The following is a 72089-nucleotide window of genomic DNA, read 5'->3' on the forward strand; positions in this document are numbered from 1 at the left end:
TACTAAAGATGAAGCATTAGAAAAATTCATCACGTTTTCAAAGTGATCATGGAACTGAATTTGAAAATCTTGGATTTACTGATTTTTGTAATTCTAATGGTATTAGCCATAATTTTTCAGCACCTAGAACCCCTCAACAAAATGGAGTTGTTGAGAGGAAAAATCGAACTTTAGAAGAAATGGCTAGAACCATGCTTTGTGAAAACAATTTGCCAAATTATTTTTGGGCGGAAGCCACAAATACCGCTTGTTATGTTGTAAATCGAGTAATGATTAGGCCAATCTTAAAGAAAACTCCATATGAAATTTTCAAAAATAAAAAGCCTAACATTAGCTATTTTCATCCTTTTGGATGTAAATGTTTTGTTTTAAACAACGGTAAAGACAATCTTGGCAAATTTGATGCTAAGAGTGATGAAGGAATTTTTATGGGTTATTCCTTAAATTCTAAAGCTTATCGAGTATTTAATAAAAAGAACTTTAGTTGTAGAAGAGTCTATACATGTTGTTTTCGATGATAATCCCCTTCCGAGGAAGGATTCTTGTTTGAATGATGATGTAGGTATTATAAATATAAATGACGTTGAACATGACGTTGGATAACCATCATCAAAGGAAGAAACGAAAGATGAGGAAACTCAAGATCCTCTCGAGAATCCAACCATTGAAGAAAGGGAAGTATCTTACCCAAGAGAGTACAACTATGTCATGGATGGTGAGATTATAGGTGATCCATCCAAAGAGGTAACAACTCGATCTTCTCTTAGAAATATTTGTAATTATGTTGCATTTATCTCATGCATAGAGCCTAAGAATATTAAAGAAGCATTAAAATATGAATATTGGATTATAGTTATGCAATAAGAGTTAAATCAATTTGAGAGAAGTAAAGTATGAACATTAGTTGAAAGGCCTAGTAATAAATCTACTGTAGGTACTAGATGGGTGTTTAGGAATAAGCTTGATGAAAATGGTAATATAGTGAGAAACAATGCTAGACTTGTTTCTCAAGGGTATACTCAAGAAGAGGGTATAGATTATGATGAAACATACGCTCCCGTAGCTAGGATGGAAGCAATTAGAATGTTATTAGCATTTGCATGTTTTTATGAATTTAAATTATATCAAATGGATGTTAAAAGTTCATTTTTAAAAGGTTTTATAAAGGAAGAAGTGTATGTGGAACAACCTCCTGGTTTTGAAGATTTAAAATTTCCAAATCATGTTCTTAAGTTGACAAAAACACTTTATGGTTTAAAACAAGCTCATAGAGCTTGGTATGAAATATTGTCGAACTTTTTAATTGAGAAAGGTTTTTCCAAAGGGAAGGTTGACACTACATTGTTTTTAAAGCATAAAGGTAAAGATTTATTAGTAGTTCAAATTTATGTTGATGATATAATATTTGGTTCTACTAATGATGTTCTTTGCCAAGAATTTTCTAAGCTAATGCAAAATGAATTCGAGATGAGCATGATGGGGGAGCTCTCATTTTTCTTAGGACTCCAAATCAAGCAAAGAAAAGATGGCATCTTCATCAATCAAGCTAAGTACGTCAAAGATATGCTCAAGAAGTTTGGACTGGAAAATGGGAAGCCACATAACACTCCAATGAGCTCATCGACAAAGCTTGACATAGATGAATGAGGTAAATGTGTGGATATTAAATCATATAGGTCAATAATTGGTTCTTTGCTTTATCTAACTGCAAGTAGACCGAACATTATGTTTAGTGCTTGCTTATGTGCTAGATTTCAATCATGTCCTAAGGAATCACATTTACTAACTGTTAAGAGGATCTTTAGATACCTTAAGGACACTCCTAATTTAGGACTTTGGTATCCTAGAGACTCTAGTTTTAGCTTGCATGCCTTTTCTGATGCGGATTATGGAGGATGCAAATTAGATAGGAAAAAGCACCTATGGTAGTTGTCAATTCTTTGGAAATATGTTGATTTCTTGGTTTTCAAAGAAACAAAATTGTGTTGCATTATCTACCACTGAAGCGGGATACATTTCAGCCGGTAGTTGTTGTGCACAAGTTTTATGGATGAAACAACAACTTTTTGATTATGGAATTGAAGTAGGTACCATTCCTATCAAGTGTGACAATACTAGTGCTATTTGTCTCACTAAAAATCCCATCCAACACTCTAGAACTAAGCACATTGAAATAAGACATCACGTCATTAGAGACCATGTCACTAAGGAAGATGTAGTTCTAGAATTTGTTGATACTTTGCACCAATTAGCGGATATCTTTACAAAACCTTTAGACAAGGAAAGATTTTGGACACTTAGGAGAGAATTAGGTTTAACTGACCTATCTTCACTTAGTGTTTAAAATAATTTTATCACTTTTAAGTATAAATAAAAAATGCTTATAATAATAATTTTTGATTGCATTCTTTGCTATTAGTTAGGGGGAGTTTATGTTGCTTGATGAAAATTAATTTTATGTTCAAAAGTAGTTTAAGGATTAATTTGATTGAATGAACATGATTAATTTTCAATATATGAGTTGCCAATACCACTAGAGCCAATTAATTTAACATTTTGAGTGTTTAAAACATATTTTTGACATTTTTGTGCTTCATGCACCGATGCACGCCTTTAATGTGCATCGAATGCACAAGGCCATGCATCGATGCATCCGTCGGGTTTTAGGTATTAAAACCCTATTTTCTTATTCTTTCAAATGTATAAACCTCAAAACACCCCGCCGTTCATCCCTCTCTCATTTAAAAATCTCCTTTTGCTCAAAATCAACGAAATATTGTCGGAATCTTTGAGTTTTTCAACTTCTTGTCCTGCTACTATCATTAAATCGTGCAACACAACATCTCATTCCTATCAAATCCAAAATTTTCAAGGTATCTTTCTAAAAAATTCTATTTTATCATATTCTAATCTTAGGACTAGTTTTAATTAGTTATAGGATGAATATTTTATCGGGCATTGATTGTTTGATGATTACAACCTAGATTTTACAACCTAGATTTTACAACCAATTTCATCAAAATCTCACAAATTTTCAAAGAAATTTTTGAATTTTTGAAATAAAAAAAATCGAAAATTTGAATTTAATTTTTAAATTTTATTTAATTATGTTGTTTTCATAAAAACTACACATATTATGATTTTTCCAAAATTATTTTCAAATAATTTTTCAAAACCTTGCCCATTAGGATTTGATTTAGAGAACCTTGAATTTTTTAGGACTCAATTGAGTTTTAGGATTGATTAAATTGCTTACATGTGTTTTAATTTGCAGGTTATATTCCTTTTTTGATTAAATTGCCCTAGAACTTCATCGAGTTGTTCTCGTTCAAACCAACCTCCTAATCTCGTTCCTCCTCCACCTACATCTCTATTAGGATCTTGTTTTAACATGCCTGAGCGTCATAGAGACGAACTGTACTCTAGGTACAGAAATTCTTTTCAATCTTATAGAATCTGGGAAGAGTGTATTCCTTCTCTTCAAGCCATGATAGATATTGACTTCGAATACCTTCCGATTCTTAAAACTTGGAAGTTTGATAAAATATTTCACCTCAAACCTATCGTCTATCATCAATTAGTCCGCATTTTCTACTCCAATGCGCTATGCATTCAAAACCAGACTCAGTGTGGAACTATAGCAATCAGATCCTACCTTTTAGGACAATATATTAATATTGACCCCGAGACTATAGCTTTCCATTTTGGGTTAGATGATGATGGTATTTATAATGAGAATGAAACTGTGGATTATCCCTATGTTTCAAATGCTAGTGTTAGTACTCTACGATCTCATCACTATCGTTTTCTTCATTTGATGATTTCTTGGTGGTTTAGACCATCAGGAGGTAGGTACTCCACTCTACGTGCTAGGGATTTATGGTGGATGTACTGTATTAAAAATAAGATCAAAATAAATCTGCCCCACATTATTTTTAGTCAACTAGTGCAAATCATAAACATTGTTCCTTCAAAACATGTCGAAACATTGATTTATGGATGTCTTCTGAGTAACCTCTTTATCAAACTCGGTCTAGACGTCTCTCTCGACAATCCTATCCCACTCCAAAATCAAATCAATCTTACTTCCTTGAAGAAAGCAGATTGGAAATAAGACGAGGAAATCGGTCTTTGGGTCTTTCGACCCGGTAAGCAAACTTCGGGAGCGAGTTCTTCACGAGCTGCTCCTAGCTCTTCTCGTGCTCCTCCTCCTCCTCCGGCACCGACTGCTGACGATGATCCTAAGTTTCAACAACTTATGCAAGATATCGACGATTACGTTCCAGACGATGAGCCTGCACTGGAACCGGCACGGCAAGAAGATCAAATGCCACCATATTTTCGATCCTTCTTAGAGTCGTTTGATCTGCGGTTTGCCTCCATGGAGTCTCAGATTACTGAGTTTCAACGGGAGATGCGTGAACGTATGGACGCACTCACTCTTGAAGTTCGAGCTCATTATCCTCCTCCTCCCGATCCTTCGATGGAATGAATTTGTTTCCTTGTTATGATTTCTTGGATTTTCAAACTTAGATTGATTTTGATGTTTCTGGATGTTTAAACTTGATGGTTGTTGGATGTTGGATGTTTTGAACTTATTTGTTTTTTTATGGATTTTTGAACTTAATATTTATATATATTTGGTTTGAATTTTCATTATGAATTTAATGTTTATTAATTTTATTTTTGCATCATTTACATACTAGTTACATTATGACCAAATATGTCATTTCACATTTGTTTATGAATATTGATTATGAAACTAATGGCTAATCTCTCTTTTGATTGTGATCTTAGCAGCTTAAGCTATATATATATATATATAATCAATTGGCTATTTTTTTTCAAAAACTTGTTTAAATCGGTTTTTGAGTCTTTTTGATTTAACAAAAAAAGGGAAGAAATGTCAAAGTAATTAAGTTTTTTTTAAGGGAAAAGTGTTAAAGTAAGGGGGAGTAATTTCAAACTTGGCTTTCAAAATTTATTTTCAAAGAAACTCTTAAATTACTCAAGTGTTTTGTTATATCAAAAAGGGGGAGATTGTTGAAAACATTTTGATGTTTCGATATAACAAACTAAGTTTAAATGAATTTTAAGATTTTACAAATTATTTTCTAAGTATAATCGATTCAATTAATCGAATATCAAATTATTACTCCAAGTCTTTCAAGATCAATTTTAAACCTTACTAAATGTGTAAAATTATGTTTTATACTTAAACTATTTTTAAACAATTTTCACAAAGTATTTTGAACCGAAATCAAGCCTAAAATCAATTTTTAAGAGTGATGCACCGATGCGCCAATCCATGCATCGTTGAACCAATTAATTTTTCAAACATCGAATGCATTTTATGCATCGATGCAAATACCATGCATCGATGCACTCGGTGCATTTGATGCATCGATGCATAAGACCATGCATCGATGCACTCAGGCTTTTTCAAAACATCGAATGCATTTTATGCATCGATGCACACTTGGTGCACCGATGCACACTTGGTGCACCGATGCACTAAGTGTTTTAACGATCAAAATATTTGAATTTTACACTGATGTACCGATGCACCATGGGTATGCATCGATGCACTGACGCTCCCAACTGAATTTAATTAATTGTTTTCACACTTAAACGGCTCTATTGACTCCACTAAGCATCCCCAATGTTCAGAATCATTTGAAGGTGTATTTAAACAAGCTTAGAAGCCATTGATCAACAACAAGAAACAACAATCAACAAGAATCAAGAGAGAATCAAAGAGAAAGCATCAAACCTCAAGTTTGAGCATTTCAAGCCTATTTTTTATTCAATATTTATTTTGCTTTCAAGAACACTACTTGTACTCAATTGTATTCATTTTTTAGTGTTCTTTTCTTTGTTCTAGAATTGTGCAAACAATCTACCTTGTGAGGATTACCTTGTAAGTTTGCAAATTTGTAATCTTCTCTTTGAGAAAGAGTGGTCTCAAGAATTGAGGTATATTCTTGAGGGAGTTGTAAGGTTATCTCTTTGGCCTCAAAAGAAAGAACAAATTAGTGAATTTGTTGGAAAATCCTTAGTGTGGATAGCTAAGGTAGTGGACGTTAGACTTTGATTGAGAAGTCGAAACTCTAAATCGCTGTGCAATTACTTTCAATTTTCTGTAAAAGCTTCCACCAAAATTTTAATTGCCAATTCACCCCCCTCTTGGCCGATTCCGTCGATCGATTAACTCAATATAAGGGTTTGGGGATGAACAAGGGTTTAATTTTTGGGTCTTTGATCGAAAAAATAAGGATGGGTTTAGGTTTTGGTGTTTGTGTTTGTGAAGATCAAATAATGGTTTGGGGAAGAACTGAGATGAACACGAATGAATAAGAGTTGACTTTCTGGGTGTTTGATCGGAAAGAAAACACGAAATGGTTTGGGTTTTGGTGTTTGTGAATATCAAATGAGGGTTTTTGGGATGAACACAGATGAATTTCTAGAGAGAAGTCAAAGAATTTTGAGAGAATCGGAGAGAGAGAGAGAGAGAGAGCAAAATAATACTGAAAATGGAAAAATTTTGCCTTTTGTATAGGTTCGTTTGGAGTTTCAGATTTGGGTTTTGACTCACGTGTTTTTAACTTTATTTGGCGTTGTAGAGTTGTATCCTAATTTTAAATTTATTCAATTTAGTCCAAATTTAATGATGCAATGTATTAATTTAAGCTTCATATTTAAAATTTGTTCAATTTAATCCAAATTATGTTTAAGCTTCATATTTAAAATTTGTTCAATTTGATCCTTATATATTTTTCAATTCTTTCAATTAATATATATATATATATATATATATATATATATTTATTTATATTAATAAATTAATATGTAAGTTATATATAATAATGAACTATATAATATATAGTTTATATATACCATATAGTTTATATATACTATATAATTTATATATACTAATGAACTATATAACATATAGTTTATATATACTATATAGGTTATATATACTAATGAACTATATAATATATAGTTTATATATATATAGTTTTTATATATAGTTCATATGTAAACTATATAGTATATATAAACTATATATGTAGTATATGCTTTATAAATAGTTTATTAATTAATGTATTCAACTATCTAGTATTTATACATATAATATATACTTTGAATTTATATATTATAAATTATATAAATATAAATTATATTATATAGTATATAAATATCAACTATAATATATAGTATATAAATATCAACTATAATATATAGTATATAAATATCAACTATATTATATAGTTGATATATAAACTATAGTTTATATAGTTTATATATATAGTTTTTATATATAGTTCATATGTAAATTATATAGTTTATATATATAGTTCATATGTAATAATATAAACTATATATAGTATATAGTATATAAATATCAACTATAGTATATAGTTTATATATAAATTATAGTTTATATAGATTTTATATATATATATATATATATATATATATATATATATATATTATATAGTTCATGTCGAAACGGTCTTTTACCCGATGGGGAAAGGGGTGGTCTCGCTTCGAAAATGATTTTAGTGTGATAAATTTGTGATAAAAACGTGGTTCGCAGAGTCACCACCAATCTTTGATTAAGATGTGATTGGACACCCAAAAATATATTTGTCATTTAAATAAAATATTAATTTTAATTAAAACCACAAACTTGTGGTCTGCGTTACCAACTTTTGAGTTCGGGAGTCGATTACGTGTGGGGAAAGATTAGCACCCCCACAACGCCCTAAATTGGTACCTAGTCGATTAATTAATTGTCTTTGCAATAAAATGTACAAGTTCGAGTTTAACTTAATTTAAGATCCCCTAAAATAACGTTCTTTGAAATTTTGGATGAAAGATAAAAATATTTAATTATTTCCTATCGAGAAGAATCGATCTATCATACCTTGAAGCAATCTATTCTTACTCCAATCGAAATAAAGAAATATTGGAATTCCATTCTAAATTTAAAAATAATAATACCTAAAATAATGTTAAGATTGAAAACAATAATATTTAATTATTTCATATCGTACATTTTTTAAAAAACCTTTTAAAATACATGCCAAAGTTAAATAAATAAACATATCAAACAATTGATTAATTATCTATTTTAGCAATATTTAATGAGAATATGGATATTCAACTAATTAAATATCGCGAGACGAGATCATAGATTCGATCTAACAGTCTTTTCTTGATGAATTTAATTAAAAGAATATGATCTTTTTCTCAATCCCTTAATTTTAAAAATGAATTTAATTTAATAGGTGTCACTTAACATGATAGACTTTCGTTTTAAAATTATCGAAATTAACTTTCTTATACGTTAAGACAGTTACTTTATGACAATATTAAAATGATCGAATATTACCCTTAATCAAATTATTTTGATTCGAGTCTAATGTTTATGTCAAAATCTATTTATGAATTAATGCTTCAAATATATATACATGAAGGAACAAATAACCTATTTATTAAACAAATTAAAAATTTTAATTCTATGTAATAAATACAAACGTATATACAATATAAACACATATATATACAATGCAATTAATGCTATATGAAGTAAATATTTAAGTAAATGCGAAATTTTAATGGTTATATATTAAAAAATATATTATTCTTTAATTAAATTATAAAATTAATTAAATTAATTAGCATAAGATATTATAATTATTTAAAAAATAATATTAATGAATAAAATAATATAAAAAAATGTTATTATTAATTAGCAAAAATATTAAAATATATAAAAAAAATGTTTACCAAAGATATTAATTAGCATAATATATTTTAAAAATTGATATTATAATTACTTAAGGAATAAAATACATAAAAATTAGAGTAAAACATTATTATTAATTAAAAGAAAAAAACATGGGATTAATATTTAAATATGATAAAACTTTATGGACAAAAAATTAGTTTTCTATCTTATATTAAAATAAACAAATTTAAAATTGAGCACCCATACCTATAATGCTCTTATTAAAAAAAATAATTAAAGTTTTGGAGAAAAAAAAAACGTGGGATTCAAATGTAGATGACAAAACATGACACAAGATACTCCCTTATATATATTTTATTTTAAATACTAGTATATATTATTAGGATATATATGTGATAAAAATAATAAATAAGTATTAGATTTAAATATTTAAACATAAAAGGTAATAATAAAAATAAAGTAAAGTTGCAATTAAATAATAACCAAAATAATACTATAGGATTAAATTAATATATATATATAAATTATTGGTCATAATTCGAAATATTATAAAATATATATATTAAAAGTGTAAATAATCTTAAAATATTATTTAAATATATGTAATATACGGGTAGTGACTAAAATAAAAAAAATACGAAGACAAAATTAAAAGATATAGAAACTTGATTTTGGTGACTATAATGGAAAATTATAGAATATAGGAATCATGGGCGTGATTTATCAATCTTGAAATTACACACATACTCCCTCTCCAAAACGACATAGTTTTGATAAGTGTATAAATAGCCCGAATTTAGCTCAAAATAGCCAATTCTTTTCATTTTCTCAATTTTGCTTCTCTCTCAAAAGAGAGAGAAGCTCTCACTTCTCTTTAAATTCTCTCACCGGAGGGAACTCCGATCACTGGTCGATCACTATTCCGGTCAATATTCCGGTCACCGTCGGTTACTATTCACATCGGCGAAAAAAATCAAAATAGCTCAAAACGTAGATCGAAACACCCTAAACCCGAAACCACCCTCCTTTTTTCCTAAAAAAACTTCAAAACGATCTAGATCTAAGATTTTACCTTCGGTAAAACAACTTTTCCGACGACGTTTGGGCTTTGATGAAGGTAAGATCTCCTTTCTTTTCTTCTCCTTTTGGTTTGTTTATTGCTCGTTGATGTTGTTTGCTCTCTTCTAGTTCTTGTCATTGTTCTCTTTTTGCTTTGTAGGATCGACTTTTTATAGGCCTCGGAAGGCCTTGGACCACCGTTCATTTTTGTGAGTCATCGGATCTACGATAGTGACTCACCATAGGGCGAGGTGTGCGAATCTCCTTGCTTCTTCTAGATCCTTCTGTTAGAGGCGACAGCATCATGGCAGTCATCGGTTGGGGCACCTGGAGGTGGCGCCGGAATAGTCTCTAGGGTTGGTGAACCCTAGGGTTCTTGCTAGATTAGATCTGGACCGTTGGATCTCTCCAGATCCAACGGTTGTAAATGCTGGCAGCTAAGATGAGATGTGAAAACCCTAATCGGGTTTTTGGCTTCTTGGGCTTGAATCGGGTTGATTTTGTAAAATGGGCCTTCATGTTGTATTATTTGTAATAATAAATATATATAATAATAATAATTGTAATTGTAATATAATAATAATAATAATAATAATAATAATATAAATAATGACGGAAAAACGAGTGTTGACAGCATATGTAAATTATATCGTATATATAGTTTATATATGTAGTATATACTATACAAAAAGTTTATATAGTTCATTAATAAACTTTATAATATAGTTCATACGTAAACTATATAGTTTATATATATAGTTCATAAGTAAACTACTAAACTATATATATTACATAGTTTATATATATAATTCATATGTAAACTATATAGTATATATAGTTCATATATAAACTATATAGTATATATAATTTACATATAGTATAAGTTAGTATATATTGTTTATATATAGTTTATATATTACTATCTATAGACTATATAGTTTATATATAATTCCATAAATTAACCCTAAACCATATATACTATATATATATAAACTATATAGTTTATATTAATAAACTATATAATTTATACATAGTATATATTATTTATAATTATACATAATATATAAATATAAGTTGTATAGTTTATATATAATTCATATATAATTTATATATAAACTATATAATTTAATTAATAAACTATGTAATTTATACATAGTTCATATATAAACTATATAATTTATACATGGTATATATAGTTTATACATAATATATATATATATAGTTTATATATAATATATAATAATATAAATATAAACTATATAGTTTCTATATCTAGTTTATAATATATATATATATATATATATTATATATAAACTATATAGTTTATTTATATATAGGTTATATTAATAAACTATATAGTTTATACATAAACTATATAGTTCATATATAATATATAAATATAAACTATATAGTTTATATATATTATATTATTATATAGTTTATATATATATATATATATATATATTATAGTTGTTTCAATTTTTTCTCAATTTTAGAAATGAATGCAATTTAGTTCATTTTACATATATTTTTAGTATTTTATAATTATTTTAATTTGATCCTTTTGTGTTGTTTAATTTATTTAAATTTTTATTTTTAATTTCATATTTGTTCAATTTAGTCCTTAAAATTATATTTGCATATGAAATTGGCCCATACTTATTACTTATTTATATTTTTTAATGGGCCCATAACTTTTTAAATGGGTATAATTTAGTACTTTTTTGTATTAATTTCAACCTCATATTTTAAAATTATTTTGATTTGGTCCCTCATCAATGCGTGTTGTTTAATTTATTTAAATTTTTACTTGTAATTTCATATTTGTTCAATTTAGTTCTTAAATTTTTATTTTTCATAAAATTGATTCATGATTATTTATATCTTAGTAATTTGCTCTAAATCATATACAATACATTCGCGAAAGACGAAAATTAATCCAAAAAAATTGACCCGATTTGAACTCAATCCGTATCTGATAGAGATCTGGCCTGAATTTTATCTACCAATGATGTGACCCGATCTGAATGAGATCCGCTTGAAGTCCATCCGAACCTAAATTAACCTGGTCTTTAACTGCTCCGGACTTGAACTGTTTTGACCTGAACTGACATCGATCCGAATTAAAAGTAACCCGATCTGAACCCGAACTGTACCTGGTGTCAAATCAACCTGAAAATGACTTGATCTGAGTCGAAGCATCAAATTTACCTAACTTGACATGTATCCGATTTTACCCGACCTGACAGAATCCGACTGAAACTTGAACGAATATCCGATTTTACATCCCTACCATGAGATGAACCGAACGATGTATACACAGCCTCATTTATCGTTGATTTCTAACGATTCAAGATCAAGGAACATAAAAATATTTATTACCAGTGTCCACCAATGGTGGCATATGTCCACTGAAAACATCAAAAAAACGTGTTGCTTTTTCCATTACAATAAGATATGTGTTTGGTTTGGAGCTTTTCACATATGTTGCTGCTAACTTTCCCCTAACCCTTGTCCTTATAGTCATTTTTTTATTGTTCTGGTAATGAGAAAAAATAAATATTGGAGATGGTAATGACGTTTGTCAGTGGTGCATGCATGCTCTCTCTTTCTCTCTCCAACAGGTAGAATATCTGTTAACAGTTACCAAAGCAGCAATTTAAGTAATTAAACAACTCTTTTTTTGTTTGTTGGATTCACTACACAACTTTAGACCCCAAATATATATAAATCCAATGAATTAAGTACGTCGTTTTCATGTGTAAAGATATATTTTTTTATTAACGATGATAATGATAGATTTCGGCTGTTCATGTATTCGTTTATGGTCAACTGCTACATGTGTCAAAATACATGCATACATACGGTTAAACCAATAAAAAGAACATTCCACTTGGCTGCTTTTTTAGACCCTTGCAGAAATAACAAGTAATGGTAACATAGACAGAACGGATAAGGATGTCCTACGTACATTAGAAAAGTGAAAATCAGATTTATATTTTAAATTTATTGATATATTAATTTATATTCGAGTATTATAAAGATTCATTGATTCAGGGTTGGATATGTGTGTATGGTCTTCTCAGACTAAAATATCTATTTATCGAAAGAGTTTCTTTGGTTCGAGGGTTGGCCACGTCTTGAGATAGCGTTCTGCGAGCAAACAGATTGGCCCATGCCCCCTACGATAGCAGCTCCGCAACCGACTGAATCAAACAGACTTTATATAATAACACTAACAGCACTTGTTTTCCAAGGGGGAAAGTACAGGGCATGGACAAATCCAACAGATCCAGATGGCAATGCAAGAAAATTGAATTTTTATTATTGACGAGAGAAATGAGATTGGACTGTTTTAGCCGGTTCATTCTTTCTTATGTGAATGAAAAATCGTAATCAATTGTTAATGAGAGATTCGATTTGAGAGAGTACTCTTCTCCATCAGTCCATGGTAGTTTATATACATATTCTACGTGTTGATGTCAGACTTTGGTTGATGATAGTTACTTACATGCTAACAAATGAACAATCTTGATATCACTAAATTTTGTGAGTTTATTAATAATCACGTTAGCAGATTATAATTTTTTAGAAGATTAACTTTAAAGAATTTCAAAAACTTTGAAATTTGATAGACTAAAAAATAATAATAGATATATGAAGTAGGAAGAAGATACAAAGAAGGCACAACAATATCCATGTCAAATCTCAAATAGTGTAGTCTAGTTTTGGTGCACACGCGATAAAAATGAGCTTGTTGTTTTCCTTCTCCGACATTAAATTTTAGTCAAGAGTAGCGTGCTTAATGACTAGTGTGAGAAGTGAGTGGTGAGAGTACATGCAGGGGGTGGCGGCTAGTGATTTGTTTACCAAACCGCAATCACTTCCATATCCATTTGCAAGGTGGTGTTAGAACCTTTTGATTGTTGGCTTCGAAGTGGATAACAGACTGTGTCACTCAGTAGAGCACAAGTTTCCGGGAAAGACATGACAATGAAGGGAAAAGAGTGCAAACTGATAGGTATCATCAAACAGATGACAGCTCATTGGCTCTGGTAATGAAATCGAAATCAAATTGCTCAACGACTACATATGAAATGATTGGATATAATAATTCACCCAAATTATTTAGTGATCTGAGTTGAGTTGAGTTGAATACTTGTATTCCTATTCCATGCAACTGCAACTTGCAGTAGAATTATCCTTTTAGAAAATTCAAAATGATTAGTTTTCTCATAAACTCCCGAAGAAAAAGGGTTTACAATATAAATCTGTATGGTCCATGCTGTCCTTGGATTGTTTGGGGTAACGGATGGGACCTAAAATTATATGTGCATTGTGGAACCAATATGGTGGGCACCAAGCTTGCTGGATCAAAAACAGCAACACACTTTTGTGTCTGCAACAAATTAAGAAACCATGAAAAAGGTCGATGCCAGCGTCGTCGCACGTGATATGCTCCTGCCGATTGCGAGACAGCTTTTGTTCTGATCATAAATTAACATATATTTTAAATATTTTCATTTAATAATTTAATTTTACATTTAAACTTTTATAAATTCGTCGTTTATAGATTTTAAAAGTTAATCTCCTAATATAAAATCATTTGTTTATCTCTCATTTCAACAGTGTCACCCTCGTCGGTGTTATCTGATTTTCTCGAGTGATGCCCATAAATCTTTATCGATCTTGTCTCCACTCTCGACATAAAGATGGAACAAACTTAACAACTCCATGGAAATAAGAGGACGTGTAATATTATTGCCTCCAACATTTTTTATCCGTTTACAGTTTCCCATTAAATATTAATATACTACTTTTATTAACATCATATTAAATATTTGACATAGCGTAAATAAGATCTATTTAACATTTAAATAAATAGTTATTTTATTTTACTTTTTGTGTATTTTTATCTTTAATATTTCATTTTAGCATAAAACGACTCGTGTTTGAATGAAAATGTTAACGCTTATTGTTGAGGGACTTATAAGATTATCATGTCATTGCTTTTAACATGTCATTGTTTTTAACATATGTCATATCATCATTTTCAAAACGTGAAATATATAATGTCATCATTTTAGACATATATCATATCATTTTTGATACGTGACATATGTCATATTATTATTTAGATTAATATAAAAATAAGAGTCCAAACTATATTCGAACTTTAAGTGTCTAAAGAATTTTTTATTAAAAATTGATGTCTAATGTTTTGACGTTATATTTTTAGGTGCCTAACTTTTTTCCGTTACACTTTTAGGTTCCTAAGTAGTAACATACGTTAAAAGAACCATTAAGTGATATGTGTTATATTTATATTTTGACTTCATGTAAAAAAAAGTATTTAAATTATACTTTAAATATAATTTAAATACTTATTTTTACATTAAATTTTATTATTTTTAATACGTAATATATAATATATCGTCACTTTCTTTACCTTAAATTTGTTAAATCATCATTTTAAATATATATAAAATCATCCCGAAAGAAATGGAATGTTTGGTTTAGGGTCGGCCACGTCTCTATATCGTCTGGTAGCAAACAGACTGGCCCATGGGGGACGATATTCAAAAAGGACTAGACACATTAACAATATGTGTGCAGTCCGTTTCCCATGTGGGAAAGAACAAATCCGACACAACATTGATGGCATCGTAAGAAAACTGAATATCTGATTGCCAAATACTGTACTCTAATTTTGCTCCACACCACAAAACCAGTTTGTCGTCTTCATCTCTACCATGCCCCATAATAAGGCCGTACTACTCCCATCTTCTTTTTTCCTTTTTCATTTATTAAAGAGAAAATCGCCTCAGTGACCAAAAAAAAAGTTATAATATACGATTTTAACTAACTTTTTTTGGATTTGCCAAAATGACCAACAAAATCGCAACGCGAAATAAAAATCGCAACGCGATCCCCAGAATCGCAAATCAGTTTCCAAAATCGCAACGCGATTCTTGAAAATCGCAATGCGATAGTACAAATTCGCATTGCGATTTTCCAAAATCGCAACGCGAATATGAAAATCGCAACGCGAACACATAAATCGCAACGCGTATCCGTAAATCGCAACGCGTATCCGTAAATCGCAACGCGTATGGGTAAATCGCAATGCGTATCCGTATATCGCAACGCGTATCCGTAAATCGCAACGAGAATCTGTAAATCGCAACGATAATCCGTAAATCGCAACGAGAATCTGTAAATCGCAACGATAATCCGTAAATCGCAACGAGAATCTGTAAATCACAACACTGAAATTTTGGGTATATAACACTGAAATCATAAACTAAATCCCTAAATCGCAACTCATTCCATCTCCATCTATCACTCTCTTCGGCGACATCCGTTCCTATATCCAACGACATCCTTCCCAATCCGGCAACAGGTTTTAGTTTCGCAGCTCGTCTGTTTAGTAAATTAATTTACAACCATGAAATCATCTAATGTTGATCATGTTTGGATAGATTTGTGTTTTGGAGGGTCATGGGATAATGTTCATGGTGTGTTTTACAATATATGCCTTTACCCATGAATCTTCAACTAAAATTGTCTTTACAAAAGTTAACTTATGAAACTCTAATGCTACGTGTTTCAAATAAATTGAATTTAGAGCCCCTAAGTGGATTTAGGCTATCTTATCAGAGAAATGGTAAAGTTTATTTGTTAACCGACAATGAAGATGTTGAACGATTCATTGCTTACATTAGTGTTTCACAAGATGATGTTACATTGTATGTTGTTGAACCTAGAAGTAGTATTGTTGGGTCAGTAGCGGGTAGTAATCAACTAAGTTTTTCTCAAAACCCACAACCTTTCTCTAATCCAAATCCCAATCAACTTTCAGCACCAAATTCCGGTTTTCGTATTGACCAGTTAGACGATGATGAGCCAACAGAAAAAATTGTGAGTACTAGTCAGTATTCGAAATTTGGTCTTGGTCAATATCCGGACTTTGATATTGGTCAATACACGGATTTTGATGATGTTTCAGAAGAAGAAACAGACCATGTGTGTAATGATTTTCATATTGGTCAATACCCGAATTTTGATGATGAAACACCCGTTGCCGAGGAAGATGTTGTTGATGATAATGAGGAGGAAGTTACGACTGTGAATGAACATGTTGAACATCCATTCTGTAATTCATATAATCCTGAAGAAGAAAAAGAAGAAGAAAAAGTCCCCGAAGAAGAAAATGCCAGGTATAACTGGAATATGCCAGAATTACTTCAGTTACCGGAAGAAGAGTTGGCAAAGAAGCAGTTGATTGTTACACAAAAGTTATTCGTGTCAAGAAAGATGATTGTTTTGATACAAAGGAAGACTTGAAGATAGCTTTGTATACGAAATGTGTGGAAGATGGCTATCAACTAAAAGTTAACAAATCAAGCAAAGATCGTTTCGAAACAAGGTGTATGATTGACAAAAACTGTACGTGGCGTATGATTGCAAAGAGAATAAAAGATTGCAAAATGTTTCAAGTTAGGACTTTTATTGATAAACATACATGTTCAAGAACCCAAGTTTTTCCTCACCATAGACAGGCAAACAAAAAGGTGTTGGGTGGTTTTCTGGCTGAGTTAATGTTTTTGAATGGCAGGGTATATCGGGGACATGAAATTATGACTGACATGAATGCTCGGTTCAAGATTAGTATATCATATTCTCAAGCTTGGAGAGCCAAATGTTATGCCTTGGAATTGTTGAGGGGTCGTCGCCAGAAGCATCGTTTGCCCAACTGCCGGCTTATTGTCACAATTTAAAGCTGAAAAATCCTGGGTCGGTAACTCATATCAAAACAGATAGAGATGGACGCTTTGAGTTGCTGTTTATCGCCATTGGTGCTACGGTTAGTAAATCAATATAATTTTGTTGACTCATTTTTGTTAGTTACATGCATTTCACATTTAAATGATTATATTTCTTGTGTATATTATTTTGTAGATTCGTTCGTTTATTACTTGCATGCGCCCAGTATTATAGTTGACGGAGCACATTTGAAAGGTCGATACCTTGGAGTAAACTTATTAGCAGTAGCCATGGATGCTAACAATGGGATATTGCCAATAGCTTACGGGGTTGGCAAATCTGAAACCTCTGATTCATGGACATGGTTTATGGGGCATCTTAGGGATTGCATAGGTCCTATTAGCAATCTGACAATCATATCCGATAGGGCAAACTCAATTGACAACGCTGTTAGAAGGTGTTTCCTAGATGCTTTTCATGGACTTTGTGGTGTTCATTTGTATAGAAATCTAAAATCAAGGTCTGCTGGTATAAAAAAGCACAAATGGACATACTGGAAGGCTGTAAAAGCTTATCGGGAAGTGGATTTCAATAAGCATATAAATTGTTTAAGACGTGTTTTGCCTCAGTGTGCTCAAACACTAGAAATGTCGGGTTTGAAAGATGGTCAAGAGTACATCAACTTGGAGCAAGATATGGTTTCATGACGTCTATAGTGCAGAATCAATCAACGCTCTAAGTCGTCATTCCCGGAAATTACCCATTACTATGTTAATGGAGTTTTTTCGAGCCTCTATTCAACAGTGGTACTACAAGAAAAGAAACCATGCAGGTATTATTTCTTTGAATTCGTAACTTATCATATTTATATATTTTACTAAGTATTGTTTATTTAAATTTACAGGAACATTGGAACATCGTGTTACACCATGGACTGAAAAAAGATAACGAAACGTGTTGTGAAGTCAACGTCATGGAGAGTTGAACCATGTTCAAACACTTTGTTTCAAGTACTGGATAATAACTTAAATGGGCTAGTCGATCTAAATGCAAAGACGTGTAGTTGTATGAAATGGCAAACATCTGGTTATCCGTGTGGCCATGTTATAAAAGTTGCTCTTCATTTAAACCAAGATGATTCAAGCGCATACGCTATGGATGGCTACACTACAGAAGTTTATCGACAGACTTATGCCGAGATTGTCACCCTATTCCACATCCTTCTGAGTGGGACATACCCGATGACTTACAAACAGTTTTGCCACCAGCCATGGACAGAAGGCTACCTGGCCGACCAAAAAGTCACGATCGTATACCGTCTAAGGGTGAAGAGAAGAAGAGACGACATGTAGTCGGTGCAAGGAAAGTGGTCATACAAGGTTGACATGTGGATCACCAGTGCCATCAAAATCATCTTTTCCTCTACCAAATATGGATCCTCATCAAAATCCAAAGCTCATATGGTGTCAAGCAAAAGGCAACCATCTTTAAAATCCCAATCACAATTGGCTTCACCTTTGGGACTGTTAACTTAGGTGATTTTTAAATGCAAACGTTGTATTATGTGGATTTTATGTGTGAACTTTTAACATTTTCAGTTGAATTAATGACTCAGGCCAACCATTTTGACTTAACCAACTCTTGTTATTCAGTTGTTATCACTATTAGGCATGCATTTGACTATCGCAACACGGAAATTACAATCGCAACGAGAGAATCGCAATGCGAAATGAAAATCGCATTGCGATTCTCTCGTTGCGATTTTCATTTCCGCATTGCGATTTTCATTTCGCATTGCGATTCTCTCGTTGCGATTTTCATTTCGCATTGCGATTTTCATTTCGCATTGCGATAGTCAATTTTGCCTTCAACATAATGCAGATTGAAATCAACAAAATCAACCATTACATTTCGCAATGCGGAAATGAAAATCGCAACGAGAGAATCGCAATGCGAAATGAAAATCGCAACGAGAGAATCGCAATGCGAAATGAAAATCGCAATGCGAAATGAAAATCGCAACGAGATAATCGCAATGCGAAATTAAAATCGCATTGCGATTCTCCCATTGCGATTTTCATTTCCGCATTGCGATTTTCATTTCGCATTGCGATTCTCTCGTTGCGATTTTCATTTCGCATTGCGATTTTCATTTCGCATTGCGATAGTCAATTTTGCCTTCAACATAATGCAGATTGAAATCAACAAAATCAACCATTACATTTCAATCAATTAAACAAGCACAAATAAGAATTATATTCGCATCAATTATACAAATCAACTTTTACAAATCATCTTTTACAAATCAATTAAACAATCAAAAAAAAAAGCAATAATTCTTATTTCCGATCATCTACTATTGAATCAACTTTTACAAATCAATTAAACAATCAAAAAACAATCAATTAAACTATTGAATCAACTTTTGCAGCTCGACATCATTTCACGCAGTTCACTTCTGAGATTAACCTGCAGAAACCAAACATTTGTTCAAACAACACTTTCTACACATCTAAAACCTACAAACAGCAAATTTGAATTCTAGGTACTTAACCAAACATTTTCAAACCAAAAGTATATAAACTTACCAATTGTTTATGGACATTTTTATAACGCGGATGCAGGTAGGCAGCGTCTCGTATATATCGATTTAGCCATATATGCCGAAACCAAGCCTACTGCAGCTTTATCTCTATCGGTGGGAGGTAGATACTTGATGCTTCCCGTCGTCAAACGCTCCAACGCCAAGCATACGAGAGGACCACAATCTCCTCTGGCTCCGCTCGTTTGTTGTGGCGCGGTCTCGTCTCTAATAACTGTAATATTGAGCTTCTTTGGCTTCTTGTTTCCAGAACGAGTCCAATAATTGATCGCATCCAAGAATTTAGCCAAATGAGAGCTCCATCCCTTAATAACATCTCTTAAATCAGCCAATGATATGTAATTTATCATGCTGTCATACACTATTGTCTTAAGGGATGGGAGCTGAAGCTCGACGAGAATCCAATGTTTACGTTCCAAACAGGGAAAACACCTGCAATCATAAGTAATAATTCATTCATTTGCGCACTTGTTTCATAAAACCTTTAAACTCAATCTAAAATAAATACTAACCTTATCGACCTCCCACCATGCAGGATAAAGTTTAGCTTGTCCATTGCCTAAATCAAATGATTCATTTCGTGCATTCTTCAAGTGAACGGCGTGAAAAGACGTCGGCATAATTGTATATATTTTTATTTTTCTTAAGTTTCTTATTATTAGAAGACGTGTCACCCACGCATCGATATGCTGTTTTACAAAAAAAGACATATATTAGTGACTTACATAAATTTAAAAAAAAAATTAATCAAATTGAAATATAAGAAAAATATAAGACTTACCCCCCCATCGAAATAGCCATTGTCTTCGACCCCTAATAATACGCCCCACCAAGACCGATCAAGCAACAAATAGATATCATCGGTGAGCTTGCATATGTCAGTGAAACACCCCTGGCTCCGCTCATGTAGATAAAAATCAAAGCGGTCTTAGCCCAAAGGGTGTTATCCAGAATTGTGTCCGGTAGTTCTTCCCTCTCCTCTTCAGATACCGGTATGGTACTGGCCGGTAACTCATACAAGAGCCAACTTGAATCCATCATGTCCGGTACGTCAGAGGGTTTCTCAAGAAGCCTACATATGACGCCAGTGAATCGGGCTCTTGAATGGTGGGAGGGACCTCTTCAAGATGACAGTGGCCTCTTGAACGGTGGGGGGGGACTCTCGAGGAATGATAGGGGGGGCCTCTTCAACGATAGGAGTGGACTCTTGAGGGATGACAGGCGAGTCGGGCTTCTTCTTGCGGTGTCTTCGCACTATTGGGGTGCACGGAGACTTAATAGCACGTGCACGCTGTCTGATGCGTGAACTCCGTGCAAGCATAACCCGACGTAAGCATCCACTCTATCGGGCCGCTAAATAATTAAATACAAAAATCAGTAAATAAACAGACATGATATTTAAACAGTGAAAACAAAGACAAATATGTTTCAAACTTGCATTGTATTCACCCAAGTCATTATTATCATAGTTCACAAAATGCATCAGATAACAAAGAAAAATATGTTTCAAACTAATACCCTGAAGTTAGTATTTGTCTTTGTTTTGTCTTTTGGTTGAAAGTAAATTTATCCATTCAAGTTCAATTTGCAGAAGAAGAAATAGTTTACTTTCGCAACACGAAACTTAAAATCGCAACGCGAAACCAAAATCGCAAACGAAATGAAAATCGCAACGACAGAATCGCAACGCGAAACCATAATCGCAACGACAAGATCGCAACGCGAAACCAAAATCGCATTGCGATTTTCATTTCGCGTTGCGATTCTTTCGTTGCGATTTTCATTTCGCATTGCGATTATGTCGTTGCGATTTTCATTTCGCGTTGCGATTTTGGTTTCGCGTTGCGATTTTAAGTTTCGTGTTGCGAAAGTAAACTATTTCTTCTTCTGCAAATTGAAACTTGAATGGATAAATTTACTTTCAACCAAAGACAAAACAAAGACAAATACTATTCACAGTGTTAAAGAATACACAGTTTAGCAGAATTGGCAGCAACCGAACAAATTTACTTTCAACCAAAAGACAAACAAAGACAAATACTATTTCACAGTGTTATAGAATACACAGTTTAGCAGAATTGGCAGCAACCGAACAAATTTACTTTCAACCAAAAGACACAAAACAAAGAAATACTATTTCACAGTGTTAAAGAATACACAGTTTAGCAGAATTGGCAGCAACCGAACAAATTTACTTTCAACCAAAAGACAAAACAAAGACAAATACTATTTCACAGTGTTAAAGAATACACAGTTTAGCAGAATTGGCAGCAACCGAACAAATTTACTTTCAACCAAAAGACAAAACAAAGACAAATACTATTTCAGTGTAAAGAATACAGTTTAGCAGAATTGGCAGCAACCGAATAATTTACTAAGCAATCTAAGTGAAATGGCTAATCTAAGTGAAATTACGAGTAAATTTATCATTAGTTAAATATGGAAAATCTTAAACTTACCGTTGCGTGCGTAGAGTATGAACCTCATTCTGCAACGTACATCTCACGTAGAGCGGCAACCTCACCACGTAAAGTTGACACCTCCACACGCCATGCACCACGTTATCGCGTAGAGTACCGATTCCTCACGCAAGGCATTGACCTCATCACGTAACTCCCTTGATCATCCCGTTGAGGTGGAGGTGGAGAACAGGGAGATAGGAGTCGTGGCATCTTTGCCGTCGCCTATCATGAGGTGATGGTGGAGAAGAGGGCTCGATGATGACGGGATAGGTGATGGCTCTCGTTCTAGAGGTGTATAGTCGGGTCGATCGGGTGATGGCTCTAGGTGAGGTGATGGCTCTCGAATTGGAGGAAGTGGATGCTGCTCATCATCCGTGCCATCAAAAAAATTCTGACTAGCTTGCCACCAATCAGTGGCAAGCTCTTCCTCCGTGGGGTGTAGTCTTTGTAATGGAATGTTAGCCTAAAATAAAAAATCAAACAAAGTTAAACGTCTACTATTATAACTTGTTTATATTATATGAAAGTATTTGTGTTAACTTACATTATTATTGTGGCATATGGTATTAAGTCTTCCCAATCCAACAGAGTTTTCCTCTTCCAGGAAATAGCCCTGGGAATCATTTGACGTTTTTATTGCATATGTACGCATGCTGGGGAAAGCCTCGAATATCCAATCTACAAACAATATAATAACAAAATTAGTAATTGTTAAATAATTAATTATAATTTAGAAACATTATATAGAAATTCTTACCTTAAAGGCCCAAACAAGCCTGACAAAGTGTATTTGGACCCATCGCCCGCAAACTTTTGCGGTCATCAAGGCAGACGACAACTTAGTCCAGGTAGCTTTCCATATACGAACCCCACGGAAACAGATTCCATGCATTCACGGTCCTCTACCAATATTATTAGCCGATGAATAGGTTGTCTGGCCTCTCTGCCTAAAAAGCCGGCATACACAAGTAGTAGAAGGCATACTCGGACAACATCGACGTCATCCATCTGAGTGAAACAGCTTCTTATTAAACAATTTCTTCAGGTCGTCGACATGTAGGTTCCTCCATTGACTCATCCGGAAAAAACCCGGGATAACCATGATGGGCGGGCGATATGACGAGTGTACCGGCCTACTCATCGTGTCCGAATCGTAGACCAGTGATTAAGCAGAACTCCTTCCGCCCAAAACAAGTATACGCTGGTGGAAAATGAAACCATATCTCTTCCTCACCACGTGTATACTGTCGGGTAGATTTGATGTCATGGTCTGAAGCCACAAATGGGTCAAATTAGCATCTCCACCCGGATGATGTACTCTCAGCCATGGCCCGAAGCAGGTTTCCTCAAACAATGTCTTGAGCAGGTGAAAGCTTCTTTGCAATTGTAGTGGCCAGGCTGACTTTATTTCTCAAGGTCAATTGAGCCGAAAAAAAATTTCTACAAAACAATAACATACCAAGTTAGATATACCAAAAACTACACTGTGAAGATATACCAAAACAATAAACATAAAAAGTAGTAGTTTATTCTTGAAACTAAATTTGCAACTCTGTTTTGTCTTTGGTTGAAATGAAAATCGCACGAGAGAATCGCAACGCGAGATGACAATCGCAACGCGAAATGAAATCGCAACGAGAGAATCGCAACGCGAAATAAAAATCGCAATGCGATTTTGGTTTCGCGTTGCGATTCTCTCGTTGCGATTTTCATTTCGCGTTGCGACAGTCATTCTCTCGTTGCGATTTTCATTTATCTCGTTGCGACTCTTCTGCAAATTGAAACTTGAATGGATTGCATTACTTCAACCAAAAGACAGAACAAAGACAAATACTAACTTGAAAATCGCAACGAGAGAATAGCAACGCGAAATGAAAATCGCAACGAGAGAATCGTAACGCGAAATGAAATCTAAGTGAAATGGTTAATCTATTATTGAAATGACCAGTAAACTTATCATCAGTTTCAATATGAAAACCTACAATAATGCAAACATTTCAAAATAAAAATAATTAAAAAACTAACCCTCGGAGGTTGATTTTCCATTTCTGAATATTGAGGGATTTTGACCGTGAATGGTTGTGAGGGATTTCGCCGGAGATGGGGACGGAAATCTTCGGAGATGGGGACGGATTTCTTCGCCGTAGAGAGTGAGAGATGGAGATGGGACTGAGTTGTGATTTTAGGTTTTAGGTTATGAGTTGCGATTACGGGATTTTGTCTTAATATTCTTTTTGTAATTTGAAAATAAAATACGCGTAGCGATTATAATGGCGCTTTAAATATCGCGTTGCGATTTACGGATACGCGTTGCGATTTTATGTATTATCGTTGCGATTTACGGATACGCGTTGCGATATACGGATACGCATTGCGATTTACCCATAGCGTTGCGATTTGGATACACGTTGCGATTTACGGATACCGTTGCGATTATGTGTTCGCGTTGCGATTTCATATTCGCGTTGCGATTTTGGAAAATCGCAATGCGAATTTGTACTATCGCATTGCGATTTTCAAGAATCGCGTTGCGATTTTGGAAACTGATTTGCGATTCTGGGGATCGCGTTGCGATTTTTATTTCGCGTTGCGATTTTGTTGGTCATTTTGGCAAATCCAAAAAAAGTTGGTTAAAATCGTATATTATAACTTTTTTTTGGTCACTGAGGCACTTTTCTCTTTATTAAAACATAAATCCCTAATATTTAGGGTAAATTATAATATTTATCACTCCATTATCTTCTCATTTCTATTTCAGTTATTGAAGTTTAAAAGTTTTTAATTTAACTATCAAAATTTTAAATTACTCTTGTTTTGGTCACTTCCTCATGAAATGGATGATTTAGTATTATTTTTATTATGATATTATATAACTCAATCCAAACCCCCAACCCTTACTAACCTCAACCTCACCTTCTCGACCTCGATCTCTAATCCCAAACCTCACCTCAAATCAAATTGAAAACAAACCCTAATTCATCCCTAAATCGTACCCTTTTAAACCCTAAACTCAAACTCTAAACTCCAAGTCATAGAATCCCCATTCCCAACCTCAACACCTCGTCCTTATCGGCCTCACCCACTTATCGGCGACACACAATCAACCCACCCATTCGTCAATGACTTTAGTCCAAACGAGAGTCGATGACAATAGACAATTCATAACCAATGGAGTGGGAGAGAATTTAGGGATGTAAACGAGTCAAGTCAAGCTCGAGTATTGCTGAGCTCCACTCGATTCAAAAAGCTCAAGGTTGAGTTCGACTCAACTAGAAAACCCGCGAGCTTAAAATTATTAAGCTCGAATCAAACTCAAAATTAAAAATTGAAGCTTGACACGAGCTTGAAAAAAATTGAACTCGAAACATTCTTAGGCTTAGCTAGATTCAAACTCAAACTCGAGCTCAAAACTAAACCTCAAGTACATAAAAAATTTTATAGTATTTTTTATTAAATAAAAATATACAAATGTTAATATTATTAATAATTTAATTTTAAAAATAAATTTTAATATATTATATTTTTGAGTTGTTCTCAAAATTTTCGAGTTGAGTATCAAGTAACTCGTTTTGACTAGTTAAAAACTCAAGTTGGGTTCATCAGATTTGAGTATTGACCAAGCTTTAACCAAGTCAAACTTGAGTAACTCACGATATGTCTTGTCTCAATTACTGCCCTAAGTACGATGGTGATGCAGACGACAATGACCATCAACCTTGGTGTTATGGTCTTTGATGAGCTTTTTTATGAGTTTTTTGACGGCACAGGCTTAGCAAGGGAAGAATAAGTGATTTGAGAGTGATGCCGTCGAATATGGGGAGGGTTGCAATTTGGAGGTATGTTTGGGTCTAAGGTTTAAAGGGTATAATTTAAGGTTTTTAATTTTTTATTTTAGTCTTATGTAGCAAAAATATTAATAAAATATGTCACACCATAGAAAAATATTAATAAATAAATCAAATTGATTAAAATATAAATAATTCAAAATTTTAAATGATCAAATTAAACAAATTTTAAACTTCAATGACTAAAATAGGAGTAAAAAAATAATTCAGTGATGAATGATGTAATTTACCCTAATATTTAACGTATCATTTTCCAAGGTTTGGGTCATAACTTGTATAGTAAATTGGGTCCTTCAAGTAACCCAGAAACAAAAAACTTTTAAGAAACTGAAGACATAAGTAGCCCAGCCCCCACTCAAAATAAGAGGGCCAATTTGGATTTTATTGTATTTCTTTTACAAATTATATCTCCCTTATAATTTCTACATATATTTTCGTTGTCATTCCTTCAGCCTTCAAAAAAGTTTTCAAAGGTAACATTGTCATTCCTTTCGTTTAGCTGTAATTAGCAGCTAAATTTATTATCTGACACTATTTATTCTATTGTCTGATGCCATTAACTCAATGATTGACACCAGTCATCCTATTCTTGATGTCAAATACACAAAACTGAAGAGAGAATCTTTAACTTTATACCATTATTTTTCAATTTTTTCCTCTTATTTTCTTAAACTATTATCGATTTCGATTCTCCATTAAATTAAGAGAAAGCAACCCGCCTAAGACCATCACTTAGACGATCAACAATCCCTGGTAATAAGAAAAACAATTATCCATGTTTTCGAATATGGACTGTAAAAACGGACATTCAATATAAAAAATTAACAATATTGGGGAAGACAGAATCAGGTTGGCAGAGGACAAAGTGTTAAAAACAATGAGAATAGAGCTTCAACTTTCTCAACAACCACTCATAATTGGACACATAATTCTGCAAATTTAAATGAATAAAAATTGTAATAGCTGATTCAACATGCCAGTCTTCCTGTATATTATATTCCCCCTCCATAAATAGATTGGTTAGAACAGGATACTGTTCTTTTGTTTTTTTAAAGGTTCCACTTTGTCTTGTATTTCTCGTCTACCATTTATATCAAAAGCAGCTACTTTTGGTCCTGCAATGATGCACCCCCGACTCAGATTCTTACCAAAGTTGTCATTTTCTTCATACAAACTTCCAAACCTTCATATGTGCATTGTGCTACCAATGCGGTGGCCACCGGTGTTTTCATGAAGCTTGCGGCAACAGCAAACAACAATGGAGCCAGAATGGCAAAGCAGGTTTCAGATCAATCAAAGTCCCTGCTTTGCTGTCTTCGTTTTCCGTTTTCATCACGAATTTTAGACCTGACAACGGATACGAGGCACGGTTCGTGACCGACCCTTCCAACAATGTAGTCTCCAAGGTCCGGGATTCTTACTTTGAGAATCATTAAAAAAGGGGGTTGGCAAAAGAAAGGTGGAATGGAAGAACAGTATGCTTTGATTAGTGGTTCTTAATCTTGGTTTCAAGATTCTATTATCACCAGTCAACTGATTAAACTGCCATTTACTTTCTTCCTTCTTCTATTTTAGTAAGCAACAAGTGAATAAAATATAAACCAGAATTTGCACAGAAAGGCATCACCATTAAGCACAGACAATTTAACTAGTAAAAAGCATGCATAGTGAGTCAGATAAAGCAACATTTGACATGGCATTATTGTCCAAATCAACTGCTTCCACTTTGCTCGTATATGCATCCATTTCAACCACAACACATTTCATAAGCAACAAGAAGATCCTTATAGATTTCATCGCAGTTGGAAGCAAGGAAATCTGAATTATTATTATCAAATTCAAGCCTCTAAAGTACAGTCTGTCATTTTGCAGAGGACTCTATAGGAACACAGTCAATCTAATAATCAAAGGAGACAACAGATGATGCATACACGCGACTAGACTAGAATTAACGTAAACACCGATGGTTCAAGTAAATGAACTTATCTTTTTCGGTTCAATGATTCGGAATTTGAATGATGAAATCACAAAACCACCTAACTGATATCTCTTTATGGAGGAAACTATGGACTGAATTGCAGCATCTCCAAGATATACACATCACCGCTTCATATTCATCCCATTTAACTAATAATAATACTTTCATGCCCTCCTAGTCGATGAATTTATTGATGTTGCATTGACTGCATCTGGAAAAGAGTGTTGTAAGATCTGAATTGAGATCCGGGAAGAGTTTCTCTAAGCAAATTTTTGTTCCTCCAGCTTCGGTCCGTACAATGAAATCACAGAGAAAGGGGGCAGGAAAGCATTGGAATTACTCACCTGGTCGAAAACCATAGGTGCTCCCTCGTTTTGTTGTTTCCACTCAATCTCTTTAGTCGTGGCTGATTTTGATAGCTGCTGTGCTTGTATGACCGTAGAAGAATCATTCAGAGACAAACGCTTGCAGTGATTCGGTGAAGAAGAGGGAGTATCTGGGATGTTAACAGTCGTGATATCATGGATACTGGACCTCCTCTTGTCTTTCCCTCCATTAAGCTGCCTGATGAAATACTTTTGAGCATGACTTGCCACCTGAGTCGGAGTCCGAGTCGTCACGAAATTCCGCGAAATGTTCCTCCAATCCCCTTTGCCATACTTTTTGAGCCCCATAAGAAATTGCCTGTCCATCAATCATCAAAATCAAACACCATAAACCACAAGAAAAAAAGACATACATAGTGTCTACCAACTACATTGTTAACATCCATAACAATTGCAAGAATCAAACAGAAAACTCCATTCCTAACATAAATTCCAGCATGATCATAATTAAGTGAAACCCAGAATTTTACCTGTGTTCTTCTTCAGTCCAAGGCACACCTTTCTTCCTTTCTTGATCACAAGATCGAGACCCTGTGCCTCTTTTGCCACCTGGAGTGTAACAGTGTCTGAATCCATCAAAGCCTTGACCATCATTAACCCACTCCAATGTAAAAAGAATCATGGCTATAACCAGGGATTGGTATGAGACCAGCCTCTATATCACTCACGTCTTCTTCCAATTCCCTGTACTGTTTGATGACATCTCCAACTGTTTTCCCAGGAATCATGGCGGCCACCTTAATCCAACGATCAGGGGTATCTTTATCACACAAAGCCAGGGCATTTTCAAAGCACTTGTTCTCTTCAGGAGTCCATTTGGTACCTTTACTCTCTTGGAACAACCAATTGGAAGTGTGTAGATAAGAGGCTGGAGAGAGAACTTCAAGTCCCCTATTCATCATAATATAAAGATGTTTTGCCCGTACAGAAACACAGGAAAAAAGGAAAGGAAGAAACTTTGCTTTTCTCCCTCTTTGAAAGAAATGTTTAAAGAGAGAGAGAGAGAAACAACCAGTGAAGAGAAGTTTTAAATTAACAAACGAAATATCAAATCATTGAAAGCATTTAAAGGGAATCCGCTGAGTACCCCTTTTCTTCCTATAAGTCGAGGAATCTCAAAAAGGTTAACTTTCCAAACCCCAAGGAAAATTCGAGAAATGGTAGGGAAAATAATGAGAAAAAAAAAACAGATCTTGATGGAAAACCCTAGACATACATGGCAGATCCAACATCAAAAACTCCAAATTACAACAAGAAAAACAACATACAGATCAAAATTCAAAACCCCAAATCACAGGAGAGAAAAAAACACAGTAAACTCATGGAAGTAGGGGGTTCTAGAGAATCTGCGAGCTAAAAGTGGGGAAAATGAAACCTTTTGTTATTTCTTTCTTGGGTTTAATATTCCCTTTGGAAAGTAAAGCAAAAGCAAGGAGATGAATGATATGGAAACTGTTTTGAGTTAATGTCTGACTGCTTTATTATTATTATTATATATATGCATGAAACAGAGAATTATGAGAATGAAAGTGAAGGCAGAGAGAAAGAGAAGGGTCAAAGCTGCTAAATTGTGATTGGTGCGGGTGAGAAATGGAGATTGTGGGCGCCACTGTGGTGGGCAAAGCAATGGTGTTTTTTCATAATATATTACACGGAAAGGTAAAGGGCCAATGAGAGAAGATGAAGAAAGGGGGCACTTTGGCTTGGGTGGTTGGTGAATGAAGATGGATAATTGGGTTTTCTAGTCTTTTTCTCATTTCAGGACACCAACCTTTGGCACGTGAGATGTTTGTCTCTCTTGTCATCCATTTTTCTTTGCGCTTTTCTTTACCCCTTCAACGTAATTGAATTTCAGTCTCCTAATTATTAATTATATGTTGTATGTTTGAAATAACTATTGTAATTTAAAGAATTATGTACGTGTATCAATCAAGTAAATTTAATGATTAAAAAAATGTTATTATTTTTTTAAGTTTCAAGTTTGAGTATAATGTTTGTAGGGGTGTATGAGTGTTTATTATCAAATAATTGAGAGTTTTTCGAATAGATATTATCTTATATTCGTCTTAAACTAATTAAAAACAAATATATGCATGTAATTAGTTCTAATGAATTTTAAAAATTGGATTATCAAAATGTAAAATTACTTAACATATCACTAGAATTTTTTTTATTAATTTGAGGTAAGTACGGGTAATATATGTTCAAAGAATATTCTCAATCATTTGACATTAAATGTTCATATCTATAACATTCCTGATGTTCGAATATGATATCTTAAAAACTGTTAAATTACTTTATTTGATTCATTTAATTAGAATACAAAATTATCATATTTGATGGATGGAATATAAGATTATCTAATAACATATTTTACTAAATTGTATTTACGATATATTTTTAAAAAAAGTATGCACACGAAATTTTTTATTTAAACCTTTACTTAGAAACTCGTAATTTTTCTCTCCTTTTTTGGTGAACACACATCACTTACTTCTTTCTATTCTTTATCATCGATAAGGGCACCAATCTTTTATTAAGTGTCATATGTTGACGCACTGCTTTACTCTTTCTCTCTTTCCTCTCACTGTTTTACCTATTTTTCGTTCTTTTTCTTTTATTTTCATCTTCTTCTCCCCACCTATTTTTTTGTAGGAGCAATCATTGATGTGTTTTTCTCCCCATAACAGTGATAACAATCACTCAGAGAAGTTTTGAAGTCTGGCGACGTGACCGGTTAAATAAGTAATCGGTTAAAATTTAGATCGATTATGTTATATCATTTAATTGAAAATATTATCAAGCACAATAATATATTAGGTAGTACTTATATAATAAAATAGACATTTAACCGGAAATATTATCAAGTACAATAACAAATTAGATAGCGCTTATATAATGTAATAGGTAGCGCTTATATTGACCTATTTTCTCATAAAATCGGTAAATTTAAACCGGTTACATTATAAATTAACCTATTGCATTATAAATATTGGTTTCGATGTTTTTGGGATCGATACAATTTTAAATGTATCGACACTTTATGCGTGCAACTCGTTTGTGCTTTTTTTGGAAAAAAGTATCGACACATATTTAAAGAGTGTCATAATGTAATGTATCACAAATTAAAAAAAGTGTTATGCGTGCAACTCGTTTGTGCTTTATTTTGGAAAAAAGTATCGACACATATTTAAAGAGTGTCGATACATAATGTATCGACACAAATTAAAAAAGTGTTGATACTTCATGTTGACCTATTTTCTCATGAACCCGGTATATTTCTACCAGTTATATTGGAAATTTACCTATTACATTATAATTATCGGTCTCTTTGATTTTGGGATCGATAATTGTTATAAATGTATCGACACAAAATCTAACAGTTTCGATACTTTATGTTAACATGTTTTATAATTAAATGGTATATATATACTGGTTACATTGTCAATTTACCTATTACATTATAATTATTTGTCATTAAAATAGTCTAATTTTACCACCTACATTGTAATTTTACCTATTACTTTAAAGTTATTGAATTATGTAGTTATTGTACATACCTGAATATGTCTTGCAAATTTAATGTTGTACCCACCCTTCAACTACCACCACTACCAATACCACATCCTATTGAAAGCACCACTGAAACATGTTGTTCAATGAACCTTTACTTACATACATCTCCATCAACTCCTGTTGGGATCACTGAAATTGCACAACAAAATTTTTGCCATGGATCATACTGATGCAGACAATGTTAAGCCAACCGAGGAATGCCATAAAGTACATAATGTTGATGAATCTGAAATATTGGTTGGTAAGCTATTCTCTTCACGTGATCAAGCTTGGTACTTTTACAAGGAATTCGTACGGGAACATGGGTTTACTGCACGTCGGGGAACAACACGCTTGACATGGAAGGGAATGTGAAGACACAAGAATTTTGTTGTTCTAAAGAAGGGTTTCGAGGATCAAAAGTCAATATCGTTGATCGTCAACGTGCTCATACGCCAATCACAAGAATAGGATACAAGGCTAGAATCGTAGTTACAGCAACAAATACAAACGATCAGTGGGTTATAAGTAAGTCTTATCAGAAACATAATCATGCATTGTGCACACCTGATATGACACCATTTATGCATTCTAATAGAGCTGTAAGTAAGGCTGATATCGATGAGGCAACATCATTGAAAGAGGTCGATGTTGGCATGTCACAAGTAATGAACTATTTAATGCAGCATGCAGGTGGCTATCATAATGTTGGATTTACACATAAAGACCTCTACAATGCACTTCAAAGAGGCAAAGCAAAGGAAATCGTCGATGGGGATGTGAATACGCTTATTGCTTACTTTGATTATAAGAAACATGATGATCCCGGGTTTTTTGTGACATACTCGGTAGACGAATCAGGGGCATTGCATAATCTTATTTGGTCGGATTCTACATCGAGATCAGATTACATATGATTCGGTGATGTAATTGCGTTCGACACAACGTACAAAGATAATTTGTATGGTCGACCAATTATGCCTATTGTCGGTGTCAATCATCATAACACAATGGTTTACTACTGCCATAATCGCTGACGATACGTCTCAATCTTTCAAGTGGGTGCTACAGAATTTTTTAGAAGCCATGATGAACAAATCGACTATTTCAGTTGTCACCGATGGGGATAGGGTAATGCAGAGGGCTATCAAATCTGTTATCCCTAATGCTAAGCACATATTCTGTTCTTGGCATCTTTCTCGCAATGCACAATCTAACATTAGTGACCCAAAATTTACAACAACATTCTCAAAATGTATGGTTTCCTGGTGGACAACCGACGAATTTGATATTCAATGACGTTCAGTTGTTTCAGAGTTCAACGTCGAAAAACATCCATGGGTGATTGAGAAGGGAAATACTCGGCACTTATGGGCACAAACATAACTAACCGGTCATTTCTTTGCTAATATTCGCTCAACACAAAGGTGCGAGTCTATGAATGCTTCACTCGCAATTGCACTGAAACACAAGAAAACATATTTAGATGTTGTTCGTGCAATTGAAGATGGAATTAGTAGAATGCATATGAACAAATTGAAAGCAGATTACTTAAGTTCCAAGACGAAGCCCTTCCAAATCACAAAACTGGTTGAATTTGAAAGTCATGCTTTTGAGATTTATACGCGCGAATCTTTTCGTGCGTTCCAAGAAGAACTTCAACGGGAGACATTGTACCGGATTCATGAAGAGATTCAGTCCTTATCAGATGAATGTCAATATTTTTATTTGAAAAAGTACAAATAAAAAAATAGGACATTTGAAACTAGTTTTGATTCTAGTACGGAAACCCTAAATTGCTCATGCAAAAAATTCGAGACAGTTGGACTTCCATGTCGCCATCAACTTCACGTTTTGAAGCACTTGGATTACACATATTTGCCCGGGTCTTTGATTCAAAGTAGGTGGACTAAGGATGCGAAGGCTTCTGCACCTAGTTTTGTTGATTTGAATGTGCCTCCAGAAATAATGCAAATGGAAAGGTTTGATTCTCTACGTGGAACACAAACACATTAAGGAAACAAAAGTGACCAATCTGCAAATCAAACAAACCCTAATTTTGGCAAAATATCGACAAATTTACCTGAATATCTAATTGTAACTGTTATGAACGCTGGTATTCGTCGGAGTCGATGAGTTCTCTTCTGCCTTTAGGTTTAGGTTTAGGGTTTTTTGATTTGGAGTTTGTATCATATAAATTATGAATGAAAAAAAAATGCGAGTAATTTAAAAATGTATCGACACAAATTTAAAATGTGTTGATACATTATGGTGACATGTTTCAAATTAAATAGGTATATTTATACCGGTTACATTTACATTCAAATTATGAATTTCATTGGTTTAGGATCGATACTTTTTATAAATGTATCGACACTTTTTTGTGCACTTTTTGACCATTTACATTCTGGACAAAACGTATCGACACAAATTCAAGAGTGTCGCTTTTTTGTGCACTTTTTGACCATTTACATTCTGGACAAAACGTATCGACACAAATTCAAAGAGTGTCGATACTTTATGTACATCTGTTTTCTCATAAACCGGTGTATTTAGACCGGTTAGATTCATAATTTACCTATTACATTATAATTATGGATCTCGATGTTTTTGGGATCGATACTTGTTATAAATGTATCGACACATTTCCATGCACTTGGTAAGGAAATCATTCTGGACACAAAGTATCGACACAAATTCAACATGTGTCGATACTTTATGTACACCTGTTTTCTTATAAACTGGTGTATTTGTTATATTTATAATTTACCTATTACATTATAATTATGGGTCTCGATATTTTTGGGATCGATACTTTTTATAAATGTATCGACAAATTTCCATGCACTTGGTAAGGAAATCATTCTGGACACAAAGTATCGACACAAATTCAATAAGTGTCGATACTTTATGTACACATGTTTTCTCATAAACCGGTGTATTTAGATCGGTTAGATTCATAATTTACCTATTACATTATAATTATGGGTCTCGATGTTTTTTGGATCGATACTTTTTATAAATGTATCGACACATATGTTTACCATACTCTCATTAAACCGGTATATTTTACCTATTACGTTTGGGAACCATACTTGGACAAAATGTTGGAATCAAATCTGTGTTTATTAATTTTTTCAGTGTTATTTTCTATTTTTACCACCTACATTGTAAATTTACTTATTACTTTAAAGTTATTGCATTTTGTAGTTATTGAACATACATAAATATGGAATGACTATTCAGTCCCGCACATGATGACAATTATGTTAGTGACACTTGGAATAATGCAGACTCCTACTGTGTATAAGAAACATGTACAACAACCTATTGATAACTTTTTCCATCTCATACATAATTACATTAACATACAAAATTATAAATCGTATACAAAATTAAAAATCTTATACAAAATTAACCCTACATTTATATCATCGCTTCCTTTTGTTATTCTTGTGTAGCATGACAACTTTTGTCATCTTCTCTCTTAGATGATTTTGATTGTGGCATACGAGATTGTTTAATATTCGCATACGATCCCATTCTCCAACAACCTATATTCAAATTGTCAATACGTTAATTATTGTAAACCACAACATTCAATCTACGACTTTTAACAATGTAACGACAAACTAATTTTTAATTATACTTACAAAATCACCAGTAGCCCCGCTAGAACCAATCGATTCCATCCACATCATCACATAGATGCCGCAATCATATCCATTCAATTGTTCGGCCATCTTATGCTCCACGAATTTGAATCTTTGCAAGGGGACTTTTCCTAGAGAGCCACATGCTTCTACCCGAATGTGTTTCTCATTATAACTATCTAATATTTTCATCTGTATTAAAAAAAATATGAAGTTATGATCCAAACAAATTATGCATTATAATTTACATAATTTCCTTTCATACATATCAATCTCTTAGCATCATTCACTCTTTGTTTAGTTGCTTCAGATTTAAACAGACTATCATATACAGTTCCAACACGTTTTACCATATCCAACACCAACAGATACCAATGTGAATTATTGTAGTTTATTGTGATCATGATCTGCAACAAATTTCACACACAATTTGACAAAATTCAACATTATATATCCAAAAACATCATTTATGCCTATTCGTATGGTGTCTTACCTTCTCACAGTTGGTGAATTTCATTATATATACAACATCTATTACGCGAAAATCATTATTAATTTACCGTCTATAACATTACTTTTCAACATTTATTAATTTAACTCACCGCTAAGTGGTATGGAATATAGCAAATCATCCAGCCTGACTTTTTAGAATCGTAGCATACTATCCAGGCGAGCAAATCAATAACCTAACAAAATTAATTACACAATCAGAACATATTCAATAGGTTTTGTCTTTTAATTGATTTCTACTTACCACACCGCCTACCCATTCCATAGGCTTCAACGTTGCAACGTCGGATACTTGTGCGTATTGATTTCCCATTGAGATTACAATATATCTGTATGAATCATTAGGATTAATATCTTTTCATGATTAATATCGTTCATGAAATATTTAAATATCACTCACAAAGCAATATAAGTGACTTACCCCGATTCTAACCCACTATTCCATAAATAATCACAAATTGCAGCTTCGACCGGTTCAATTCCGATTGGAATATCCGCTTTTACAACCTACAGTTTTGTATACAAATTTGTGTCACAACAACATGATAAAAATCAAATTAAGTTATCTTTTATTCAACTTACCTTCTGCTTCTTCTTCTGGGGTGCAGGACATTCTGAATCCAAATCTGCATCTATAACACTATCCGGTGTATAGATGTTAGTGACATCCTTTCTCCTCATTTCCTCCATCTTTTCTTCTTCAAATTTTCTCAGTTCATCGTATTTTTTCTCTACATAGCTCTTCATCTCTTTTATTTCACCCTTCAATTTCCCCCATTCATCCAAGTTTTTATGAACCACCTCCTTCACCCCCGAAAGTTCACTCTTTATTTCCACAACCTCCTTGACAACTCCATCAATTTTTCCACCCGTCAACAGATTAACTTTACCACTCAACACCTCAACTTTTTTCACCAATACATCTATCTTTCCTTCCACTTCCATCTTATGCCTCTCATGTGTCTCTTCGACTCTTGATTGTCTTTGATGAATATCAAAAATGATTTTTTTTAATATCAACCAATTCAGACATCAAAATATCGAATTTACTCTGTTTTCCCTTACCGTAATCCCCCTGACCGTCATCCACCCCTCCAACCATCTCTTCTTCTGCCTCCTCTACGTCCTTGAAAATAACCTTCAAAATTAAATTTGTATTAAGACATTGATTATATTCTTAATATTATTTAATTTCATTTATTACCATTTCTAGCTTCCTCGGTCTATCCACCTTCAACTTCGCCATCACTCTAACCACATCTTCCTTCCCTATGCACGGATGCGTGCCACTCCGTGTCTTTCATAAGCCGGCAAACTATCACAGCCCGACCAATAATCGAACAGTGCAACCTGAATTTATAATAAAATTAATCATTTTATATAATAACTATACCATCATTATATATATAAAAACAAAAACATTCTTCAACTCAGTTACCTCTAAGATTGCTATGCACCCTTTGAGGTATCTCTGGTTGCTCATTTGAAAGGTGATTATTGATTCAATCAATCTCGAATGAACATATTCAGCCCAATTGAATTCACCCTTCAAGCCTTCATCGCAAATGAGCTTCATTTTTTCCTTGTTCGTTGACGTATCACCCGTTGGACAAAGAAATATCCTGACAAGGTACAATAGAACTCGGGCCTTCAGCTCATCCCCTCGGTAAGATCCGCTTTTGATATCCTCTTCAACTTTAGCATATGTCACCTTATGATTCAAACTATATTTGGAGGCAAGTGCTTTTCAGTTCTTACTCCTACAGACTTCTACAACACTTTTGCCTTTGTTTTGTACCACCAAGACGGCTGCAGCAGTCGATACCCCCAGAGAGAATGAAAAATCGCCATATTTAGCAATACATTGTTTGACATCAAATTGCTCCATCAAGGATCGACACAATTCCCTCCGAATTGGTAGATCCTTTACTCCTATCAATGATCCAAACCCCATTTTACTCAGCACATTCAACTGATCATTCTTTTTAAGGTGTTCAATTAATGAATACACCCTTTTTATGCTGCACCTTGTCGACACATCCTATATTTTTTAACAATATATAATGTTATTGTTCTTATATATCTTGTATCAACATATTTACAAGTTTAATGAATATCTTCTTTTCATGTGCTTTCCTCCATTCTTTATATTCTTTACTATCATTCCTTGACTGTGTGATGTAAGGTTCCTTTTGAGCATCACTCATCGAATTCCATTTCGACCTCACATCTTTTGTCACCTAATATTAACCATAAATGTTTCTTAATCAATACATTAACGCTAAATAATACTCAATGTCAATTTCATTTTACATACCGGACCGCTGTGTGTGTCATCTTCCTTCATCCTTTTGCATTCGGCCATACTGTCAATATTTAAAATTTGTAATCAATTTAAAGTTCCTAAATACTTTAATCCAATTATCATTTCAACAATAATAACAAAAAGAAATTGATACTTACTAGAAGTACATATATCCACCATTTGGTTGATTTCCACCCATTGACTTCATTTTTCCTTCATATATCAGTTTACGCAAATCAAATCAAATACTTGTATACAAAAATCGATAACCACTCTTGTGGTAAAACGGCTGGTCTTCAAAAGAATTTGAATGGCCACTACAACAAGTGTCGACACATTTATACAACCTAAAATATCATTTTCTACCTATAATATTATATACAGGTATCCATGTTTATTTTCTACCTATAATATTATATAATAATCGGTCCCAAAACCTCCCTATTTCCTTCAAACAAATGGGAACACTCAATACTCCAAGTATCGGCATATTTATACAACCTATAATATCATTTTCTACCTATAATATTAAAAAAAGTATTGATATTTATCATCTACCTAGACGATCACTTTCTACATGTAATCGGTCCCAAATGCTTCTTTACATCAAAAACCCCAAACAACAACGCATAAAAACCCTAATTACTGTAATAATAAAAAACTAGGGTTTCAACAACGTACCTTTCGATTCGAAATGCAGCAACAAACAAACAAACTTCAACGTAGAAACGCCTTCTGAAATGCAACAACAATTACGTTTCGATTTCAAAAACTCTATCTATTTTCAGAGGAAATTTAGCTATGCATTTATATTTACACCGGATATGTTATTTATATTTAATCGATACAATTACATAAGTGTCGATACTTTCGATAGGATATTTACCTATTTCTTTGAAAGTGTCGATACTTTTTTACGCGTACTTATTAAAGTACCGACACTTTCAACATAACCGCTAGCGCTTTACCGGTTTTTTCATTTCGATATCGGTTTTGTTATATTTTTACCTATTATATTATTATGGATCGATACATTTTCATAAAGTATCGACACTTTTTAGGAGCTATAACTTCTTCTCTTTTAAATTACGAAAGTGTCGATACTTATATTAATTTATCGACACTTTCAATATATCCAGTAGTTTTTTACCGGTTTTATCATTTCGAAACCTGTTTTGTCATATTCGTACATGTTATATTACTATGGATCGATATATTTGTATAAAGTATCGACACTTTATAGGCGCTATAACTTCTTATTTTTTAAATTCAAAAAGTGTTGATACTTATATTAACGTATCGACACTTTTAATATATATGGTAGCTCTTTACCGGTTTTATCATTTCGTGACTGGTTTTGTCATACTTATACTTGTTATATTGTTATGGATCGATACGTTTTTATAAAGTATCGACACTTTATAGGCGCTATTACTTCTTCTCTTTTAAATTCCTAAAATGTCGATACTTATTTAAATCTAATCGATACTTTCGATATATCCAGTAGCGGTTTACCGGTTTTATCATAATGAAACCGGTTTTATCATATTTTTACCTGTTATATTGCTATGGAGCGATACATTTTTCATTTGTATCGACACAAACCGACAAGCTAAGTTTGCCGGTTGCCAAATTTTTTAATATTTTCTTCATGATTTCCACCTAAAATATTGTTATTACTTGATATTTCCGGTAGCGCTAAACTGAATTTATTAAATATATTATAATATATCCGGTAACATTGTATATTAATCGTATATTAATCCGCCTTTCCTGAGACAACCCCGAATCTCTCGATAGCTCTTTCCTCGCAAATTTCAAAGAAGGAATTCAGATCGACAGAACCCTACTGTTTTACAATTTATTTAGAAACCGTTAAACTTTAGTCTTCTTTAAAAATGGTCAACATTTATTTAGAAAAAACACTTCTTATTTCATGTCTAGAAATAATAATTTATTATTTTTTATATGTTATAAATTTATATAAAATATAAAATAAATTTATTATGAATTTCATTTTTATCTTATTTATAATTATACATTTTATATTATAAAGTAATTTTGATTATTTATACGGTTAGGGTTTGTCCTAATTTATTTTCCTTTTCCTTAGTCAGTGTTACTTTTTTTTCTTCATCTTTGGGATTGATGGAGACACTAATTTTGGTGTTGATCGCTGACCACTGGAGTCATAACTGTTTTTTTAAAATAATATTTAATTGTTTTGTCAAAAAAATGATTATGACAGTTGGTATTTATTATTTTTCTTTTGTTTTATTATAATTTATAGTTGTTTTTTATTTTTAATAATTTTGCATTTAGGGCACGTCGTCTACTGCCTCTATGTCATATTTTTCTCTACCTTTATGGCACGTTTTCGGCTGTTTGGTCGTTGTTTATATTTTTTTTCTTTTTTAAGAGTTAGATTTGATATTGTCACGACTGATCAAGATGACATTTATTTGTTATCATGCTGATCTTACTTGCTTTGGACCCTCAGATTGAATTTCGATACGCAATTTGTGTTCGTGAATAATATTTTCACGTCGCTTGATTCTGATTTGCAGTTTGTCGATAGTCTTTCAATAGTTTCATCATCTTTTTTGTTTCGTTTATCGATGCAATCATACATGTTCGTATCTTTTGTTTGAGTTTATTTGGTTAGATTTTTTAACTTTTTCATTGTATGGATCTTACGCGATCTTAAGTGGCTAGTTTTTATGTTTAGAAAAATGTCCTTATTATGCGTTTAGTTTATGATTTTGTTTGTAATCTTTCAATGTAATTTGGATATTTTGTTTGTAATCTTTCACTCGTATTTCATTTAATTAAAAAATGCATCTAATTAAATATATATAATTCACACTTTTCCCCAACTTTATCGTCCCCTCTCTTTCCCTCCTCCCTCACTCCCTCCCTCCCTCCCTCTCTCTCTATATATATATATATAAAGAGATATAATATTAGTTTATATCATGTATTTTTTTAATTTTATATTTTTCAAGATCGTTAGATAAGTGAAAATATATGGTTGAGATTAAAAATAGGGAATGAGAAGATATTTACAGGAAAAAAAAAGAAAACTAATCTAAAAAGGAGTAAAACTAAAAATTTTACTATAGATACAAGTAAATTGTTGAAAATATACGGCTGGATTATCTTCTTATATTTTTATAAATATTTTCTCTTTCAACGATCCTAAGAAGGTGTAAAACTAAAAGTTTTACTCTAAGTGTAAGAGAATGAGTGAAAGTAGACAATTGTAAGTGAATGAGTGAAAATAGACAGTTAAAATTATATTCTTTTTTTGTGTGTGAATATCTTCTCATCCAACAACCTTGAAAAGAGAAAAAACTAAAAAGTTTCACTATAGGAGTTGTCGGAACCGTCTTTCGGTTGGGCCTCGGAATTGGACTTCGACATAGGAAAATGGATTAGGAGTCGCCGAAGTCGATTACGGTCAAGGAAGGATTAGCACCCTTGAACCATCCTTTCGGTACCAATTAATTTGTCGGTTGTCTTAATTGCGAAAATTTAAAATTAAAATTAAAATTAAAATTTAAAAGTATTCGATTCGAATTGTTCACCTTTGATTGACTTGAGTTTCTAAAAAATGTAAAAAAAATGTTAGATAATGAATATTAAACAAATATTGGATAAATTAAAGGGAAAATGGAATAAGTAAAAAAATAAGTAGAAGAAAAAAATATTAAATAAAAAGGAAAACAAAAAAAGGTAAAAAAATATTATATATATAAAAGATTATTAGGTGAAACCAAAGATAAGTAAAGTTAAGTAAAAAATAATGATAAAAAAGAAACACACAAAAAATAGAAAAATAAAAGAAGAACAAATAATAAATAAAATGGTTAAATTTTAAAAAATGTTAGTGACGAAAATATAAATATTGAAATATGAAGACTCAAAATAAAATAGAATGAAACTTAATGAAATTACTGAAATAAAAGTATACAAACATACGAGGACCAAAACGCCATTACCCCCTAAAGTCTCGAAAACACGGGTACATATTGGGCAAAAACTGCATCGTTTCAACTCCAATTATATATTTGCATTACAAAGGCCAAAATGGCCTAACCTGCTTCATTTCCCTCATTTGGCTACTCTCATTCTCTCACTAGGAAGAGAGAACATAGTTCTCTCTGGCCTCTCTCTAGAGTGTTCAACCGGAGGGAGCTCGACCACCCATCGGCTACCATGAAACGTCACTGCCGGCCACCGACGTCGGTGGCTGGAAAATCCAAGAATGCCTACAAGATTCCTCTCGATATCGTGAAACCAAAACCGTAGCCCAAATCACCAAACACCCTATAGATCGGCGTAGATCTAGGAAAAGAGCTTCGGCTTTTTACCTTCTCCGGAGACCGTTCGCTTTTCCAACGATGCTCTGAGTGGCTTTCGGCGTGTTTGCTTTTTATCTTGCTGGTCTTTCGATTTCTCGTCTTACTTTGGGTTGCGTTGTATCTGATGAAAGGAAAATGTTATATTGGCTAATTGCAAGAGCAGGGTATGGTGTTTAAGGGTATATTCTGGGTAAGGTCAAAGTCCTTGTTTTAAATCATGTTACTTTGTCAAAGATCTGTAACTTTGAACCATTCACAGAGTTTCTTAATTCAAATGATATTCAAAGAATTGCAAGTTTGCAAATGTGATTCATTGCTCGTCATCATTAAAGTAACATAAATTTATTCAAATGTTCTTACAAAAACTTGAAAAAGTGAAAAAAAACAAGTTCAAAAAGAATGCCTCAAATGATGAAATCATCTTCCTCACTTGGATGCCCCCAAGTTGTTGAAGTCAATCCAGTTTTGGTTACGCATCTTCTGTATGACTCTCTTGAATGCGTAACAGTTCTCAATTTTGTGCCTTGGGACATCACCGTGATATTCACAATGTGCATTCTCATCATTCCACTTGAGGTATGTGGGCTTCATGGGTTCCACTGGGTATGGTGACACTAGATGGGTGTCAAGAAGTTGATGGTAAAGCTCCTGTAGGTCATGGGAATAGGGTCGAAATGTTCCCTTTCCCTCATTGGTTCTTTGGAATATTCTTTAGAAGTACCTGACGGTACAGCTGCAGTTGATTTTGGTTTGGAGATTATAACACCTTTACTGGCATGGTTGATGTTGTTAACCTCTCTATCCCGCTCTCGCATAGGAGGTTTCCTACTGGCCTCCCCATCCTTAATTTTGCCTTGTTTTATGGCCGACTCGATCATATCTCCAGCCATAACCAAGTTTTTAAAGCTTCCTGATGTGATCGCAACCATGTGCCCGAAGTATGGAGCCTTCAGGGTCATTACGAAAAGCTTTCGGGTTTCCTTTTCATTCAATGATGGATGAACTTGCACAGCCATGTCCTTCCAGGTCTTGATATTTGATCGGCTTAGCTGGTTGTACCACCGGATGACTGAGCCCGACAGACTCTCCTAGAAGCAGTGGATCAGGAGTTGGTCGTTTCCTCCATATCTTGTCATCTTTCGGCAGAACATGGTGATGTGAGCGGATGGACAACTGTTCCCGTCAAACTTCTCAAATTCTGGGGACTTAAATTTCGGAGGAAGAATTAAGTCTGGGACTAGACTGAGTTCCGCAGCATCAATTCTAGGGTAGTCATGGTCTTCTTTAACTACCTTCATTTGATCCTCTAATTTCTTGATTTTCTCTTCTATCTTCCTTGATTTGTCCTCTTCGTCTGAATCTGGTATATGGTAATAACTTGGATTGTTCTCAGGGTTAAATACAGAGGTCGAGGGCTTCACTTTTGTAGCAAACGAGTCCCCTCGAAGTTCCGGTAAGATTTCAGGTGAGACAACTACTTGTGGGGTAGGTGGTATAGTTACCCCTTCCGGTGAACCTGCCACAGGCGCACTAGTCTGTTGTAAGCCAACTAACTTGGCAATGATCTGATCAACCAAAGACTCTTGGTTTTTCATGATTGCATTCAGAGTACTCAGACTACTCTAGTTTATCTTGTCTTCAAGTTCTTTATGCAGTTTTGTCATGTTCTCCTCAATTTTCTCCATTCTTGCTTCCATCTTCTTCTTTTTCAGGTGGGTGTTGTATGGATGGGGTGTGTCTAATGCTTGAGGTAGTATATCCAGTATGTGTTCCTTTGATTAGACATGCATATGTTAGTTAATGCGAATGTAAATAAAAATAACAAAATGCAAAATATGTCTAGATGCATAATGCATGCAATGTTCGAGGCACTGATCCTAAAAAATGTGTCTGTTATTAGAAATAATCCTTATTGGGGGGAAAAGTGTTTTATCTTTTAAGAGACAAAAATATCCTGATAGCTTCTAACATGTTGACTAGCCTTCGTCCGTCACCAGTTGAATAACATGTCGAACCGCTCTGGCTTCTCTAGATGAACCGTGCAAATGTCAAGTTGTTTGCCAAAAAAAAGTCTCGAAGGACTGCACCGCCAGCTTACACTCTCTGCTGAGTTTGTTCCCTAACAACAACACCATTGGAGCCCTCCATCGATAGAAATTATCCAAAGCTTGCTTCTTGAATTCGTCAGTAATGGCATTCAGCTCAACTAGGGTTTTGCCATCTTGTTCTCGTAGTTTTCGAAAGGAGCGTCCGAGTCAGTAACCTTTTCCTCATCTTGCCCTTGCAATCTTTGCCAGTCAGTTATTCAAATATAGACTTTCATTGTGCTTGATGTAGACCCAGTTCATTCTGAGTCCTTTATAATGCAGCAGAGTGATACACTCTTCAATTGTTGTGGGCACCACATCTTCTGGATTGAATGCGACACATTATCGCCTTGTAGACTATCCTCTGTATTTTCATCTCTTGTATTACAACCCCTTTGTCCATTAATATAGATTATTCATGTTTAACAAACACATTTTTTATGGGATCAACACCTCTTTTAAATGATGCAAGCGATGAAAATAAAATAAAATAAAAATTAAAAGAGTTAGTGAGGTGAAAATAATAAAAACTAATCATGAAAAATAAAAGTCCTACCCCACATGATGTTTACCCCACATGTTTTAATTCCTACCCGGACATGATCTTTATCCCGCATGTTAATTTCAAACAAATCCTAACCGCATATTTGTCTAGTTCATGCATGCTTTGAACAGAAAGTAAGGCAGGAAACAAAGCAGCCTAGGGTTTGGAATGAGGTTTTGGGGTGGACTATAATTCTATGTACTCTCCCGGTTTAGGTTCTAAAAAAGGTACTCGAGTTCTTCTTGTTGGTGCCCCCTTGGGCTTGCCAGACCCTTAGTCCTAATCCCATCACAAGCTTATGTAGACTAAGTTAAACTCGAGAGGATACATTCCTTTATGCCCATACGGAGAATAAATTCACACGAAGACATAAGGTATATGAATCCCGAAGGTTACTTGCTAGGCCCATACGGAGAATAAATTCCCACGAAGGCGCCGCTTTCGCCCCCACTTAAAAGGGTTCGGAGCTCGGGTATAGAGTTAGAGATGATAATTTTGAAAAATATCTGAAATCATTAAAAACGTTAGTACAATATTTATTTAAAAAAATAATCAAAGATAAATAATAAAAAATGAATAAATAAATTAAAATTTAAACTTGTAATTTTCGCTAAAAAAGGCAACCGGAAATTAATTTCGGCCTGACTCACTTATCTCTGTCCCCAGCGGAGTCGCTAAGCTATCGGAATCGTCTTTCGGTTGGGCCCCAGAATTGGGCTTCGACGTAGGAAAATGGATTAGGGGTCACCACCGACCACTTTAAAATGAATTTAGGTGGGTCGGGCACCGTCTTACCTGATCTGCGTTTTACCAGAAACGTGTCGGGTTCGGGAGTCGGTTATGGTCAAGGAAGGATTAGTACCCTTGAACCGTCCTTTCGATACCAATTAATTTGTCGGTTGTCTTAATTGCAAAAATTTAAAAGTATTCGATTCGAATTGTTCACCTTTGATTGACTGGAGTTTCTAAAAAATGTAAAAAAATGCTAGATAACGAATAGTAAACAAATATTGGATAAATTAAAGGGAAAATGGAATAAGTAAAAAAAATAAGTAGAAGAAAAAAATATTAAATAAAAAGGAAAACAAAAAAAGGTAAAAAAAAAATATTTATATATATATATATAAGATAAATAGGTGAAACCAAAGATAAGTAAAGTTAAGTAAAAAAATAATGATAAAAAAGAAACACACAAAAAATAGAAAAATAAAAGAAGAACAAATAATAAATAAAATGGTTAAAATTTAAAAAACGTTAGTGACGAAAATATATATATTGAAATCTGAAGACTCAAAATAAAATAGAATGAAACTTAATGAAATGACTGAAATAAAAGTATACAAACATACGGGGACCAAAACGCCATTACTCCCTAAAGTCTCGAAAACACGGGTACATGTTGGGCAAAAACTGCGTCGTTTCAACTCCAATTATATATTTGCATTACAAAGGCCAAAATGGCCCAAACTCCTTCATTTCCCTCATTTGGCTACTCTCATTCTCTCACTAGAAAGAGAGAACATAGTTCTCTCTGGCCTCTCTGTAGAGTGTTCAACCGAAGGGAGCCCGACCACCATGAAATGCCGCTGCCGGCCACCGCCGTTGGTGGCCGGAAAATCCAAGAATGCCTAAAAGGTTCCTCTCGATACCGTGAAACCAAAACCGTAGCCCAAATCACCAAACACCCTATAGATCGACGTATATCTAGGAAAAGAGCTTCGGCTTTTTACCTTCTCCGGCGACCGTTCGCTTTTCCGACAATGCTCCGGGTGGCTTTCGGCGTGTTTGCTTTTTATCTTGCTGGTCTTTCGATTTCTCGTCTTACTTTGGGTTGTGTTGTATCTGTGATGGTTGTTGGTTATGTTTTTCTGTTATATTTGTGGTTTACTATCTTGTGATAATGGCTCTTTGGTTTACTGTTGGTCGTTCGTGGGTCTGTGGTGGCTTGGTAATGGTTGATTGTTGGTTTTTTCTGATCTGTTGAGATGGATTTCTTTTTCGTTCCCCCTTTTTCTTGGAAGTGGCTTGGTGGGAGTATTTATACCCCACCGGTGGCCTGTTGGCTCCGATTGTCACGGTACTCGTCGTGGTTGGTTGGCCGGGAATTTCAGGATGGGTCAGTCCCGATCTCCTCGGTCGAAAATCTCGGTGATCGGTGTGTGGTGGAGTTGATGCTTCTGGTACCTTTTATTTGATCTTGATTGTTGGATTGGTTCAGATCCAACTATCCTAGATCGGTCGCGGCGTGATGGCTTATTAAGGGTTAAACAAACCCTAATTCCCTTACTATGTTGGCCATTGATCTCCTTGCTGATCCAACGGTCCCCTGTTGTGCGGCGCTTATGCTAACCCGTGAAACCCTAGACTCTCACTGGGCCGGTTCAGGCCTTGTTCTGGTTGGATTGTTACTGGACAGATCTTGGACTTAAACCCTGCAAAAAAATACAATAAAAAAATAAAATTAATAGTAACAATAACAAGTAAATAAAAAAAGTAAATATATATATAATATTTTCCAAAAATCTATATAGTATATATTTTCAAAAGTATTTTAAAATTATATATATTATAAACTTTTAAAATGTTTTCAAAATTATATAGTTTTCAAAAATGTTTTTAAAACTATATATTATATAAGTTTTCAAAATGATTTCAAAACTATATAATATATATATGTTTTCAAAATGTTTTTTTTAAAAACTATATATTTTTCAAAATGTTTTAAAAATTATATAATATATATATTTTCAAAAATGTTTTAAAAGTTATATATTATATTTATTTTCAAAATGTTTTGAATAAACTATATAATATATAAATGTTTTCAAACATGTTTTCAAAACTATATATTATATATATATTTTCAAAACCCATTTGCAAACTATATAATATATAGACGTATATGTAATAAAAAAAATGGACGAAAATGAGTGTCTACAGGTGTAAATGGATGGATGAAAATAGACGGTTGAGATTATCTTCTTATTTTTCTTTTGTGTGAATACAAGGTTGTGGCTAAGTTGTCGAGGGCATTGTGCAAATTCTTATAAAGGGCGAGGCCCTTTTTATGCTTTTTAATGGTAACAACTAATACATATACTCTATTTTGAGACCTCTATTTTTATGCTTCTTAATGATAATAACTGATAGATATACTCGATTTCGGGGCCCCTATTTTTATGTTTATTAATGACAACAACTGATAGATATACTCGATTTAGGGGCTCTTATTTTTTGGGGGCCTTGCACGGTTGCCCACCATGTACACCCTCAGCCACGCCCATGTGTGAATATATTCTCATCCAACTATTTTTAAAAAAATGTAAAACTAAAAAAAATTACACGATGTGAACAAATCCTACCTTATATGTATATATATATATATATAATATATATATATATATATATATATATATAAAGTGATTTATTAGTGAACATGAATGGCATTGGAAATAACTGTTAATCATTAAACTTTCCTAATTGAACTACAAAATTAAGCAAGATTCTCCCATCCACTTCAAACCTATATATCTACTCTATGCTTTACTAAGAATGTCATTACATGTGGACAACATCCAAAATCCGGACAATTGGTTAGGTAAGAATTCTCAAAAGTTTCATAATAAATTAAAAGCTCAAATTTTATCATTAATTGATTCATACATCCTCAAGTTATGCTTTTTGTTCTAAATTAGTTTTTAAACTTTTAAACATTTATTTTTTTTATCTAAATTGTGATTCTCATTCCAAATTGATCTCAAACTTTTGAATTTTTCAATTTCATTCCGAACTACGGCTCTCATTCTAAATTGGTCACCAAAATTTTGAAGTTTTAATTTCATCATCAAATTATCAGTAAATACTAATCTCTGGAGTTAATTGTATCATATGTCTCTAAATTATGATCATCGTTTTAAATTGATCCTTAAACTCTAAATTATTATCATCATCAAATTTCACCTCAAATTATGACCCTCATTCCACATTGATCCCCAAACTTATAAATATTTTAATTTCATCCTCGAATTATCGGTATATGTTAATCATGTATCTTTTTAATAAAATCATTTAAAAATTATTAATTGTCATATAAACACTTATGTGTATTATGTAATTATAGGATGTGACGTGAATTATAATTAATATTGTAACAATACCTTAAAATTGTTGTTTAGAATGAAATTGAAAGGCTATTTGGTTTTTATTTATGTTCTTTCACATCATTTATAATTATTTACACGTTTCAAAGTTAAATTATTATTTTATTTAAACTCAAAAGTTAATTATCATTTATGGCACATCATATTATTACATGATACACACAAGTGTTTACATGACATATAACAGTTTTATTAACATGGGACATGATTAGCATATACTGATTGTGATGAAATTGGAATGTTCAAAAGTTTAAAGATTAATTTAGAATAAGTATTATACTTTGATAATGTCTAGTGCAATTAACTCATAATATTTTTATTATACTTAGGTTATGGGTTTAGTTCTAGTACTTTAATCTACACAAATACAGTATACAAGTCCATGTACTTTTTGAATTTTTGACTAATATAATTAGGAGAGTTTTGCTCATGTAACCTTACATTTCGGTGATCAAAATTGCATTCTTCTATTTGAATTCTAAAGGTATTCTCAAATTCCTATGTTGAAATATTCTGAAATTCTTCACATTCCAAACCATGTAAATCGTCAATTTTTCTTTTGGTTATTCAATTACAAAAAGGTACAAAACAATCCGTAACATTTTCTTTTATTTTGAGAAAGCCTTACATTTTGTCGATCAAACACCATAATCTTACATTCCAACCTAATGAACTAGATAGAATCATGTAAACGAAATCGCCAATGTGATAAGTAATAGAGCTAATTGCATCACATGTCCTCAAAATATAAACTTCATTTTTAATTAGTCCATAAACTTTTAAACATTTCAAGTTCATCTTCAAATTATGACTCTCATTTTAAATTAGTCTATAAATGTTTTAATTTTATCCATAAACTATGATTATTCTAAACTAGTCCCTAAACTTTTGGACATTTCAATTTCATTCCAAACTATCGATATACACTAATCGTATACCCTCTCAATAAAATTGTTTGTCCAAGTTATGTTATTATAGGGGTGTGCAAAATTACCCGACCCGGTTGACCCGACCAACCGACCCGTCGACCCGGATCTAAAAAAACCGGGTAATTCTCTAAAAAAAATTACCCGGCCGAGTCGGGTACCCGACCCGACATTTCCCGGGTCGGGCCCGGGTCACAAAATCTAGTTTTTCCGGGTACCCGGTTACCCGAGTACCCGGTTAGTTTTTTTTATTTTTTTATTCTTTTATATAATATAAAATATAATGAATTATTATATTGATTTATTATATTTTGTATTCGAACTTTTAAATTTTATGTTCGGATATTAGAGTATGTAATTCGAAGTTTCGAACATTTAAATTTGTGTATATATTTTTTAAAATTAATAATTTGAAAATAAAAAATTAAAAACCGGGCGGGTACCCGCAAAATCCTGGTACCCGATTACCGGGTACCCGTAACATCCGGGTTAGGACACGGGCCGAGAAATCGTCGACCCGGAAGTTCCGGGTACCCGGAAATCAGGTACCCGAAAATCCGGGTACCCGGATTTGCACACCCCTATGTTATTATATGTTTGAAAAAATTAGGTTAAACTATGGTTGAAACTAATTATAAATTTTGATGAATTTTGGGATAAAACTGGAAGAGTCAATGGTTTGAGGATCAATTTAGAATGAGAGTCATAATTTAGAGATAAAATTAGGACATTCAAAAGTTTAAGAACTAATTTAGAATAAGATTCATAATTTAAGGATGAAATTAAAATATTTAAAAATTTAAAAATCAATTTAGTGTTTTAACTTCTCAAAAGAATCAACCTTAATTGTTATGTCAAGTTAATTAATTAGCTAACTTGGAAAAATAAAATTATAAGTATTTTTTTTGAAAAAAAATACATCAATCACTTAATCAAATATACGTAATTTTTTTTGTAGTATTGTGCACATTTATTGAGACAATCGATCATCATTGAATATGATCAATAGGGATGAACCGACAATTTTATTGGTCGTTTTGCAATTATATATTGAGAAATAGAGACTAAAGATTTCACAAATTCATTAATTTATTGCAACCTTTTAGGACAACTCTCTTAAGGTTTATATCTCCGGTACATACGAACAAGCGAGTGTTCAACAGAAATATGAAAGAAATTAAATATAATTAAAAAAATATATCTTATTATATTGAATAACAATATCTACAAAATTAAAAATTTTAATTATGAATGCAATGTGTGTTATTATTAGTAATTTTTTTAATAATCCGAATGATTATAAGATAATATATGTTTAGATTAATTTTTTATCATTGCCAGCATACATCTATAACTTATATAAATAATAATTATTTTTTATCACCGATATCGTCTAATTAAATAAACATTGAATGCCTAGAAATTCTAATTTTTTTAGAAATAAGTATTTACAAAGATGGTGGAGAGACATATGTGTATGGTATACAATAACAGAAAATGAACCGTCAAATGATATTTTAATTTTATTTCAAAAAGAAGAAAAAAGAAATTGATAAAGTTGATCGTCTTCCGCTTAGCGCTTAACATGGGGCTGTTGGGAGCGACAATGATTGTTTAACCAATCTACTAGTCTTTCTAATTATAGAAAGATTCCTTTTCTTTATTAAATTAATTTCGTGCAAATTTGGTATGTTGCTTACTATTTGTTCCTCTTTAATTAGTTCGATTTGTTTTGTATACGTCCATTTTTGTTTTCTTTCGATTTTCTTTTATCATTTTTATTTCATTATTTTTATTAATTTTTAATATAAAAATTAGTTTTTAAACTATACTTTAGTTAACTTTAAGTGTTTAAAATTTTTTCGTTAAAAGTAAGTATTTAAAATTTTATCCGTTACATTTTTAAGTGTCTAATGTCTATATCGTAATGATAGTTTAAAGAAATCGTTAAATGACACATGTCACGTTTATTTTAATTTTTTTAAAATTCAAATATTATTTTAAAGAATATTTTAAAAAAATTCCCGTATTTGTTGCTCCGGCGCACAATCATCATTTCATATGCAGAGATTATGGATTTCTCTAAAGATTTTAACAAAAAAAATAGGGATTAGGGTTTTAGAAAAAATTGAAGAAAAAAACTCTTTTAATCACCGAAATTACTTGATAGTTTCATGATTAGAAAAAAAAATTAAATCTTTAAGTTTGTTAAATCAAACAATAAAACATGATCTTTGAGGTTGCCAACACTACTAAATGTAAATAAGGAAAACATAATGTAACGAATGAAAGATCTATTCCAACACTTTTTGATGGGTTTATTTTTATCCCAGTTCTTTTGGGAAAAAATCGATGAAATTCATTTAAAACATAATAATAATAATTAGTAATTATATTAAAATATAAAACTTTATTTTATTTTAATAAAAAAGGAAAATTATAAATGTGTTTAAAATCTTTAATTGGAAAAAATTAATTATAAAAAGCGAGAGAGACAAAGGCAATATAGACAGCTAAAAGTCGTTAGGTGAATAACTGAGCTGATGGGAGGTCAGCATCAAAAGTCCCATTCCATTTCCCCCCAATTATATGGTGGGAGGGGCAGGCACCGACCATTTAGACCTGCCCCATATATAGGAATGATAACCAGGTCAGTCCGATTTTAGTTCGATCTAACTTTAATTTTATTACCATCCACACTTATTTAAAATATTATTATTGAATTAATCGAGATTTATAAATGTTATATTTAAATATAGTTAAAACTATCACAAAGTCATTTATATCGATACTCATATATTATCGTATTTCGAATAATTATAAAATACGATCGAATTGAAGAAAACTAATTATTTCAGGAGCAATATTATCTATTTTGGTCATAATACCAAAACAAATGATGGAAATAACATTCGTACAATTTTAATAAAAAAGTGTTATAGTTAGTAATAGTTTTTTTTTCTTGCTAGCAAGAATCACTTCGACTAACACGTGAAAATGAGATTTTAAAAAACATTATTATTAATAATAACGGTTTTTTTTAAATGTATATATCAAATTAGCTCCAAACGTTTATTAAAATGATCATTTTGGTGTTTATTCTTTTTTAAACAATTTAGGCGTCAATTTTTTATTTTATGGCAAAAAAACTCATAACGTTTGATTGAATAATCATTTTGACTCGTATTCTTTTTTTTTTCTAGAGCAATTTCGCCCTCACCATTTTATTTTCGATAAAAAGATCCCTATTTTAGAGCGTTAATCGTTCGTTAAGTAATGGTTTTCATACACATAGGAGTTTTTTTACCTTAAAATCTCCACACACAAAAAAGACCAAAATGATTATTTAATCAAACATTAGGAGATTTTTCGATATTATACCTTAAAAAAAGGTTTGGATCCGATTTGGGCAACCAAAACCTAATAATACAAATGTGTAAACCCAATTGATTCAGCATTGGAAACAAAAACCCAATTATCAATTTATAAAAGTTCGTCTTTAATTTTATTTAGAAAATGAGATATTTTATTTGAGTGGTATTAATTAATAATTTCTACATTTAATGAAATTGGGTTGAAGAAACAATGCTTCTAACAAATGGTTTCTATTTTGGAAAAATATAATGTTATGGTTTTTTCCTAAAGTTTACTGTAATTATTTGTTTGAAAGGTAAAAATGATATTTTATAAAATAATACTTAAATGTGTTTTTGAGTAACTTTATTCGTTCATTCCAAAAAGAATAATAATAATTCTTATACAAAAGTGGAACACACATGAGTAAATTCTTTGATTTACCCCATTAACACATTCAATCTCAACTTTTTCACAGCCTTATCTTCTGCGTATGAAGATCTTTCTTTTGTTCCTGCAGTTTTCTGTGTTTTTTTTTTTTACATTTTGGAAGATCACTTGGAGGAGGAAGAAGAGACTGATTAGGACCTTTCCCATTGTCCACCAAGAATGCCATCCTAAGCCCCCATGTCGTATGCACTTCCAAATGGCAATGCATAAACCAAATTCCTGAAAATTCACACAACAAATCGAGATAAAAAAAAAGTTCGTAAAATCATGTGTCCGTCTATGTTTACGAGTACCATTGTTAAATGTATACCTGGATTGTCGGCACGGAATCTGATAGCTACCCATCCCCCGGATAGTACCCAATTGTGTTCCTTTCAACAGGATCAACGAGATCAAATGTTTGAGGATCTGTTTTTGGATTATAGTTTCGGAGTCCCTTGCCAACGGCGAAGAAATTGTATCCATGCAGGTGGATGGGGTGGTTCTCAGGGGCTATGATCCCAGTATCTTGTAAAACAAGTTGTACCGTGGAGTTATAAGCCAGCCTGAAAACTTTCGTCCCGTTTCTTGTCTGCAAATTAGCCGGTGGAGTTCCAGTGTAGTTAAACAATGTGGCGGTTTGCTCGGGAAATCGGCGGTGAACACCCCACTTATGTTGAAGTAATGTGCTTGAAGTAACGCGGTAGTAGGCATGACGAATGTCACGTTGTTAATAGCCGCTACCACACGGCTTCCATTACCGGCTTTGCATGTAGGACAGGGGTTGATTCCTAGTCCAACGGTGAAATAAAGATCGTGATCGATTTTTTAAGGGACCAAGGCGGGAAATTGCTTGGAGTTTAGAGCACGGAGAGAGTCTATAAAGCTGTTGGCAACTGCCGTGGCGTTTTTCGGAGGCGGGGTGGTGAGAGTTGTGGGAACGTTGTCTAGTGTGCCCGAGTAATGTAACGTTGCGGTTGCTGTCACATTATCGACCGCGACCGGAGCGTCCATGAAAGGGGAGGCAGCAACCAAGTATTTACCTGAACGTTTATCGGCAGAGAAGAGGACATTGGTGGTTTGTCCTGGTGCTATTACGACTGTATCGGTTTTAAATGGTTTAACATATGTGGCGTCCACTTCGACAACCGTCAGCTTGTGCCCTGCAACCTTGAAGAACAGCTCTTCATTGAGTGCAGCGTTAATTAGGCGTAGCAGATAGGTCTTGCCGCTTTCAACTGGCAATTTGAAACCTCCTGGACATGATTGCAACATATTCTCTTATGTATCAAACATCCAAATTCAAAACCAAAGTGACTAAATTGGAGAGTAAGCGAAAGGGATGGAGAGTACTCTGTGAAGGGCAACCCGGGATCCGTCCCGGGAGACCGTTTATGGTGTGAGCATCCGAGACATTAGGAGCCAATCCAGACTTGAGTGCTTCGTTGATCACCGCTTCGGTGTCCGATTTCCACCACTCAGCTGAGAATAAATCAGACGATGACACATTATCATAAACAAATTACATTCAATATTAAGAATTCGAAGTCGGAGCTCACCTAATACAACACTACTTCCTTGTGGGTTTTGAGAAATGGATAAGGAACACCTCGCTTAGGCAAGATGACAATTGCACCGCTTCGGTGTCCGATTTCCACCACTCAGCTGAGAATAAATCAGACGATGACACATTATCATAAACAAATTACATTCAATATTAAGAATTCGAAGTCGGAGCTCACCTAATACAACAACTACTTCCTTGTTGGGTTTGAGAAATGGATAAGGAACACCTCGCTTAGGCAAGATGACAATTGCACCATGGACGGTAGACCTCAACCAGAGAATATGAGCATGCCAAAGCAGTGTTCCTCGTTGGCCTGTGATGGTAAAGTTATAGACATAGCTTTGTTCCTCGTTGGCCTGTGATGGTAAAGTTATAGACATAGCTTTGTCCTGTCGGGATCGGACATTGTGTGATATATGCTGGCCCATCAGCCCAACCTGTTTGTAGTTGCCTGATACCATGCCTGCAAAGAACCAACCAATGTAAAAGGGACCGTTTGGACCATTTCCAGTAGATAAAAAACAGGGATTTGAGTTATCACCAGTGGATGGAAACATTGTATTTGACATGGTTGACGACTTTCACAAGCACTGTATCGCCTTCTCTGGCGTATAAAGTTGGGCCTGGGAACTTACCATTGACTGTCACAATTGTTTTGCTTGAACATAATCTAGTCGTATTCTTCATCCCCACCTGCACGTGTCATTTCTGGCATCTTTAGTCCATTGGCTCGGGGGGGGGGGGGGGGGGGAAACACATTCTGGTATAGAATAAAACAATGTGAACTTACATTAAACTTGTAGTGTCGAACGGCACAGTCGACAAAAATCGGAAAGAAGAATGCAACGAGAACTAAAACTCGAATAGGAGAGTCCATTGTGCTTCTGTTTTGTTATCACTGAGTCGGAATGACAGCAGCACAGCCTTTTAAGGGGGGTGATAGAGCCAATTGCTGGCATGTCGTTGTTCTTCGGTTAGGTGGATGAATGTGTATCCTTTAGGAACAAGAATTATATAAAGGGTTTTTCCCATCATTTCTTGCATTTTACATAAAGTTGTGTTTTGGGACCAAATCATAATTGGACTGTTTCAAGTTTATTAGAAGCTTAATTGCAAGTTTATGTTGGTTGGGATTTATGATCTATAAACTTACATGGTTGCCAACCTTCTTTTTGTTGTTTATCTACAACATATTGTCTGAAAATTTTCATCTTTTTTACTGAAATTATTCAACACCCATAGTAATGACATGAGAATGTCTTAAACAAATTTGGTCTAGTTAATCAAAATGAACTTAAAAACTAGAATTTCTTTTCGATAAAAAAAGACTTCTTACAACAACAACAACAACAAAACCCTATTTCCATATGCAATGGGGTAAGGGGGAGGTAGGGTAGTAGGCTGTCCCCCAACGCCAGGTTGAGAGCAGCTTCCGTGGAAGACCTCCGGCCAGTCAAAAAATTAATAATAAAGATAAAATGTAATGCATGCTTAAATAAATAAATAAAATACGTAGTTGAACAATCTTCATATGCAGTCCTCATATGCACGTCTGTAATGGGAAGTAATCCCTGCAAATAAACCCCTGCATAAAAATATCTGCATATAGACAGAAACGTAAGACCCGACCAAAAATATAAAGAGGAAACATGATGAGCAGTATACACAGAATTCAACGATAGCAGGCTTCGAGAAGGGATAAAGTCAAATGGGTTAGAACCTAAACTAAGGGAACACTACTCCGCTACCTTAGTTCTAGGCCTTCATAAATTCTAATGACAGAAACGTATAAAATGTATAATTAATGAAATCACTACAAAGGCATTAAAAGAAGACTAATATGATACACCCAATGGATGTGACTCGTCCTACTCGGCTACCCTGATCTTAAGTCGCCATAATTTCCTATTAGAGGTCATGTCCTCAGTAAGGGCTAAATCCTTCAAATCAGATCTCAAGCAATTAAAGAGTGATTTAATTGTTGTAAATGTCGAAAGTGAGCAATTAAGGGCAATTAATCATGGCGTTAATGTTTTTGGTTAATTTTACATAATTGTTTTTGACATAATGATAAATTTAGCTTTACATATTATGTCAATTTAATATTGCTGTTAAACAATTTAAAACTTGACTTAGATATTTTATAAATGTTAAAGGCTAAATTTATTGTTTCTTATAATGATTAAATTGATAAAATATGTAAGCATTGAGGGTTAAATGTATCATTATATTAGGAGTAGGCTTGGGACTCGAACTACACCCAACTCCATAGGGTTATATTTTTTTTCTTAGGGTAAATTATAAGTTTAGTAACCGAATTTTATTCTCTTTTTTATTTCACTCACTATATTTTAAATCTTATCTATTTCCTCTCCGAACATAGTACATTGAGTTTTTTTTTTCACTCAATTGTTTTCTCACTAACAACGTTATAAATGAGCTTTTATATAGATGCATAACGACGTCATTTTGGTGAAAATTTTGTGTTTTTAAAACGGTGTCGTTTTAACGCCGTTAAATAGTTAACGACGTTAAATAGTTAACGACGTTAAATAGTTAACGACGTTAAATAGTTAACGACGTTAAATAGTTAACGACGGAGTGACAAAAAAATCTAATGTATTAAGTTCAGTGAGAAAATTGAAAACTTTTAAAGTTCAACGAGTAAAATAGGAAATAGAGTAAAATTTAGTGATAAAATTTGTAATTTACCTTTTTCTTTAAAATTTAGGTTTGGATCAGGTTCCAAGAGAATGAAATCGAGTTTAAGTCGGAGTCGGACTTAAGATAAAAAAATATAAGACTTGACCTAACCCAAATATTTTACTATAAAATATATTTTTAGTTTTAATTCTTCATTATTTTTCTTATGTATTCTCTTTTCTTTCATAAATCCTCTCACATATATTTACTCTCAAATTACAAAAACCCTAAAATAGTATTTATTGAAAACATTTTGATGTTTCGATATAACAAATTAAGTATAAATGAATTTTAAGATTTTACAAATGATTTTCTAAGTATATTCGATTTAATTACTCGAATATCAAATTATTACTCCAAGTCTTCAAAGATCAATTTCAAACCTTACTAAATGTGTAAAATTGTGTTTTATACTTAATATATTTTTGAAACAATTTTCTCAAAGTATTTTGAACCAAAATCAAGCCTAAAATCAATTTTTCAAAGTGATGCACCGATGCACCATGGAATAAATTGAACATCGAATGCATTTCATGCATCGATGCACTCAGAGTTTTATGAAAACATCGAATGCATTTGATGCATCGATGCACCAGCCATGCATCGATGCACTCTTCGTGCACCGATGCACTAAGGGTCCAACGGACAAAATATTTGAATTTTACACTTGATGCACCGATGCACCTTGGGTATGCATTGATGCACTGACGCTCCCAACTGATTTAATTAATTGTTTTCACACTTAAACGGCTATATTGACTCCACTAATCATCCCCAACGTTCAGAATCATTTGAAGGAGTATTTAAACAAGCTTAGAAGCCATTGATCAACAACAAGAAAACACAAGAAATAAGAATCAAGAGAGAATCAAAGAAAAATCATCAAACCTCAAGTTTGAGCATTTCAAGCCTATTTTTCATTCAATATTCATTTTTCTTTCAAGAACACTACTTGTACTCAATTGTTTTCATTTTTAGTGTTCTTTTCTTTGTTCTAGAATTGTGCAAACAATCTACCTTGTGAGGATTTCCTTGTAAGTTTGCAAATTTGTAATCTTCTCTTTGAGAAAGAGTGTTATAAAGAATTGAGGTATATTCTTGAGGAAGTTGTAAGGTTATCTCTTTGGCCTCAAAAGAAAGAAAAAATTAGTGAATTTGTTGGAAAATCCTTAGTGTGGATAGCTAAGGTAGTGGACGTAGACTTTGGTTGAGAAAGTTGAACCACTCTAATTCGCTATGCAAATCTTTTCAATTTTCTATAAAAGCTTCCACCAAAATTTTAATTGCCAATTCACCCTCTCTTGGCCAATTCCATCGATCGATTAACTCAATAATTGGTGTTAGAGCCTCACTCATTTGAAGGTTTAATCGCATCTTGAGTCGATTCGGGAAGAGTTACATCGATTATCAAGTCATCAATGGCCTCAACTTCAAATGTCGACTCCGGTCTCGATTCGATGCCTGTCAACAAGCCTCTTTTCTTCAATGGAGGTAACTATGCCTATTGAAAGAATAGGATGATGTATTTCATTCAAGCAAGTGACATGGGAGCATGAAATATTGTAGAAGACGGATATATCAAGTCTCTCACTCATCCAAGATTATGGAGTAAAGGAGAGACAAGAATGTTCCAGCTCAACTCCAAAGCAATTCATATCATATTTTGTGTTCTTGGACCAGATGAATATAGAAGAGTTTCATCTTGTACAACCGCCAAAGAAATATGGGATAAACTACAAGTCACTCATGAAGGCACCGATGAGGTAAAAGAATCTAAAATTAGTCTTCTAACACATAGCTATGAAAATTTTAGGATGAAACCAAATGAAGATGTCAAAGCTATGACAGATAGATTCCCAACGATTGTCAATGGTCTCAAGGAAGTTAGTTTACTCACTTCCAAAATCGTGGCAATCCAAGAAGACGACAATCATCGAGACTAAGAACCTAAAGTCCTTAACTCTTGAAGAGCTAATCGGGTCCCTCCTCACTCATGAAATGATGCTTGAAGATGAGGTGGACCTCGATAAGATTAACGAGACACCAAAAGAGAAGGGGAAGAAGAAAAACATTGGAGTTGCTCTCAAATCCATAAAAGATGAGAGGGATTCGGATGAAGATGACGAGGAAATGACATTGTTTACCAAACAGTTCAGAAAAATGATGAGACCTTACCGAGGAAGAAAATTCAAACGAAATGAAGCCCTAAAAAAAGAACCAAAAGAGAATGACCCTATCATTTGCTATGAATGCAAAAAGTCGGGGCATGTCAAATATGATTGCCCACAATTGAAGAGAAAAGGTCAATCAAAGAATAAGCACAAGGCTCGTGTGGCTACATGAAGCGATGAAGAAGGTTCCGATGAAGAGTAACAAGAAATAGCAAACTTGTGCTTTATAGCATTCGGGGAAGATTCTAAGGTAATCTCTAACTCATTTGAATTAGATGATTTATCTTATGATGATTTATTAGACGAATATAATGGGTTGGCTTCGGATTATGAGAAATTGGTTTTAAAATATAAAAATGATGTTTCAAAATTGAAAAATGAAAATAAGCTCAAATCCAAAACCAACAATGATTTTGAAAGTAAAATTAGTGATTTGCAAATCAAACTAAAAGAGTTTGAAAAGAAAAATTTAGATTTGCAAAATTTACTTTCAAAGGCCAATGATAATCATCAAAAGAAAATAGATGATCTTAAAACTTCTTTTAATAAAGTTGGAACAAAACGTTTTGAAAATGGGGAAAATTCAAAAACCAACTTTGTTAGAAAAAGTTTTAAAAACTACAATCATAGAGGTCCCCGAAGAACCTCTAATGGAAAAAACGTTAGAAGTATATGGGTTCCTAAAGGACTCATTACTACTAAAGATAAGGATATCCTACACAAATGGATATCTAAGGGGACTACGATTTTGGAAACTAATGAATATAGACCCAAAAGAATTTGGGTACCAAAAATTAAAAATCAATCTATGTTTGTAGGAAAAGAAGCATTGTTACAAGGCATGGGAAACAAATTCAAACTCATGGTACCTTGATATTGGATGCTCAAAACGCATGACCGGAGACAAAAGCCGGTTCATAGAGCTCAATGCCAAAAATGGAGGAGAAGTTACTTTTGGTGATGATTCAAAAGGTCACATTGAACGTATAGGTATTATAGGTAATACCTCTTCCATACAAATTAATAATGTTTTATATGTGAATGGATTAAAGCATAATTTATTGAGTATTAGTCAATTGTGTGATAAGGGATTCAATGTCATGTTTGATATTAATGGTTGTAAAGTCATTGACATTGCATCTAATCGGATTATGCTTGTTGGTCATAGAATAGGAAACATATACATGGTGCATTTAGACTCTATTAATATGACTAATTTATGCCTAGTTGCTAAGGATGAGCATGATAGTTGGTTATGGCATAAGAGACTAGGACATGCTAGTATGAGTGTTTTGCAACGACTAATTCAAGGAGATTTAGTTCGAGGGTTGCCTAAACTAAAATTTGATAATGATAAAATCTGTGATGCTTGTGCTAAAGGAAAACAAAAGCGAGTTTCTTTTAAATCCATTAATGATGTATCAACTAGTAGAGTATTACAATTGATCCATATAGATCTTTTTGGGCCAACTAGAACTACTAGCTTGGGTGGAAAACAATATGCATTTGTCTTGGTAGATGACTATTCTAGATATACTTGAGTTCTATTTTTAAGTACTAAAGATGAAGCATTAGAACACTTCATCACATTTTCAAAAATAATCCAAAATGAAAAAGGTTACTCTATAACTAGTGTTAGGAGTAATCATGGCACTGAATTTGAAAATCTTGAATTTATTGAGTTTTGTAATTCTAATGGTATTAGCCATAATTTTTCAGCTCCTAGAACCCCTCAACAAAATGGAGTTGTTCGAACTTTAGAAGAAATGGCTAGAACCATGCTTTGTGAAAACAATTTGCCAAAATATTTTTGGGCGGAAGCCACAAATACTGCTTGTTATGTTGTAAATCGAGTAATGATTAGGCCGATTTTAAAGAAAACTCCATATGAAATTTTCAAAAATAAAAAGCCTAACATTAGCTATTTTCATTTTTTTGGATGTAAATGTTTTGTTTTAAATAACGGTAAAGAAAACATTGGCAAATTTGATGCTAAAAGTGATGAAGGAATTTTTCTGGGTTATTCCTTAAATTCTAAAGCTTATCGAGTATTTAATAAAAGAACTTTAGTTGTAGAAAAGTCTATACATGTTTTTTTCGATGATAATTCCCTTCCGAGGAAGGATTCTTGTGTGAATGATGATGTAGACATTATAAATATAAATGACGTTGGAGAACCATCATCAAAAGAAGAAACAATAGATGAGGAAACTCGAGATCCTCTCGAGAATCCAACCATTGAAGAAAGAGAAGTATCTTACCCAAGGGAATACAACTATGTCAATGATGGTGAGATTATAGGTGATACATCCAAAGGGGTAACAACTCGATTTTCTCTTAGAAATATTTGTAATTATGTTGCATTTATCTCATGCATAGAGCCTAAGAATATTAAAGAAGCATTAAATGATTAACATTGGATTATGGCTATGCAAGAAGAGTTAAATCAATTTGAGAGAAGTAAAGTATGGACATTAGTTGAAAGACCTAGTAATAAATCCACTGTAGGTACTAGATGGGTATTTAGGAATAAGCTTGATGAAAGTGGTAATATAGTGAAAAATAAGGCTAGACTTGTTTCTCAAGGGTATACTCAAGAAGAGGGCATAGACTATGATGAAACATACGCTCCCATAGTTAGGATGGAAGTAATTAGAATGTTATTAGCATTTGCATGTTTTCATGAATTTAAATTATATCAAATGGATGTTAAAAGTTCATTTTTTAAATGGTTTTATAAAAGAAGAAGTGTATGTGGAACAACCTCCTGGTTTTGAAGATTTAAAATTTCCAAATCATTTTCTTAAATTGACAAAAGCACTTTATGGTTTAAAATAATCCCCTAGAGCTTGGTATAAAAGATTGTCAAATTTTTTAATTGAAAAAGGTTTTTCCAAAGGGAAGGTTGACACTACATTGTTTTTAAAGCATAAAGGTGAAGATTTATTAGTAGTTCAAATTTATGTTGATGATATAATATTTGGTTCTACTAATGATGTTCTTTGCCAAGAATTTTCTAAGATAATGCAAAGTGAATTCGAGATGAGTATGATGGGGGAGCTCTCATTTTTCTTGGGACTCCAAATCAAGCAAGAAAAGATGGCATCTTCATCAATCAAGCTAAGTACGTCAAAGATATGCTCAAGAAGTTTGGACTGGAAAATGGGAAACCTCATGACACTCCAATGAGCTCATCAACAAAGATTGACATAGATGAAGGAGGTAAATGTGTGAATGTTAAATTATATAGGTCAATGATTGGCTCTTTGCTTTATCTAAATGCAAGTAGACCGTACATTATGTTTAGTGTTTGCTTATGTGCTAGATATCAATCATGCCCTAAGGAATCACATTTACTAGCTGTTAAGAGAATCTTTAGATACCTTAAGGACACTCCTAGATTAGGACTTTAGTATCCTAGAGACTCTAGCTTTAGCTTGCATGCCTTTTCTGATGCGGATTATGCAGGATGCAAATTAGATAGGAAAAGCACCTCCGGTACTTGCTAATTCCTTGGAAATATGTTGATTTCTTGGTTTTCAAAGAAACAAAATTGTGTTGCATTATCTACCACTGAAGCAGAATACATTTCAGCTGGTAGTTGTTGTGCACAAGTTTTATGGATGAAACAACAACTTTTTGATTATGGAATTGAAGTAGGTACTATTCCTATCAAGTGTGACAATACTAGTGCTATTTGTCTCACTAAAAATCCCATCCAACACTCTAGAACTAAGCACATTGAAATTAGACATCACTTCATTAGAGACCATGTCGCTAAGGAAGATGTAGCTCTAGAATTTGTTGATACTTTGCACCAATTAGCGGACATCTTTACAAAACCTTTAGACAAAGAAATATTTTGGACAGTTAGGAGAGAATTAGGTTTAACTAACCTATCTTCACTTAGTATTTAAAATAATTTTAGCACTTTTAAGAATAAATGAAAAATGCTTATAATAGTAATTTTTGATTGCATTCATTGCTATTAGTTAGGGGGAGTTTATGTTCTTTGGTGAAAATTAATTTTATGTTCAAATGTAGTTTAAGAATTAATTGATTGATTGAACATGATTAATTTTCAATATATGAGTTGCCAATACCACTAGAGCGAATTAATTTAGTATTCTGAGTGTTTTAAAATGGATTTTTGTACTTCATGCATCAGTACACTTAACAGTGCATCGATGCATCCCTTTGAATGTGCATCGATACACCATGACGGTGCACCGATGCATGCTTTGAATGTGCATCGATGCACACTGCCATGCATCGATGCATTCGTCGGGTTTTGGGTTTAAAAGACTTATTTTCTCATTTGTTTCAAACCCTAGAACTACACCCTCATCAGCCGCACGCCTCTCTCACTCTCTAAAATCTCCCTTTACTCCAAAATCATCGTTTTTAATTAGAATTCATCCTCATTTCATCTCAAAGTTCTGCTACTATCATTAAATCGTGCAACACAACATCTCATTCTCATCAATCCAAATTTTTAAGGTATTTTTCTAAAAACTTCTAGTTTATCATATTTTGATCTTAGGATTAGTTTTAATTAGTTCTAGGATGAACGTTATATCGAGCATTGATTGTTTGATGATTTCAAACTAGATTTTACAACCAATTCCATAAAAAATCTCACAAATTTTCAAAAATGTTTTTGAATTTTTCGAAATTAAAAAAATCGAAAATTTGAATTTAATTTTTAAATTTGATGTTTTTGATTTAATTATGTTGTTTTCATGAAAACTATACATATTATGATTTTTCGAAAATTATTTTCAAATAGTTTTCAAAACCTTGCCCATTAGGATTTGGTTTAGAGAACCTTGAATTATTGAGGACTCAATTGAGTTTTGGGATTGATTATTGTGCATACATGTGTTTTAAATGGCAGGTTTCATTCCTTATTTCGATACCTTAACCATGTCCAATCCTAAACGTCCTAGGACTTCATCGATTCGTTCAACTCGACCTCCTAATCCCGTTCCTCCTTCACCTAATAGTCTTATAGGATCCTGTTTTAATATGCCTGAACGTCGTAGAGACGACTTGTACTCTAGGTACATAAATTCTTTCCAATCCTATAGAATCCGGGAAGAACGTATTCCTTCTCTTCAAACCATGATAGATATTGACTTTGAATACCTTTCGATTCTTAAAACTTGGAAGTTTAATAAAATGGTTCACCTCAAACCTATCGTCTATCATCAGTTAGCCCACATTTTCTACTCCAATGCGGTATGCATTCAAAACCAGACTCAGTGTGGAACTATAACAATCAGATCCTACCTTTTAGGACAATATATTAATATTGACCCCGAGACTATAGCTTTCCATTTTGGGTTAGATGACGATGGTATTTATAATGATAATGAAACTGTGGATTATACATATGTTCCAAATGCTAGTGTTAGTACTCTACGATCTCATCACGATCGTTTTCTTCATTTGATGATCTCTTAGTGGTTTAGACCATCCGGAGGTAGGTACTCCACTCTTCGTATGAGGGATTTGTGGTGGATGTACTTTCTCAAGAATAAGAACAAAATAAATCTGCCCCACATTATATTTAGTCAGCTAGTAGATATCATAAACATTGTTCCTTCAAAACATGTTGAAACATTAGTTTATGGATGTCTTCTTAGTAACATTTTTATCAAACTCGGTCTAAACGTCTCTCTTGACAATCTCATCCCTCTCCAAAATCAAATCAATCTCACCTCGTTGAAGAAAGCGGATTGGAAACAAGACGAGGAAACCGGTCTTTGGGTCTTTCGACCCGGTAAGCAAACTCCGGGAGCGAGTTCTTCACGAGCTGCTCCTAGCTCCTCTCGTGTTCCTCCTCCGGCTGCTGACGATGATCCCGAACTTTAACAGCTTATACAAGATATCGACGATCACGTACCAGATTATGAGATTGCACCGGAACCAGCTCCACAAGAGGATCAAGTGCCTCCATATTTTTGTTCATTTTTTGAGACATTTGATCTACGGTATGCTTCCATTGAATCTCACTTGACTGCTACTCATGAAGCGGTAAATCATTGCTTAGACACTTTAGAAGGAGTTTCAAAGGGATATGCTTGCACATATGGATGCTCTTACTCTTGAGATGCAAGCACGATTTCCTCCTCCTCCTCCCGATCCTTCTATGGACGAGTAGACATTGTTTTGTTTTGGATCATCTTTGAACTTTTCTTGTTAAAATATTTTGAATGCTTTGGGATTATTGTTTTCTTTGGATTGTTTGAATTTGTTTGGAGGTATAATTTGGATGTTTGGAAGTTTGAACTTAATATATATATTTAGTTTGGTTGAATTTTCTTATTTTTGCATCATTAGACATATATGACCAATTATGCCATTTCACATTTGATTATGAATATTGTTTATGAAAGCTAATGGTTAATCTCTCTTTTGATCTTTGAGCTATATATATATATATATATATATATATATATATATTTAATCAATTGGATATGTTTTTTAAAACCTTGCTTAAAATTTTTTAAAGTCTTTTTGATTTAACAAAAAGGGGGAGAAGTGTAAAAGTGTTAAAGGGGAGAAGTGTTAGAGTAAGGAGGAGTAATTTTTCAAAATTTATTTTCAAAAAAAATCTTAAAATTACACACATGTTTTGTTATATCAAAAAGGGGGAGATTGTTGAAAATATTTTGATGTTTCGATATAACAAATTAAGTATAAATGAATTTTAAGATTTTACAAATGATTTTCTAAGTATATTCGATTTAATTATTCGAATATCAAATTATTACTCCAAGTCTTCAAAAATCAATTTCAAACCTTACTAAATGTGTAAAATTGTGTTTTATACTTAATATATTTTTGAAACAATTTTCACAAAGTATTTTGAACCAAAATCAAGCTAAATTCAATTTTTCAAAGTGATGCACCGATGCACCAATCCATGCATCGATGCACCATGGAATAAATTGAACATCGAATGCATTTCATGCATCGATGAACTCAGAGTTTTATGAAAACATCGAATGCATTTTATGCATCGATGCATATGCGTCCAACGGTCAAAATATTTGAATTTTACACTTGATGCACCGATGCACCTTGGGTATGCATCGATGCACTGACGCTCCCAACTGATTTAATTAATTGATTTCACACTTAAACGGCTCTATTGACTCCACTAATCATCCCCAACGTTCAGAATCATTTGAAGGAGTATTTAAACAAGCTTAGAAGCCATTGATCAACAACAAGAAAACATAAGAAACAAGAATCAAGAGAGAATCAAAGAGAAAACATCAAACCTCAAGTTTGAGTATTTCAAGCCTATTTTTCATTCAATATTCATTTTTTTTCTTTCAAGAACACTACTTGTACTCAATTGTTTTCATTTTTGAGTGTTTTTTTCTTTGTTTTAGAATTGTGCAAACAATCTACCTTGTGATGATTTCCTTGTAAGTTTGCAAATTTGTAATTTTCTCTTTGAGAAAGAGTGTTCTCAAGAATTGGGGTATGTTCTTGAGGGGGTATATTCTTGAGGGAGTTGTAAGGTTATCTCTTTGGCCTCAAAAGAAAGAAAAAATTAGTGAATTTATTGGAAAATCCTTAGTGTGGATAGCTAAGGTAGTGGACGTAGACTTTGGTTGAGAAAGTCGAACCACTCTAAATCGTTGTGCAAATCTTTTCAATTTTTTGCAAAAGCTTCCACCAAAATTTTAATTGTCAATTCACCCCCTCTTGGCCAATTCCATCGATCGATTAACTCAACAGTATTGATCTTCGCACCGACCGTTGTCGCATCAACCGTTGTCGTCGGTTGCTATTAAACTCCAAAATTTTCTAATAGCTCCTTTCAAACTCTTAATTCTGAATCTGATGTCCTTTTCACCAAAAAATATTCCATTTTGACAAATCTAGACGGAAATCGTTCGTATAATTTTTGATCTCTTTACTTTATTGTCAAATCAAATTAAAATAAAACTATTTTGTTTTTTTTCACCCCAAAAAAAGTCTCCCAAACAAACATTTTTCTTCTTTTTTGTTGTCTTTTTTATAATAATTATTTTTTTTAATATTTTTTTTATATTTTTTAGGTAGAATCTTAACTTTGGATTTAGTGGTTTAGAGTTTTCAAATAATGTCGGGTTGGATAAGTCGATTTTGGGATGAATGAAACTCTTCTAAAATTAGGTTAAGTGTAGGTATAGAATTATAGAGTTAGAGTCAGAACGGTCAAAACCCGACCCAACTCATATCTGTCCCTATATTATATCAACTAATACCATAAAAAACTGATGTAAAAGCATTAACATCAAAATTAATTGTCTTTAATTGTTCACTTTTAAAATTGACATGGACTAAATTGATCCTCTTTTGTTTTAAAATTAATTTGTCTAATTTTAAAATTGAAAATTACCTAAGAAGTCCTTTTACTTATTTCTTTTCTTATAGTTATGAATTTGGTTAACATAGTACTACATAGCATACATAAATAGACGGTTTTTAGACAAGATTTAACCTCCAAGAAATTGACTTTCCAATTGACCACGAATTCATGTCATGAAAGAAACGTGCCGGCAAGCAGCATGATCGATTTTAAGGTAAGAGGGTTGGGTCCGAAATACAAATCAAAGGCCACGCATGTGATTGTGGCGTTTCAGCCTTCCAATTAAATTCATCTTCCAACACAAGCCTAAACACAGCAAAAATAATGCAGAGAATCGGGTGGTGATCTTATGAAACAAGATCCTTAAAAAGGTTGGGCAATGGCTTTCATGGTGACAGCAACAGTGTAATTTAATGGCTTGTTTGAAAGACAAGATTAAACCAAACCCAGTAACAATCATCATCCTTTGACCTTTCCTTATCCCATGCTTGTTTTCCAAACCAAATCGGGGATTGGTTGTTACAATGGGATGGTGACTTGTTTCTAACCCTAATCGCCTATTAAAAGTCAAAGGGTTAGCAGCAAACTCGTTTGGAAATGTGTCCAAATCATGCCCCTTTGTCCCAAGTTAAAACCACATCAAAATACCGATTAAGTTAGCTCTGTTATTATGGTAATATTTGGGTTGTGACGGTCGTATACAATTTATCTTTTTTGATTTGGATAAAGAGTTACAATCGGTGGTTGGTTGGAGTTTAAATCCTCTGTTTTCATAAGTGGATATAATGATTGTAGATCGTTCTCTCCATCTAGGCTGAGAGATTTTATAGTGATCCTTATTGTTGGTGTCAAACATAAAATCATAATAATTATTCGTAAGTTTGTAAACCAAATAAATAAGATCGACTGACAATATATTTTAACTCTGACATATCAAAAGAGGAATTTTTCGAGAGGTGCAAGACTCCCGAGACCCAATGTTCGAAGATATTTTCCCAAAACTTGCGGAGAAAATTCACAAGAGATACAACAATTGCTACTATGGTATATTAATAAGAAAGTGTTTTGTCAGATTGCAATTGTAATTAGGTTTCTAAGGATCATACTTATAATTTATATATATAAAAACAAATGGTTAAATATTAATTTTAGTCCTTCCACTATGTTTGAAGTGGTGATTTGATTTTTTTTGGTTGGGTTGGGGGTAAAAACACTTTTTAACATTAAAAAAAACTATGTTTACATGATAAGTTGGAAATGGTGTTTTAAGAATAAAAATCATTTCAACATTTTCACTAGAATAGCTAAGAGGGCTAAATATAAAGACTAAATCAAAGTAGTAATTTAATTAAGATATAAAGACTAAATCAAAGTAGTAATTGAATTAAGATATAAAGACTAAATCAAAGTAGTAATTTAACTGAGATATAAAGACTAAAACAAAGTAGTAATTTAATTAAGATATAAAGACTAAATCCCTAATTCAAGCATACTAGAGGGACCAAGACCATAATTCAACCAAGAAAAAATATTAAAAATCGGCACAACTAGGATGTCTAGATGGGCTTCTGGTAGGTTTGCTTTTGGATTGTTTTGATAGAATTTTAGCCTATACAGCCGACCCAACTATTTGATATGCCTTTCAATAATATAATTAAAGGTGAGTAAAATTGCCCAAATATTATCTTATATTAACCTAGATTTATCAATAAAAATAATTGATTTTCAAGTTTGAGTTAAATCTTTCAACTATGCATGATATATGTATATCGCATATGAAAAAATATGGATATATATGTTTATAGAAAGCCGTTTAAATTTTAATCAATTCATAAATATCATAATATTATAAATATTTACAATTAAATTTAAATAGAAACTCAAACAAATCGACTCAAATTCAATTTCATAAATTCGACTCAACTCGTCTAAAAAAATATCAAATAAAGTTTTAGTTGTAAAAGAAAAATCGACTAACTCAATTTTTTTTAACTCGATTCAATCAGATAAAATACTCACCCCTAGATATAACCATTGGATTTTGAGCTGCTTCTTTATTGCTTTACTCTGTCAGTTGAGGGACATGGTGGGATTGTTTTCATGGTCACCTTTTGACTTTTGAGGGCAAAAACATGCTTTGGGTTTAACCTTTAATTAAGATTAACCCTTGTTAATGGTCGAAATCATCATTGCTCTCATTTCCTTTATGCTTTTTGTTTCCACATTTACTGCATAATTCATGCACTAAATTTCTCTTATTCACATATTAGTATCTGCCTAACTTTAATATCAGAAAACCCTTCTTTTTTGTGTCTACTTAAAGAATATCGAACTTCTTATCATTCGACCCGACTAATGCCATTACACAGTCTTACTTGAAATATTTGCAGCAGATATACATTCTTCATGTTCAAGTTTGCAGCACCCATATGTTCTATTTTGCTGGTAAAACAGGACAGGAGAAAGGAGAGACTCAAAATGTTTTGAGACAATGTGATTAGAAACAAGAAAAATAGAAGGAAATGTT

General features: G+C 33.1%; 2 pseudogenes; both read right to left on the minus strand.

Annotated features, from left to right (window-relative positions):
• Positions 1 to 28364: 28364 nt before the first annotated feature.
• On the minus strand, positions 28365 to 30187 carry LOC120151144 (annotated as a pseudogene).
• A 24603-nt stretch (positions 30188 to 54790) lies between these two features.
• On the minus strand, positions 54791 to 57208 carry LOC120150949 (annotated as a pseudogene).
• Between the last annotated feature and the right edge of the window lie 14881 nt (positions 57209 to 72089).

The sequence above is a fragment of the Hibiscus syriacus genome, unplaced genomic scaffold, assembly GCF_006381635.1.
Source record: "Hibiscus syriacus cultivar Baekdansim isolate YM2019G1 unplaced genomic scaffold, ASM638163v2 tig00111027_pilon, whole genome shotgun sequence".
Lineage (NCBI taxonomy): Eukaryota > Viridiplantae > Streptophyta > Magnoliopsida > Malvales > Malvaceae > Hibiscus > Hibiscus syriacus.